This window comes from Neovison vison, chromosome 1 (genome assembly GCF_020171115.1).
Source record: "Neovison vison isolate M4711 chromosome 1, ASM_NN_V1, whole genome shotgun sequence".
Classification (NCBI taxonomy): Eukaryota; Metazoa; Chordata; class Mammalia; order Carnivora; family Mustelidae; genus Neogale; species Neogale vison.
In genome coordinates this window covers 196914931-196987019 of record NC_058091.1, presented here as the reverse complement: position 1 = coordinate 196987019, position 72089 = coordinate 196914931, and the positions used below count along the sequence as shown (strand labels likewise).

General features: G+C 39.1%; 1 protein-coding gene across 2 annotated transcripts; it reads right to left on the bottom strand.

The window, feature by feature from the left end:
* Positions 1–18732: 18732 nt before the first annotated feature.
* Positions 18733–64302, bottom strand: PCSK1 (proprotein convertase subtilisin/kexin type 1). 2 transcript variants are annotated; one of them, XM_044265238.1, is made up of 14 exons: positions 63882–64302; positions 60613–60717; positions 57207–57317; positions 54256–54402; positions 52855–52931; positions 47493–47581; positions 44416–44588; positions 43124–43336; positions 40515–40615; positions 30821–31054; positions 28158–28315; positions 26751–26884; positions 23977–24138; positions 18733–21835 (listed from the first exon to the last, which is right to left on the bottom strand). In XM_044265238.1, exons 1-14 carry the CDS (start codon positions 64059–64061, stop codon positions 21458–21460), a joined length of 2262 nt encoding a protein of 753 aa, XP_044121173.1. In that variant the 5' UTR covers positions 64062–64302; the 3' UTR covers positions 18733–21457. The 2 variants fall into 2 exon arrangements, with proteins under 2 accessions (XP_044121173.1, XP_044121182.1); XM_044265247.1 differs by lacking the exon at positions 54256–54402.
* Positions 64303–72089: the final 7787 nt, after the last annotated feature.

Here is a 72089-nt window from a genome sequence, read left to right as displayed (position 1 = left end):
AACTTTTTTTTTTTAAGATTTTATTGATTTATTTGACAGAGATCACAAGTAAGCAGAGAGACAAGCAGAGAGAGGCGGGGGGGAAGCAAGCTCCCTGCTGAACAAAAGGTCTGATGTGGGGCTCGATCCCAGGACCCTGAGATCATGACCTGAGCCAAAGGCAGAGGCCTAACCCACTGAGCCACCCAGGCACCCCCATATAGTTCAAATTTAATAAAAGAGGAGCCAAACAGCTAGGGATTATCAACATTTTCCTAATGATATGGAAGTGATTATAGGAGGTAGTAAATATCTTTTATAGTTTGTTGTATAAAAGTAATCTAATAGTGAGAAAACTCAAGACCAGAGAACTTAAATGACTTGCCCCAAAACACACAGTTTGAGGCTATAATAGAATCAGGACCGGAATCCTATGGATACCAGCACTATTCAAGGCTCTGAGGTTAAAGCTGTGACTAAGATAGACCTGGTCTCTGCTGGGTATTTCTGGAACAAGAGAGGGTGGAAACAAGAAAAGATGGATAATAGGGCATTGAATGGAGTTGTTTTTATTATCTTTCAGTTTTAGCGAAAGGCTCCAAACTGGAGACAATAGGCAATATGAACCTCCATAAACTAAAGAGAACAATGTGGAACTACCAAACACCCCTCCAGGGCCAGACTGGTTCTTCATCTCTCACCCCGATAGCTGCCTCTAGCCTATGTATGCACAATACTGAAATTCACAGGGAGAGGGGTTCTGGTTCACTGTAAGGTGTAGACCCAGGAATGGAGAGTACCGTTGCTTTGTCTGCGCCATCTCTGTATTTGTGCTGGGGTATAGTAGGGAGTTTGGATTATAAGTGCCCACCCAGGCTGCTTCTACTACATGGTGCAACTCTTACTCCAGACAGGTTTGTTGTGCTAAAATTATTAGCATATGAATGATCAACCTTCAAGCAAAATGACTAAAGGAAGTCTATATTCCTGTTTCTCCCTTAGAAGAGTGAGAAAGCTTGAAGCGTTAAACTACAGATTTACCTTCATGATGTAAATCAAATTGGAGGGCTCTCCACCCATGTAGGCCTAAAAGAAACAAAGTTGATGTCCATAATACACTGACTTACTCTTCCAATTCCTGGTATTTATCTTCGTATTTAAAGGAAATGTAAAACATTTATTGAGCAGATGGCAGTCTACCTAAAGGTCCATGAAATACACCTGTGTCTCCCAGGCTGCAGTTACAATGGAAACAGCTGTTGACCTGGACCATCATGTCGTAGTTTTCCATTAGCTCACTATGTTCACCAGGCCATCTGTAGTTCAGAGCTAAGTAAATGGAGTCGTTTTCCATGGTTGGCTCAGTTCCATAAGCTGTTATGTAGAAAAGCTGATAAAGCATGATTGCTTCAAAAGGTAGAGGGGGGGAAACCCTCAGACATTCTGGCGAAGTTTCCAGGAAGGTTGTCATTAACAAGCCTGTTCGATAAAATCCCCACTGCCTGCAGATACTTGACTGATCCTTTGGGAGAGGGTAGGTCTACTTAGATGCTGTCAAATGTCAATGAGGTATGGGTCAGAGACTTAGCATGTTCTCGTTTATTTTATTTCCTCATGGTACACTGTATCTTCTCTATATTTTCTTTTTTTCTCCCAGAAACATTTTTGCCAGTGACATCCTGATGAAATATTTTATAAGGTGACTAGATTCTCAGGTTCTCGAGGTGTGAAATAGCATGTCACCTCATCTTGAGGTCAGGAGGCTCTGTGTCTCTTTCATCTGTTGAACTATACTTTTCAGGAAGGAAGGAACCATTTTGAGTAGTGGGTCTCTATTGCCTACCATAGCATCTATCTAGCATGTAGTAGGTGCTCAATAAATACCCTCTGGCTGAAATTATGAATAAATTTTATATATGCATTGTGAGGAATTTTGGTCATAAGTCTAAATGGTCAATATATATTAGTCTTTTTTTATTTCCGTTTCAGAGGTAGAATTTAGTGATTCATCAGTTGCATATAACACTCAGTGTTCATTACATCAAGTGCTCTCCTTAATGCCCATCACCCAACTACCCCATCCCCCAGCCCTCTAGCAACCTGCAGTTTGTTCCCTAGGGCTCATCATCTCTTATGGTTTGCCTCCCTCTCATCCATATTTGTCTTTTAATAACACACTAGTTATATAGGTTAAAAATACAATTAAAATGAAGACAAGCAGAAACAAAATCCTTAAACACAACAGGATTTATAATTTAGATAGAGGTAAAAGGTACTTTATATTCTAATACTAAGGCATCATACCTAGCTGCCTTTGTTATGTATATAAATTCCTTTAACTTGCTTTCTGATTTTTCTTTCAAGAAATTGTCCTTGATTCGTTTCTTTTTTCATTTTAGTTTCAATGCATACTAAAGAAAGCACTTTCTGCATCATCCTCTTAGAAGATTAGCTCTTGGATGTCTGACAGATGTATACTCAACCCAGTGAAATAGAGCTTCACGGGTTTCCTGACAGTCTATGTCTCTACCCAGCTTTTGGGTAACAAGAATGGAGTCACTATATGATGCTTCCTGTAAGTTCACAGTTACTCTCCGTTCCCCATATCTCGGAAAGCCCACTTTCAGCCCATCCTTCTCTTTGTTCTTTCTGATCTGTCTCCTAAACTGAACGCAGCAGTTCTTTGCTTACTGGCTTTGGTGTTCCATTTTGAATTTATTTAGTGAAATGTCCAGGCTTAGCTAGAAAGGAAATAGTTTGCTAATTGGGGCACGAATCACGCTCCCCCTCCACCGCCTCTTTTGAGCTAGTCCTCTATTCTCTTTGCTTTCTGTCTCCTAAAAAAATCCTTAACATCTGCTTGAATTCAGGCATGTGTATCTTTCCACTGTAATACTTTGTATTTGACAGGCAGGATTGTCTTACAAGGGAAAGCTGAGCACTCTGACGGTTGATTACGTTACATGCCTTTTAAAATTTTGCTCCTAAAAGAGGACTGGATGACAGTGATGATGACCTATGAAAAGCAATTAAAGCTTCAGGATCATTTCTACTTGTGAGCTGGAAATGAGATGGCAGAGAACACTGAGGAACTGTTTATAATGGGTAATATGCTCTTCAAGTAAGGCAGAGGGTAGGACAGGAAATATCTCAGGTTCTGTAACAATGAGTTGTTTTTCTCTGCCAAAACAGGTAGACAAAGCAATAGAACTCTCTAACTTAATATTTTCTTTTTGTCCAAAAATATTCCACAGAGAGTATAGCTATTTGTCTTTTTCAGGAATAGCAGGTTTTTCTCTTAGTAAGGTAGAGGGTTTTTAGAAAATTGTTTAATATACTTGAAGATTTGCAACCCTGTGGACATTTCCAAAGGGAATAAGAACAGCTACTTTTTTTTGAAGACAGACTTGTGAGTAACTTCACATTTGAGAAAGGAATTGTAATATTTGAAAGCATAACAGGAGCAAGTTTGTCATTTATGAGGCTGATTATATTGGACATGGAACATGTGATTTCAGATCGGTGGAATCTGAATTGTTGGAGTCTTGTCATTCTTTGACTCACTGGAGGAAGTATCTTGAGAGATTATTTTCCTATTTTTGTGGTGGGAAGAAGGCTGAATATGAAATATCAATCTGTCAGGATACCAGAAACCATAGGTCTTGCCCGCTGTATTCTTAACTTGGTTGTTTTTGCTGAAAAGCATGGATATTTTGCCTATTCTGAGTATGCATAGTAGGAGGTGCTGTTCAATTTAGCAAATGAAGTTATAATGAAACCTGAGTAAAACTTAAGTAAAAACACTAAGATGGGGCACCTCATGTAGAGAACCCATTATGTTCCACAAAATTGGATGCTTGCCAGCTATTCAAATATACTTGGTGGAAAAAAAGATGAGTTGCCATGGCACCAAAGCAATGTCTGCCTGAACCATATGTTTTCCAATCCAAATACAGGATTTTTTGGATTCAGAATGTTCTCCCCCTATATTTATCTGATTTTTGCTGATATTACAAGTGAGAAAACAGAGGGAAATATTTAGTACCATGTAACACAGATATATTTTCAGAAAACAAGCCAGTCCTTTAGAAAAGGGTGTTGTAGAAAAACTTCTATATGCCTATGGATATGGACATTGAATCTATTCTGGAACTTTCGACATAGAGAAGATATAATGGGGAAGCATTGTGGACTGAAAGAATTTCTGATTTGCCCTTTCCAAGTGAGGAGAAGTGGAAATGCTACACAATGAGAACACTGTCCCAAGCCTTCTTTGTGACTCATCATATTATCTACTTCAATCTGAGTAATCCCTGTGTCAATGAATACAATAGGCCCCTATGGCTGCTCAACATCTTTTGAAAACACACTTAGGTCTTGATAGCTTTCACATTTTGAGTCTTACCTTATTATGATGTAAAAGACTATAATAATCCCTTGTTCCTTAAGGTACAAAGGCATACGACCTAGATTACCCCTACTTAGATGCAACCCAGACCAAGATATGGATGAGGAAGGGAGCAGTGTTAAGATACGGTCACACAGAGATCCATCTCCTGGTAGAGGGCAAGAGCTTCTGGGTCTTCTGGGTTTAAGTGGTGGTGTGTCCAGCACCCAGTACTACATGTGCTCAGTGCCTGGTGTTTTCACTTGGACAATTCCCCTACAGGTAATGTGCATGGCTCTTGTGTATTTTATCACTAGCTAATTAGCATTTTAAATATAGCTCTCTGGGGGTCCTTGAGACTCTGATGATCAATTCCTAATGTACATTGATATATCCTCTTTTGCTTAGATTAGTTAGAAATTATCCTGTGATTTGCAGTTAAAAACTCCTGACCAGAACAATGGAAACAAAACATGGTAATAGAGAAGTAATTTAACTTCAGCTGCAATAGATGGGCATTGCATATGGAAGATTTCCAGGGTCCACAGAATAAAAGAATCTGATAGATTTCAGAGGTCTTCAAATTTGGAAGGTTTGTTTTGTTTTGTTTTGTTCTTGATAAAACATGGGATTCTCCCCCCTTCACTTTCTCCATAGTTATAAAAAGAAAGGCCACGGGGAGACATTCTTGAGTATCTTTAAGAGCTTGTAAAATAGCAAGAAGAAATTAAAAATTGTTCTCATATCATCATCTGGGGTAACTTATTATTGGCTCCTTCTGCCCCCGCCGAGATATAATAGTCATATAAAACTGTTTACATTTAAGGTATACAATGTGATGGTTTGATAGATGTATACATTGTGAAACAATTATCATGATAGTTATTCAACACATCCATTGCCTCACATAGTTATCTTTGTGTGTGTGCACGTGTGCATGTTCATGTGTTGAGAACTTCTAATACCTACTCTTAGCAGTTTTTAAGTATAAAATACAGTATTATTTACTATTATCACCATGTTAGATTCCCAGAACTTATGGTCTTATAACTGGAAGTTTATTCCTCTAAGACCACTTTAACCACCTCTTCTTACTGACTCCCTGCTCTGACTTACTTTACTTAACACAATGCCTCAAAGTTCATCCATATCCTCTCAACTGGCAGAATTTGCTGCTTGTTTCTTTTTTTTTTTTTTAAGATTTTATTTATTTATTTGACAGAGAGAGATCACAGTAGGCAGAGAGGCAGGCAGAGAGAGAGAGAGAAGCAGACTCCCTGCTGAGCAGAGAGCCCCCCGATGCGGGACTCGATCCCAGGCCACTGTGATCATGACCTTAGCCGAAGGCAGCGACTCAACCCACTGAGCCACCGAGGCACCCTGCTGCTTGTTTCTTGCCTTGACATGTGTCTCATTTTCACTGAAAATTTCACGAGAATGACATTTGTCATCCATATTACTACCATCATTCTCTAGAGGATTATTTATGTATCTGGAAAGATAATAGCTTTTCTTTCAGGTCTTCTCTTTCTGATATCTCACCAGGATCACCCTTAATGTCCATATTTCCACATGCACCTCAAAACTCTTCCAGGTTCTACCCAATACCCAGTTCCACAGCTACTTCTAGATTTTTAGGTCTTTGTTACAGTAGCACCCCTCACCCCCCAGTTAATGGTAGAAATTCCTATCCTAGTCAGTTGGAGTTGCTATAGCAAAGAACCAAAGACTGGGTGGCTCATGACATGAAAATTTATTTTTCACAATTCTTGAGAATGAAAGACTGAGCTGAGGGTGTCAATATGGTTGGGTTTAGTGAGAGCCCTCTTCGGGACTGCAGAATGCTCAGTGTATCCTTACATGGTGGGTTAGGGAGCTATCTGGGGGTCCTTTTATAAGGACACTAATCCCATTCTTAAGGGGTCCACTCTCATGACCTTAATTACCCCTGAAAGCCCATGCCTCCTAATGCTATCACACTGGGGCTTAGGACTTCAGCATGTGTATTTTGGGGTCACAGAAACATTCAGTCTATTGTACCATCATTGAAATAAAATATTCAGACAATAACCATAACTCCAAGTGTTAAGGCTTGTTTATATTGTCAGTGGTATGACATTGTTTAGATATGATGGTAATAAAGAATGATCAAGGATCACAGTTTAGTACAGAGATGCCAGAAATCTGGTTGACATAAAATATTTGGCTACTTCGTCTTCCTAGGTATCCCAATCTGAAAATCAAGTTGAATAATGGATTAAGGCCATATATTTGTGTAAAATGCAAACTGTGTTTGAATGCATCCACACCATTAGAAATCAAGGGATAATTAAGAGGACAGATGATTTTAATGATAAAGACTTTTCTTCAGTCTCTGTGTTTTTTAAGGAGAGAACATTTATAATATTCCATAATTTTATATTTGTCAGGTGGATCTATTAAAATGTTAATATCAAAAAAATGACAATTTCCTTCTTTTTCCTGAATAATACTGGCTGAATATACATATATCATCTTTTCTTTAACCATTCATCTGTTAGTGGATACTTATGTGGTTTCCATGCCTTGATTATTGTAAATAATACTGCAGGGAACATGAGGGTACAGAGATATCCTCAAGACAGTGATTCCACTCTGTTCAGATATATACCCAGAAGTGGAAGTGATGGATTGTATGATAGTTCCATTTTTAATTTTTAATGGAAAATCCATACTATTTTCCATAGTGGCTACACCAATTTACCTTCCCACTAACAGTGTACAAAGATTCTTTTCTCCACATTTTCACTGACACTTGTCCTTTCTTGTCTTTCTGGTTAACATCCATTCTATCAGGTGTGGAGTGATATCTCATAGTGGTTTTAATTTCCATTTTGCAGATGATCAGTGATGTTGAGCATCTTGTCTTATACCTGTTGGTCATTTATATGACTTCTTGGGGAAAATGTCTATTCAGTTCCTTTGTCCATTTTTCATTCTGATATTTTGTTCTTTGCTATTGAGTTGTATGAGTTTCTTATGTATTTTGGATATTAACTCCTTAGAAAATATGTGATTTGTAAATACTTTCTTCCATTCTTTAGGTTGCCTTTCCATTTCATTGATCATTTATTTTGCTGTGCAGAAGCTTTTTAGTTTAATGTGGTCCGACTTGTTGATTTATATTTTTGTTGCTTGTACTTTTGGTGTCCTATCCTAAAAATCATTGTCAAGACAAATGGCAGAAAACTTTAATTAGTTTTTTTTTCCAGGAGTTTTATGGTTTCAGGTTTTAGATTTAAGTCTTTAATTCATTTCAAATTAATTTTTTGAGTGGTATAAGAGTTCAGTTTCATCCTTTTGCATGTGAAAACCCAGTTTTCCCAAAAACATTAATTGAAGAGACTGTGTTTTTTTCCTATTGAGTATTGGCCTCCAACAGGATAAGTTGACTGTATATTTGTGTGTTGATTTCTGAGCTCTAAATTCTATTCTATTGGTCTGTGTATCTGTTTTTATGCTAGTACTATAGTGTTTTGATTACTGTGGCTTTGTAGTATAGTTTCAAACCAGGAAGTGTGATGCCTCTAGCTTTGTTTCTGCCAATATTTCAACAAAATCCTAGAAAACCAAACTCAACAGTACATTAAAAAGATCACACACCAAGATCAAGTGAGATTTATCCCTGGGATGAAAGGATGATTAAACATATGCAAATCAATAAATATTGTATATCTCATTAATAGACTGAAAGATCACAAGATCAAAATTATAGGAGCTCCATAAATGCAGGAAAAGCTTTTATCAAATTTCAACATCCTTTCATGAAAAAAAAAAAAAAAAAACCTCAACAAATTGAATATAGGAGGACTGTACCTCAGTATAAGAAAGACCAACTGTAAAAAGCCCACAGCCGACAACATACTCAATGGTGAAAAGTTGAAAGCTTTTCCTTTAGGATCGGGAACAAGACAAGGGTATCTGCTCTCACTATTTCTTTTCAGCATAGTATTGGAAATTCTAGGAGTCCTCTCAAAATACAGTCCACAGACACCAGGCAGTCCTCAAACTCTTGACACCCTTTAAGGGTATCTGCAAAGTCACAACTATTTTCTTAATAATCCTTACATTATTTGCCTTTTTCCACTTTGTTCACATTTGTGCTAATGGTCAACACAATAGCAAGATTCAAGGCACTGGCCCAAACTGTACTAATAGTCATTATATGCTTCACCCATCACACATTCATAGTTTAAAAACAAGACAAAAATAAAAAAGACAATGGCACAAGAATACTCTGGTGGCTAAAATAGTGACCATTGAATTCCATGCCTTTTCAATAATTCAGTTGGCAAAATGGGAAATCTATATAAAGCGCTTTGCTGTATACCAAATTATCATGTTGTCACGAAGACAAAATTAGTGCAGTTGTTTGATATGCACGTTAAACTACTCGGGGCTTGTTTTATTTTCACGGCATGCTATTTTTACTCGAATAAAATGACCAACAGACAAAATGTGGTTACTCTGACCTCGATATGAGGCAGAAATTTTCTTGCAAATGATTAAAGAGAGAGCCTGTCTTTTCAAAAAGAATAATTGGTAGGATTTGTTGTTAATGATAAAATTTAAACTTTCAGAGGAAATTAAAATTTTCGAAAACTTATATCTACCATAATGTGCTTGACAAATTCTTAATGCTTAAAGACTTGTCTGAGACTGGTGATGATATTAACTAGTGCATTTTTTAAAAGAATTTATTTATTTATTTGACAGAGAGAGACACAGCAAGAGAGGGAACACAAGCAGGAGGAGTGGGAGAGGGGAAAGTGGGGAGCCGGATGTGGGACTCCATCTCAGGACCCTGGGGTCATTAGCTGAGCCGAAGGCAGACGCTTAACGACTGAGCCCCCCAGATGCCCCTAGTGTACTTTTTTAAAAAATATCATAGTGTGATGAAATGTGTCAACATTTGGAATATCTGCATTATTCATTGATTCAGTTTCCCAAATAACAATGCATCATGTTATAGAATTATGCATAGGTAAAAATGTTATTCAAAGTTCAAGATAGACTATTAGATTTTAGTTTAAGAGAATGTAAAGGGGCGCCTGAGTGGTTCAGTCATTAAGCGTCTGCCTTTGGCTCAAGTCATGATCCCAGGGTCCTGGGATTGAGCCACCTGTAGAGCTCCCTGCTCAGCGAGTGGGAAGCCTGCTTCTCCCTCTCCCACACCCCCTGCTTGTGTTCCCTCTCTCACTGTGTCTCTCTCTGTTAAATAAATGAAATAAAGAGAGAGAGAATGTAAAAGTTTATTGATATGATTTCAGAGACTTCATTATATCTCCTCTCTAGGAAACTACTTGTTGAGACATGCTGTAGTATCAAAAAGGAATATTTATGACTACACTCTCCTTTTCCAGTTATGTATATGCGAGGTTACATTTTCTTTATATATTTCAACCAAAATATCATTTTGTAGCAGATTGAATGCTGAAGTAGATAACATAGTCTAATTTTATTTTCTTAAACCAGACATTAAAAAGATTCACAAAAATATAAAATAATCTCATTCTTGTAACTTTTGGTTTTGGAAATAGTTATTTTTCATAAAAATGTTATTTATATTAATTTGCAAAGTGTTTATTATTGTAACTTAAAAATTAATAGATCTTCTCACTTTAATTTTCCAATAGATATAATGCATATCAACAAATTCTCTTTGGGATGCTTAATGATGAATGTACAGGGGACTTGATTTCAAAAAAACCTTAAGAATCACTACCCTAATAAATTATTCCTGGGGAATTTTGCATGTGAATACCATGAAGCTATACCAAGCAAGTTAATACATTCAGCCGTGGATTAGGATGACCAGATTTCAATGTAAAATTGGGCATAATGACCAATAACAGTCACATAAATAATTAGGAGAAATCAAAAAGAAAATCAAAGCTTTAAAAGTTTACTTAATACTTTGTTCATGTGCATAGATGACTCCAGGATTTGGTTACTGACCTGTGGCAGTGAATGGGCCTTGGTCTCCTAGGGAGGCTGTTTGCTTTGCCATGTCACACACACACTTTTTTGATCTCAGATACTCATCGCCTGTCTGACTTGCATGTGTTTAATGCCTCTGATATATGACTTGTTTCTTTGTCCACTTTTTATCACGTGATTGCATCAGAATTCTTTAAAATCAGTATGGATTTGAAATCACTATAATTTGGATTTAAGTGCATTTCCTTATCAAAATAAGTGGAATTATCTGGCGTTCTTATGTCATCAGTTGAAGCACCGAATCTTAGACTATGTTTATCCAACTTTACACTATAACATAGTTAAGTATTATTACCTAATGTAGAACATAAAAACAAAAGAAGTAAAAAGTTGTACAAGATCTTGATAAGTAAACCACTGGATGAAAATAGAGAAAGGAAAGAAAGATATCTTCTGCTGCTTTTCTGATGTCAGTGTTTGGCTTTGTGAGCTTTAAATTTCTCTTCTCATTTCCTTTTTCCCTGAGACTCTCTTTTCTCAGCTAGAGTTTAATGTAACTGAAGGGTGCTATCAATAGAGTAAAGCTACCTGTGCTCACATTCATCTTCACCATTTACTTGGCCTTGATCAAGTAACTTTAGCTGTTTGTGCTCTATTTCCCTTTCTATAAAATGAGGATAACAAGTGGATCTATTTCATTGAATGAAGATTAAGTGAAACAATGCATGAACCATGCCAAGTGCTCTGCCTGCTACCTATTGAATCCTCCATGAATATCAGCTATGATTCTTCTCTATTTTTACTCCTTGCAGTTTCATTTCAACTGTGCATTAAATGGATGGGAAAATAAAGAACTCAATCACATCATTCAACAATTGCATACTGAACTATTATATACCAGGCATTGTGCTAGTAATGCTCAGGATACGAAGATGGATAAAAACATGTCCATGAGGGTGGAGGCTATGTCCTTGTAGTACATTAATCTATTTCTAGTCTTTCTCAGAGTGCCTGACATATGGTAGATATTTAACAAGTATGTGCCAATAAGCAAACAACCAACCGTATGAAATAAGTGTAATCACTCTCACCATTTTATGGATGAATAAGCTGAGACTTGGAAAGGAAAAATCATCCAGTGTCACCCGGGTAGTAAGTCACAGAGTCAGAACTGAAACTACCTCTGTTTGATTCACCTTGGAGCTAGTACCTATGCATCTTCAGGAAGGGAATGCTAGCACTAGCTACCCATGCTGCTCAAGAAGTGTGGATTTGGTTCCTTTGTTCCTAATTTTCAAGGCATACCATTGCCTGCAGATAAACCCAATGCTTAATAAAATATTCCCTCAGTATTTGAATATCCATCTTCTTAAGGAGGTTGGAGAGGTTAACATGAGAGATATTAGTGGAGCTTACATTTCAACCAGAGGGACAGACACGAAAATAATGAGATACGAGATCACCCTTGAGATGAATACTCTATAGGAGCGTATGTCAGAGGTTCTGACTTAACCTGGCACACTGGTCAGGAAGGCTTCTCCAATGAAGGGATTTTTAAATTGATCTCTGAGGGGCGCCTGGGTGGCTCAGTGGGTTAAAGCCTCTGCCTTCAGCTCAGGTCATGATCCCAGGGTCCTGGGATCGAGACCCACATCAGGCTCTCTGCTCATTGGGGAGCCTGCTTCCTCCTCTCTCTCTGCCTGCCTCTCTGCCTACTTGTGATCTCTGTCTGTCAAATAAATGAAAATAAAAAAATAAAATAAAATAAATTGAGCTCTGAAAGGCAAGTAGAACAGAATTAACTAGAAAGAAAGTGGAGAAAGTGCATTTCTTGCAGAATAGTGTGTCCCCAAGACTTCTTGGGGCATTACAGTAGAAGGAAAATGGCCAGTGTGCTATACCCAGAGAGTGAGTTAGGCAGTAAGATGACATGAAGCTATAGAGACAGGTTAGGGCTACAACCTCCAGGGCTTCAAAACCAAGTCAATGTTGGCCTTTTCCTAAGTGCAGTGGGTTTTAGAGAAGAGAGTAATGTGATAAGATACACAATTTAGAAATATCACAGTATGAAAGGAGATCAATAAGAACTTTGTTGAAAGAAGATGGTAGTGGCATTGGAGATAGTGGCATTGGAGATGGAGACAAGTGGGTAAAAATTTATTTTATAGACTTGGTGACTTAGATCTGAAAGATGAACAGTAGGCAGATGAGACCCCAAAGCTTATGGAATTAGGGAGCTCCTCTAGAAATGGACTTACTATATAAGGAAAAGTTTCTAGATAGCTGGGGAGATCCAGGACAATGTATGAAGATGCAAATGAGGTCTGGATGAAGAAAGAGAGGCTTCTTTGTCTGCGTTCCTTTTTACAAAGGGAAAATACTTTGTCCAGAATCCTTCCCAGCATTCACGCTGAAATGTAGGAAAGTAGGTAGAAAAAATAGATAACTGCTTTCTAATTTGGAGACTCTCTGATTATGGCGGGTAGAAAACAATTTAGGTAAATTCATTATCTGCAAGTTAAGAAGAGCATCCATACTATGCACTATTACAAGATACAATTATTGTCTAACAAGATACTTTTGAAATACTAATTTATGCTCTGGCACAGAGATAAACTGAGTTGTCCTCAACAAAATTGGGGAAGTGGCCACTCTGTATTATGGACACAAATGACTGGTAGTTTCCCTCTTTTCCCCACATGTCTATAGTCGCCCCTCAAAGAAGATGAGTTCCAGCTGTCCTTCGGTTACCAGATGATGGGCTCTGACTCATTTCTTGCCAACAGTTGGCACCTGCTTTCTGTCAGCTGACTGGAACCGCAGCATTTTGCACTAAGAGGAGGAGAAGGCACGAGCTATGAGCTTTATTACAGAAATGATCAGGCACATGGGGATCATAAGCCTTACTTCTGAAAGAACCTGGAATCCAACTGGGAAGTTATTAACTAAGCTAGAAGATAATATCTACCCAAGTGAACTCACGCTGGTCCTGGAAGATGGTCTAGGAAAAAGATGAATCTGTCTGGAGAAATGCATCCACATCTTGGAGAGTTACACTGGACTCTAGTATATTAAAAAGACTTCTGAAAAATACAATGAAGAAATGTGAAAATCTCAGTTTTTAATTCAGCATTTTACAAATGTACATGACCAGGAAATCCTTTTTCTACACACACACACACACACACACACACACTCTCTCTCTCTCTTACTCTCATATACCTGCGCACAGACCCCACTGATCAATATGTTGCAGAACACACTAACACACTTCAGGGGAAAAAAGGACAAATTAACATCAGTGTAGGAAGGCCAAGGAATTGGAGGGCAAATAAAATGTCCCAACATAGTAGAAAGCTCTGAGAGTTTGTGCTTACTCTGTAATGTCCTAATTCTCAATATGGTTTAGCAGCTCTGGGTCTACACTACACATAAATTCATGAGGATAATTTTTGATTTAAAGGATGCTTGAGCTGTCGGGCTGGCCTGTTGTCCCCCTAAGAGAAGAAATTTGATTTATTCCAAGATAGGTCAAGGAGGGATGACTGACAAGGACAACTCCCTGTGCCACTTTCAGATTTATTGAGATTCCTAAAATTGGAGGTAAGGAAGCAATATCAAATCTATCTAGCTGTTTCTGGAAGCATGAAATTACCCGTTAAGGCATCAATTCAAACAATTTAGATATAAAGTTAAAAACACATTAGCATAGTGAAACGATGGGGTCAGAGAGACTAGTTTTAAAATCCTGGCTTATCCATGTGATTTTGGGCAGATGATTTAACCTTCCTGGATCTCAGTTTCTGTATCTGTAAAAGCACTTCACTTGCAGAATTATACAAACATTAGAAATAGTAGGTCTTATTCTTATGAATTAATTCATCCTTGTGAAAATATATAATGTGTGTGTTTACTATATTGTAGTAATAACCTAATAAAAGTTATTTCTATTATTTCAAATAGCAGAAAAGAATTGATCATATAAGATACACAGAGCTCATTAGATTCTCATACTATAAATATCTTTTAAAATTATGCCACCTTTCTGTCTTGCTAATATAAGGTATACAACTTGGATTCTGGAATAACTGCCAAGTTAAAAATCTCAACTCAACCACTGTGTATCTGTGTGACCTTGAACAAACCACATTACCTCTCACTCCCTCAACTTCCTTGTCTACAATGCAGGGACAATAACATTATTTGTCTCCTATTTGTTGTATAATCCTTAAGAAAATTCAGTTAGAAAATGTTCTGTGCTGTGCATATAGTTAAAAACTCATTGCTTTTCATTGTTTTTAATACTAATTTTCAATGCTGGATAAAATGTTTATATTTGAAAACTGGTATTACAACTCATTACACAAAAGAAGATTGGACATAAGATACAATTAAACAAATGATTTCCTTTTCTTGATATCTCCTTGTTCTTTACTTGTCATCTCTGGCTTTCCCTGGCCTAAGGTAACTGCTCTTTTAGTGCCAGCTGTCACTCTGAGCACTCCTTGTCATTGTAGTCTACTCTACATTGGCTACGATGTCAGTGTGAGAAGAAGGTTCACATCGGAATGGCAGTTCCCCAGACAACACCATCTTGACCAGTGAAAATTTATGGTATTCCTCTCTTTTTCATTGATTCCAATATTTTCTTCTGTATTGAATTTGTAGATAAGAGCTACAAATTAGAATCTCTTTGGCTCTAAAGTCCATTTTCTTTTCATGACACCACAATAATAAGAGCAGCAGTTTCACTAATAATAAAAACTAACATTTATTGAACTTTTACTAGGTCCAGGAGCTATGCTAAATTATTTATCTGCATTACCTTATTTAATCCTAAGAGCAAACCTGAAGTGGCAGACTTCTTTGTTATCAATGAGGAAATAAGGCCCAGAGAGATGAAGTAACCTGCTCAAGAGCACAGAACTGGGAGACGGAAGAGCCCAGATTCAGGTTCACTTGTGGCTGTCTCAAGAGCCCACACTTCTCACCACTTTGGTTTGTATTACAATTTCAGACTTTTGGGGGGCCCTTTAATGATTAGAATAACAACTTTACAGCAACCAATTGATAAGCTTATAGGGCCTTGTGGTTTCTGTAAGTAAAAAGAACATCATTAACAAAGTGGTAACAGATTCAGGACCGTTCATTCACGTTTAGTAGATGCTGGTAAGGAATGGTCAGAGCCCTGGAGTGGACGTTCAGATAAATAGGATGAGCCCGATCTACCTGTGGGAGAGAGAAGTATCTGTTGGGAAAGATAAGATCTCAACAGTGCATTTTCTTCATTCTGATTCTCTCTGATAAGATAGCTAGAAATAGCCCATACATTTCTCTTTCACTTCTAGCCCCTTACAAATTTTGGTTCAAAATTTGTACTATCCAAAAATCACTACATCTTCCAAAACAAACAGTCACACTACTGTGGAACACCCAAGTGACACACCTGCTGTAAACTGAAAATTGTGCATGAAGTAGGGAGAGTGCTAGACCCTCTCCAAGAACGAGTTTCAGGGTGGGTTCTGGTGGTGTCTGGAAAAAAAATGAATATGTGGGGCATCAGGGTGGCTCAGTTGGTAAGGTATCTGCCTTTGGCTCAGATCATGATCCTAGAATCCTGAGATCAAGTCCCACATTGGGCTCCCTGCTCAGTGGAGAGCCTGCTTCTCCCTCTCCCTCTGTCCCCCAACTCGTGCTCGCTTTATCTAAAATAAATAAATAAAATCTTTTTTAAAAAGTGATGATGCAACAAGTAACTGTAAAGGATTTAAGGTAAAGCCTAAAGACTACCTTGCTAACTTCAAAACATCATCTAGATTTCTAAATCCCTTGTCAACGGGGCTCCTAGGGACGGGGATGAAGGGATGGAGGGCGGAAGGGAATAATCACAACCCTCCAGGAATAAATCTGAGAAGGTTTCCCCTATACTCTTCAATGAACAAGAGCTCCTTTTGAGCTTGTGGCCCCCCTCTTCTGGTAAATATTAAGATACTTGCAATATGGGCTTAGATGAAGGCACAGAGTGGGTAGGTTTTGGAGGAGAGTGGAAGGGCTTTATGGAGTTCCAGGCTGCGGATTGTGTGGAAATAACACACCTGGTAGAGGCTCAGCATAGAAACCAGGAAAGTGGGAATGCCTGGCTGGCTCAGTCCGTGCATCTGCCTTCAGCTCAGGTTGTGATCCCAGGGTCCTGGAATGGAGTCCTACATCAGTCTCGTTGCTCAGTGGGGAGTCTGTTTCTCCCTCTCCCTTTGCCCCACCCCTCTGCTTGTACTCTGTCTTAATCTCTCACAAATAAATAAAATATTAAAAAAAAAAAAAAGAAACCAGGAAAGTGATTTCTGCTTCCCTCAGACATGCTATCTCTAATAACTATAGTCAACTCCTTGTCATTAATTGATGATAGAGTAATGCTTTCATAATATCTATACGTAGCAATACTTTTTGGATTGCACTCTGTGTATTTCAGGTAAAGCAGACTGTACAAATACACAGATTGCAATCCAAAAAGTAATGCAAAAATTACTTCTTATTTTTTTATGAAAGATCTTTATTTCTATTAAGCATTGCCTTTCTAATAAGTGGTGTAAACTTGATCTGAGCCAATCAAGTTTTCTTTCCTTGCCCTGGGGTTGCATCTAACTTCTGAGAGAGGTTAATGGAAGTATCAAGACATTGGATGGGGTAGAAATGGGGGATTAAGGAGAGTATAGGTGTCTATTCTGAATTATCTTCTACCAATGATATTATCAGTTGAAACATTAGTTCTAGTCTTTGGGAAGTCCTGGGCTGGATCAGTGTCACTTTATCTGACTCTTGGGTATGTATGAGTCACTTCTGCTCTCTACTGTTACCTCCTAAATAAATTACCCATACAAAAATCATTCATTATCTTAGCTCTGGTTTCAGGATGAACTAAGCTAAGGCATAACTTTAAAAATGACAATTTTAAAATTTAGGCAAGATCTTTGTTTAGCTATGGGATCAACATTAAAAGGTGTATGATTTAATATTAGCTCTTTTTTGTGCATGTGCTCTAGACTCAGGAAGGCACAATTTGAAAGGGATGGATGGTATTGGTAGTATAATGTACAAATGGAACTTTTATTGTATAGTCAGTTTTGTTGGCACAGTAAGGCTGCATGACAAACTACCTCAAGACTCAGTTGCTTACAAGTATTTATTCTCCTGCTCCTAAGTTGCCATGGTGATAAGTGCAACTTATTTAGGCAGCTGTGAGTTGGCTAGATTTGGTTCCATAATGTGAATCTGCTTTATATACATTTGTTCTGGAAACAGGCTGTAGGGACAGTAGTTCCCAGAGGCATTTACTCTTCTCATAGCACTAGAACACTGAAAAGCAAGAGCCAAGCCAAACTGTGCAGGCAAATTGAAGGTCTTTGCTTGCATCACATCCATTGGCTAAATTAATCACTGGGTCAAGCTCAACAGGAGCTGGCCCAGAAAAGTACACACAGTCCACAGGGGTTGAGGGAGTGGAGAAAATAATAATCATCATCCTGTGTATTAGTACTGTAGCCTTGCAAAATTAGGAGGCGGTTAGGAAAACATTCTTCTTCTTCCTATGGATTTGAAATTATATTTAAGAATTAACATTTATCTTCATATGTATTTGGATTTGGATTTGTACTTGCAGCCTGCATATGGCTAATCTAAAAAATCACCTCATGGGCATTCAAAGCAAAATAGAGAGCTATCTTCAGCTCTCCTAGTGGGTAGACTTTGAAGATGGCTGGATTTCAAGGACAAAAGCCAGATAGAAGTGTTCTTCTGGAATTCTTGAAAAAATTATTTTAGTTTGACTGAGTATTTGTGATTCTGGAGAAAGGAATGGAGTCTGGGGGAAAACCAACCCCCTTGGGAGGAAGAGGTCAGGTTCTGAAGTAGTAGGGTGGTCATTCTAGCGATGGAGGTTTGATGCAGGAGAAGGATGTGGACCAGAGGATGGGAGATCAAAGTTGGAAGTTGGAAGTTTCTGATGAAGTGGCCTCTGGGGAGAGTCGAATGTTGAGCTACTGTAGCTGGCCTATAAAGAAATCATTTTTGACAAACTGTTGCAAGTCCTTTCACACACAGTCAGTCCCTTTAGTTTTTGTTCTTTTTTTCCTCAACACTTCAGTGAAGGCTCAGTCCTATCACTTTGGATGTTGTGAAAAAAAGTAAAAGACTGAGCTATGAAGGAAAATGAAAATACTTATTAAGGTAAATTCTTAAATTGCCTTTGAGAAAGCCCATTTTTCTCAAAAGAAATTAGCATCTTAATATAAACCCTCAACTTTTCTTTTTTTTACAGTTCATTTGGAAAACACAGTAAGAGAAGGGAATCTTGTTTTTGTTGGAAACATGAGCTTTTTTTCTTTTTTGACTTAGTGAGAAACCATTTATTCTTATGTATAAGCATATTTTACATATTCTGGTTAATACATCAAATGTGTAATGTGGGAGTTCCCTTAAAAATGCTAAGACAACACATGTTAAATTCAACTACACATTGTATTAAGCTATTAGACAAATGTCACTTTTAATATCACAACACATACATATTATACTTTTATTTTCACTGACAGAGGAACATGCCTTTCAAAAATATTTTATTGGATGAAACTTTCTTATTCTCAGGAAATTTTTGGTTCTTTAATATAATTTATTATGCCTTTTAAAATTCTGATAAAAGAATTGGTACATTATAAATACCTGTAAAGAAAATAGAGTTTAAAATTCCGAGGGAATTATTATATAAGTTTCCTCTTTTACATTTTCACAAAAATCCACACAGGCACTGAGAAAGACTGACAAAAATATATTATGCCTGAACAATATACTCCAGGTTGGAAACATTCAAGCATGACTTTATTTAAATATTAAAGCTTCTTTAGAGTGAAACTTTGGCTACAATCCAATGCGTTGGTTGGCATCTTAACTGGGAAAAGATACGTTAGAAGGATAAAAAAGAAAGCTTCATACAGTGAACATGAGAGTAGGAAAGGGGAAAAGAGGAGTTTTTGTCTATTACCGTTCATTGGTAATAAACCAATGGGCCTTAGCTTTGTTTTTTTAGTTGACAACTAATAACTCTCTGGTTCTTTCTGGCTTTAATACTTCTTGATGTGCTGCAATTTTCAAAATTCCATCCAACACTCTGTCTCCAACAACATGTGAAACTTCTAAGGATAGAGCGATACTGCAGTTGTTTGAGAAAAACATCCTTGAAGCATCATGGGGATTGGCCTGCAGATACTCCTCTTGTGCACAAATACAAATGGTAGACTAGGAGGTGAAGCTTGGTCTTACCCACCACACTACAAACCATAGCAAGTGACAGACTCTAGTCTCCTCTTTCTGCTAGTTCATCTGTAGCATCCTAAAGTTGCAACTTTACGAAAGAATTATGAACAACAAATGCAGTGGGAGAATGACGGCATTGTAGGTGACAGGAGCCTTTGTGAGCGCCTAGACATTGGGAAGCAAGGGGTTGGCAGCTCATGAATTCAGTATAAACGGTATCCAGGGGAGGTGAGATGAAACAAATAAACCGAACTGGATTTCAGAGGTACTTTTAGGGGTCTCAAATGTCATTTTTCCCCACCTGTAATTTAACCGGATCATGGCAAGTTCTCATAGTTATTGATTATACAGATCTTACCTGAAAGAAGTAGATGATTTTTTTTTTTTCTGAATGCATTTACACTTTGTATGTGTTGTTTCATGCAGCAGTGGGGAAAATGAGATGCTTGTTGGGTGCTGACCGGTAGGGTTGCTACAGTGAGCAACATGGAGCAGGACACATCGGGGACCCCGCACTCAAATCTAGCTGGGCAGCTGCTATGCAGCACTAGCCAACTGTTGCCAGGAGGGAAGTGGGTCTGAGAATCAAACTTTACGTGAAATTTCATCTTTTCAGTAATCACTCACATTTTGACACATTTGACATGCTGAACAAAATCTACCTGAGGGACAAATGAGAGCTGTGGACTGGAGTTTGTGGCCTCTTGAGTTAAATCCTGGAAGCAATTTGGTAAACAATTGAATATTATCAGCTGTGAGATTGGGGAAGAGCCTTCAGTGGCAAGGAATGAACACTCAGTCTTAAAAAGCCAGAAAAACCTGTTCCAATGAATATAATTTAAAAGAAAAATCTCCCCTTGACTCTCCCCATTATAAATATTTTCCTGTTTACGTTGGCTCTCTGTGTCGTGAGTGGTTTCCTGTTAGTATTGTTAAAAAAAAAATATATGACTAGGAATTTGCCAAGTCCCAAGTGTAAGTTTTATTCTATGAAAGTAATACGGATTAGTTCTCTCGGTATGCAGCTTGTGGCTGAGAAAGGAAATAGGTAACAAAAACCTTCATAAGGGGAAACCTCCATAAGGGGACAGAGCACACACAGGTCCTGGACACCTTTAGAGTCACAGAGCCCTCTACACGGCTCACTAAGCAAAGAAAAATGGTCTAAAACTGCTCAAACTGGGTAACACAGATTTCGAGGACTGTTTCTGGATCTTGATGACTCTCCTTCTTCCCAAAATGGCCAAATGACCACTCCCTGAATGCATAGAACTAGGAGGTAGAAAAGCCAAGGGAATGGGTCTAATCGTGAACTCTTTCACTTAGAAATTTTCTAAACCCTCTTGGGCATCACAGTTCAAAGAACCATGTGGCAAAGACAAGGGACAAGTTATAAGAGCAGTTTTCTTTGCTCTCATTCTTTGCATATTACGTCTTCAAATTAATCTCTAGTCCAGGGGATGCCTTTTCTTTTGAGAAATGAAATGGGAGGGCTCAAGGAGGCATTCTAGTGCAGTGTGAGGACCATAAGCAAAATGAACTGTGGCTCCAGAAAGAACACAACATTTCACTTGTGCACGCAGAGAAGATATGTTTTGAAGGAGCCATGATCAATTCAGGAAGTGGGATTTTCAACCTGAGCTCGTCCCTTTTACATGTCTAGTTTGGGAAGCAAAAGCAAAAGTACCACCAAAGGATATTATAAGCATAAGAACCAATGGCAAAAACAACCACTTCAGACACAGGCAAAAATCTAAGGGGAAGGAGGAAGCATGAATATTTCCAACTCAGGACCACACACGAATGTCAATTTTCTTCCCTCAGAATGTCTACCAGAGCCTGGAGCAGCCGGTCGTCTCTGTGCTTATAAGGTTTCGTGTTATAGAAAACATCAACGTAGTCGTTGTATAGACTGTCCTCAGAGTCTTTAAGCTGGGAAGGCTTGTTCAGCTTTTCCAGGGCTTCATAGAAATTTTCATAAGGGATGTGGAGCTTTGCACTTGGAGACTTCTTTGGTGATTGCTTTGGGGGTGAGTTTTTGCTGAAAGCACTTTGTAGAAGTCTCAGCATAGCCTCCGATGGGGCTGCCTCCACCAGCTCATCCCTTCTGCCCCCGGAACTGCTGCCGTTGGGGCTTTTTGATGCAAGGGGGTTCTTTTTCAGGTTCTCTTGCGTGGGCTGCTCCTGAAACACAGAATGCCACCGACAAAAGGAAAAAAATTCCTCTTTAGAGCAAAGCAAGCCAGATTTGGCCCATGCCTACTGCCTACTCCATGGTCTCAATGGGAGACCATTGGAGAAGCAGAGAGAGCATGAGGCTTAACTGGGGCGCCTGGGTGGCTCAGCGGGTTAAGCCGCTGCCTTCGGCTCAGGTCGTGAACTCGGAGTCCTGGGATCGAGCCCCACATCGGGCTCTCTGCTCAGCAGGGAGCCTGCTTCCTCCTCTCTCTCTGCCTGCTTCTCTGCCTGCTTGTGATCTCTCTCAAATAAATAAATAAAATCTTTAAAAAAAAAAAAAAAAGAAACATACTAACTCAGGGATCAGTCTTAATTTTTGTGCTTACCGATATACCTCTGACACCTGTTTCATCTCTCTGAACTTCGCGTATAAAATGGGACCAAGAATACTTCAATGTCTGGTGGTTTTGAAGACTGAATGAGATGATGTATGTATTGCTTTCCTTCATTTGTAAGCCTACTGTAGTAGAATTCATTTTAGGGTATTTAATAAATTTGAATTTGTTAATTTAAATTTTTAAATTTTGGATGAAAGGAAAAAAATATTTAAATAATATAGCTTCATCTTATGGAAAGTAAATAGTTGACCATTCCTACTCCCTTTCCTCCCTGCCCATGTTTTGGGATGATATTAAAATATTCAATAAGTCTCAGAGAAGACACTAACAGTGCTGCATGTGGAAGAAGTTTCCTGGAGGCTCCTTGTTCTGTTAGGAACTACCGTTTCAGCCCGAGTTTTAAAAAGGGGTCTTGGGAAAGACTAGGGTGATGGACTGGCTAGGGCAGAACTGGATAGAGCAAAGAAAAGCCATCATGGAAGTATCTCAATGTTTTCACAACTACTATGTCTTATTAATAGCCCTTAAGGAATCTTGGAGGGAGAAATACCCACAAAGTCCGCTTGCCTCTGGGATTGTGAGGAGAAGGTCCTTCCTTGGAAGGGGGGAGAGGAGTGGAGGAGGGGGAGCTACTCTGCAGAATATAAATGGAGGCAGAATCTGAGTTGACGACCTCACACAGCTAGTTTATAAGTTTCTTAAATAAATATTATGTCTTTGTATCTTCCAAAATACCCATCACTGAGTCAGACGTCAGGAAAACTCATTCTGGGAATTCTGATAATCTACTTCTTACATCTGAGGCTCTGTGCTAGATGCTGGGTGATTAAGAGATAAAGAAAATGGGGTCCCTGCCCACTGTCTGATAAGGGAGAAGCCAGCAACCTCAGTGAGCCGACACTGACAGGAATGGGAATGACTGACTAGCTATCCTACGAAATTTTCTCAGAGAAATTGTGATTCAGTAGCTTCCCTTGGAACTGCCAAGAAATGTCAGCTAAGGAATTAGCAAAGAGAAGCCTACAAGACTTGGGTAGTTGAGCCTTGTTTTTCTTTTTGGAAAATGAACATACTAATGCCTACCTTCTCTAGGTTAGAGGGACCACTGATGAAATGGCACAGTGTCAAACAAACAAACAAACAAAACAAATCAAAAACTTAAAAATCCAAAAGCACATACCTTCCCCAATGTCCATTGGAAGGGGAGATGAACCATGAGAGACTATGGACTCTGAAAAACAGTCTGAGGGGTTTGAAGTGGCGGGGGGGTGGGAGGTTGGGGTACCAGGTGGTGGGTATTATAGAGGGCACAGCTTGCATGGAGCACTGGGTGTGGTGAAAAAATAATGAATACTGTTTTTCTGAAAATAAATAAATTGGAAACAAAACAAAAACAAAACAAAAAAAAAAAACTTAAAAATCAAGTGTAATACAGATGTTAGGCATGTGTGATTGTGCATAAAGAGAGCCGTCTTTACAATTTGTTATGTCATAAATGAAGAAAAGTCATGTCATAGGATTTCATCATTTTGAATTCAGCAGTTTTAATTGCTAAATTCTGGACAAAAGAATAAACTTAAGAAATATTAGACCTTTAGGGAAAATGGGTTAGCACTCCCTTCCCTTCTCTCCCCACCCATGTTTGACTTACTCCCTGCCTGAAAGTTAGATCTAGCTCCCCTCACTACATTTTGACTAGGGTTCAAAGAAGAGTGTGCCAAGAACCCTCAGAAACAGAACCACACAGACCTCCTCTCCATCCACCATCTTCTCCACTCCTCTTCTGTCGTTCTGAACAGTATTGTAGGAAGTGTACACGCGAGGCTGTTTCATGTGTTCTGGCTGAGAAGAGGTCCCATGCAAAATCAGTTTCCAGTTGACAATTCGTCCTTCATTTTGCATTCTTCCAGACTAAGGAATAAGCATACACATAATTTTAGGATGTGTTCTAAGAAACGTCAAACTCGTCAAAATAACTATAAGATCTGATTTAAAAACTCAGAACATTCCATGGGTAGAGCGCTATGTACAAAGAAGCAAGTCACCGGATTCACTGTTGCCATGAAAAATGGCATTTTATAGATTTAAGGATTTAAAGCATGATTATTTGCTTCATTTGATTAAAAAAGTAGAACTCTTTACATGAATGTTCTTTTCTATTCTGTTCTTGGAAAGTTGACTTTACCTTCTATAAATAGCATTATATTTAATAATTATCAACTTGTAGCAACATTCCAGTGGGGAGGAAAAAAGCCTCTACCAAGCATTATGAATAGCCTTCAGTATTAACCAGCCCTTAAAAACTGTATATTTATGGAACAGTAATGATTTTCAGAAGCTCAACCATTATGTTAAAAATAATATGCTGAAATGTAAAAAATCTAAAAAAAAAAAGTCTGCAAGTGTAAAGTCAGATTTTATAGACTTGATATAAAATAGTCTCATCTTGATAAATATATTTTCTTAGTTTTCTTAAAAATTGGGTTGGGGCACCTCGGTGGCACAGTCAGTTAACCGTCTGACTCTTGATTTTTTTTTTTTCTGTGTGTATTTTGGCTTTTTTTTTAATTTATTTTTTATTTATTTTCAGCATAACAGTATTCATTATTTTTGCACCGCACCCAGTGCTCCATGCAATCCGTGCCCTCTCTAATACCCACCACCTCGTTCCCCCTACCTACCACCCCCCCCGCCACTTCAAACCCCTCAGATTGTTTTTCAGAGCCCATAGTTTCTCATGGTTCACCTCCGCTTCCAATTTCCCCCAACTCCCTTCTCCTCTCTAACTTCCCATGTCCTCCATGCTATTTGTTATGCTCCACAAATAAGTGAAACCATATGATAATTGACTCTCTCTGCTTGACTTATTTCACTCAGCATAATCTCTTCCAGTCCCGTCCATATTGCTACAAAACTTGGGTATTCATCCTTTCTGATGGAGGCATAATACTCCATAGTGTATATGGACCACATCTTCTTTATCCATTCATCCGTTGAAGGGCATCTTGGTTCTTTCCACAGTTTGGCGACTGTGGTCATTGCTGCTATAAACATTGGGGTACAGATGGCCCTTCTTTTCACGACATCTGTATGTTTGGGGTAAATACCCAGGAGTGCAATGGCAGGGTCATAGGGAAGTTCTATTTTTAATTTCTTGAGGAATCTCCACACTGTTCTCCAAAGAGGCTGCACTAACTTGCATTCCCACCAACAGTGGAAGAGGGTTCCCCTTTCTCCACATCCTCTCCAACACATTTTGTTTCCTGTTTTGTTAATTTTGGCCATTCTAACTGGTGTAAGGTGATATCTCAATGTGGTTTTAATTTGAATCTCCCTGATTGCTAGTGATGATGAACATTTTTTCATGTGTCTGATTGCCATTTGTATGTCTTCATTTTGACTCAGGTCATGATCTCAGGGTGATGAGATGAAGCCCCACAATGGGCTCTATGCTCAGTTAGAAGTCGACTTGAGATTCCCTCTTCCTCTCCCACTGCCCCTCCTGCTCCTGCTCACTCATTCTGTATAAAATAAATAAAGTAACCTTAAAAAAAACTGAGTTGAAGAACAGAGGTCAAGTTCAAGAATAGGACCACCTCCTAAGAATATTTTCTTGCTCTCTCTAAGGAAGTAGGAATTTTACAGATTCTGGTTCTAAATTACAATTTTAGCAGTCTTTAGGAGAAAGATACTCTCAAATAAAAAAAGGAAGAATGACTATATAATTTGTATTAATTAAATGGAGATCTTCAGAAATTTAAAATCAATTCTTTTTAAATAGTTATCTAGATTTTGAAATCTAGTGCTGATACTTGTAACATTTCTATCTTGGGAAAGGTCAGACCAGAGCTCTATTCATTAATGTGCTCAGGCTGTTAAAAATGCTGGAGAAATGATGCAAAGGTAGATAATTCAGATGTTTTTGGCTTTTTGTTCAGACACTCCTTACTCTATTTTTGTCACTGTGAGTTACAATTTTAGAAATATACCAAAGAGTGTTAGTAAACAGAGTGAAAGAGAAATGAGAAATGCTTTTCAGCTTGTTTCATAACTGAAACAAAACAAAACAAAGACGTCATGTTGAATAACATATCTTGTCCAACAAGTAAATAGCACTGCAGTAAATATTGGTAAGAATTTCTTCGTGTGACCTCAGCAGAAAGTCATAGCAAAGGTTTTGCAGCATTTCACTATCTTTCTTAGTACAGGTGATTTTGGTGACTGAGCATGTCACAGGGCTGGCTGCGTTCTGACTTTGGAACACTTGGATTTGTCACACTGTAATATTACTAACCAATGTGTCTTCTTTTCTTTCTTGTCATAAGTCTTATTTATTTAGTCAATCGATCCAACCAATCTATAGAGCTAAGTGGGCTGAGATTGAAACACTACACCTTTTCCTTACGTTACTAGGGAGTGACCAGAGTTCCTTACAGCCTTGATGAATGATGATATGAAACTCAAAGGACTTCAAAATGTTTGAAAGTGAGCCTGCGGTCCCTTATCTTTTCATTTATACTTACCATGTCTGTAATTCGCAAAGTCCAGGTGCCTATGGGATTCTCTCCCCACGTGTGAACAGACATGAAGTCCCAATTCTTAAAGCCATTAGGAGACGTATCCCGCTCTCTTTCAGCCAACAGAACAGTGCTGGTCCCTATTTTCATACAGCAAACATCAGTTAAGGAATGTCCTAACAACTCTGAAAATAGGATAAACTCTAGCATCTGCTAACTGAAAATGAAGAATGGGAGAGATTAGCCCCCCTAACTTTCCCTTTTTGTATAAGAGCAGGATAGAGACATTCATTTAAAAAAAATGTTTTTATCCATAGCAGTTCGCATATTGCCTGGCATATAATAAGTTCTCAATAAATATTTTGGTAAAATATTGAATGAATATATTGATTAAGGTTTATTTGAGTAAGGAGAACCCATAGAACTACATTTATAAACTATAGAGTCAAAGATCTAAAATACGTTTTAGTGTAGACCTAAAAAAATAAAGCTATATCAACTTAGTAATTTCCTGTCTAGTATTAGTACTAATTGTTAAACCTACGTTTTCAAATTTAAGCTCTCTCTGTATATCTCAAAATGAAACCGTCAAGTTCATACTAGGGCCATCAATGAGAAAACATCCCACTCATACTTCAGGCCAACTTCAATATATCGAGAAAGCATTACTCCAAAATTAACAGAGTTCAGTCCAAACCCCTAGGAAGTTTATATCCTGGAAGGAGATGATAAAGAGAGCTCATCCTTCCTCATACGTAGCCTATAGCAATCGAATTTAGTTAGGTGAATCCTACTAAAACATGAAAGAGGATTAGGAAGCATTTCCTGGTTGGATTATAGTTCATGGTTCACAAGCTCTTCCCCATCCATGATCTCATCTGAGTTAGTACTTTCTCAGGGAAGGGTAATTGCCTGTATATAATATCGTATGGCCTTTACAATATCATCATGGACTATTTGTTAGTTTTCTCAGTCCTCTTTCGTGGATCAGAATTCCCAATTTTTCAGTTGATACCTAGGATATGTCTGATATACCTGTCAGCATTATTAACTATCAGAGTAACTTTCACTAATATGTTACCTAAGAGAAATGAATGATATTAAATGAATGATAAAAATGAGAACATTTTTAAAATATATAATTCCAGAAAGATTAATTGGTATTATTTGAATAGACCTTATTCTCTGCTTATCGAAGGACAAGTGGGAATGAGGAGGCAGAGTTCTGATGCCAAGAAAAATGAAATGAAATGAAATGAAAAATAGTAATACTTTTTTAAGTCCTACAAAACATCTATTGGGAAACTCAGCAATATAAATAAAAAGAAAACCATGGATTTAAATTCATTCAATATACTCTTAAAAATGGAAACAAATGCTTTAGAATAAACGAGATATTTTTAAAAGGTTTACCAGCAGCAGAAGTGAGTGTAACATGAAGGTCTCCTCTTCGGGAGTATTCAATCGTTGCTTCAAATTGGACATGTTCCAGGGACTTGATGGCATTTTCTTGTCCTTCACAAGCTCTTGTTGGAATTTCAATGATAACTTCTCCATTACCTTTCAGGGCTCTAAATACATTTTTTTAAAATCACTGAATAAAGTACATCATTTCTTCTTTGCATTTTAGGCAAATATATACACATTAGTCTTGTTTTGATACTCAGCTAAGCTCTCTCTGTTAATGACTAGAACCCAAATCAGAAGTCACTATCAAGTATAAATGCTAAAGGCTATTACAGAAATAAAAAAATAAAAAATGAAAATAAAAAAGGTTATTACAGAAATTAAAAAATAAAAATAAAAAAGGTTATTATAGAAATTAAAAAATAAAAAAATAATAAAAAATTTAAAAAATTCTATACTTTTTATGGTTCACAAAAGACTACTAATAGCCAAAACAACCCTGAAAAAGAAGAACAAAAACTGGAGGCATTACAATTTCTCATTTGAAAATATATTTCGAAACTACAATAATCAAAGCAGTATAGTACTGACTTAAAGACAGACATATAGACCAATGTAACAAAATAGAGAACTTCGAGTTAAACCCATGTGTGTATGGTCAACTAATCTTCAACAAGGATGCCAAGGATACTCAATGGGGAAAGAGGAGTCTCTGCAGCTCGGGGTGCTGGGAAAACTGGATATCCACATGCAAAATAATGAAACTGGACACCTATCTAATGCCATACAAAAATCAACTCAAAATGGAGTAAAAACTTATACACAAGACCTGAACTTGTAAGTATAGAAGAAAACATATGGAAGAAGCTTCATGACATTTGTCTCGGCAGTGATTTCATGGTTAAGGTGCCAAAAGTACAGGCAACCAAAACAACTGGGAATACATGAAGCTAAAAATCTTCTGCATATCAAAGAAGACCATCAACCAAATGAAAAGACAACCTACAAATCAGGAGAAAATATTGCAAACCATATATCTGATAAAGGGTTAATTTATAAACTATATAAAGAACTCCTACAGCTCAATAGCAAAAAAAAAAAAAAATTAATAACCTGCCTGAAAAGTGAGCCAACTACTTAAATAGACATTTCTCTAAAAAAAGACATACCAATGGCTGACATGGAAAAAAAATTTTCAACTTCACTAATCATCAGGAAAATGCAAATCCAAACACCTATCAGGATGCCTCTTACCAAAAAAGGCTAAAGACAGCAAGTATTGGAGAAGATGTGGAGAAATTTGAACCCTTGCACAATCAGTGGGAAAGCAAAGTGGTACAGCCACTATGGAAAACAGTACAGAGGCTTCTCAAAAAAATTAAAAAGAGATCCAACAATCCCACCTCTGGATATTTATCCAAAATAATTGAAAACAGGATCTTAGGATCTCGTGTTCATTGCAACACCATTCATAATAGCTAAGATGTGTCTATTAACAGAGGAAAGGATAGAGAAGATGTGGAATGGAACATTAGCTTTAAAAAAAAAAAGATGTTCTGCAATGTGCAGCAATATGGATAAACCTTGAAGACATTAAGCTAAGTAAAATAAGCCACAGACAGAGATATACTGCATAGTTCCACTTACATGAGGTATCTCATAGAGTCAAATTTATAGATTCAAAAAGTGGAATTGTGGTTTCGTGGGGGTAGGGGAAGGGAAAAATAGAGTTACTAATCAATGGACATAAAATTTTAGTTAAGCAAGATGAATAAGTTTTAGAAATCAGCTTTATAACAGCTGTACTTAGAATCAACAGTAATGTGTTGTACACTTAAAGATTAAAGAGGGTAGATCACATGTTAAGTGTTCTTACCACAATAAGATAGAATAGGAAAGAAGGTGTTAAGGAACACAGATACAAGAATACCATACTTTTTGCTGTGGGGTCGAATGGCAGGTTTGCCTTGAACCCATCAAAAAGGGGTCCATTACTGCTCTAATCGACCCTCTTCAGAAATGATACTATGTCCATAATGAAGGTACCCCAGGGCTCCCACCCTCAGGTATTTTGTGTGAGTGGGTCTTTAGTAAAATCATGGTGGCCTTGATGGAATCAACAAAACAGTCACTCTAGATTCTGCTTCTGTGGCCAGATCTGGTAGGCTGGATATAGTCTCCATAAAAGCAGTATGGTAGGGGATATCTCATACAAGAGAAATCATGAATCACATAGTACTGTGGCACGAAGTGAGGATCTTCTGGAAATAGGTTTGGGATAATGCTGGTTGGCAATTATTGCATTTAGTCAATTCTAAGATGCATTTTTTGAAAAAAAAATTACCTTAATATCTTTGAATTTGGGATCAATCTTCAAACGGATCATTGGTAACAGTTTAATTGGCAGTGGTTTTTCTTAGTGATATATAAAACAATGATACATCTTAACCTGAATATAGGTAGGCCAGGAAATGTAAAAGGGCAATATGCTAACATAATTTGCAGATTTCCGATCTCTCAGTGATTCCCATGGACCCACAGGGAACTATGGCAAATACTATCTCCATCCGCTTCAGAAGGGTAGGTAAGAAAAAAACATAGAGTGACAAACATTATAATCAAATATTGCCATAGGTACACATTTCTTTAAAAATCCTGGAAACACTCACCTGGGCTCAAAGTTGTTATCCTTTACCACACACTCTTTCTTCTCAGGCACACTGGTCCAGGTCCTGGGATCAGCTAAATCCACCAGAGCTTTGGCATTTAGCAACCCAAATCCAAATCGACTATTCACCATTAAGCCTGCTCCATTCTTTTTCCACCCGGGGTTATTGGCCAGTGGGTCATACTCAGAGGTCCAGACAACCAAGTGCTGCATGTCTCGCCAGGTGAGATTTGGACTGGAGGGGAAGTGACCCAGAATATTTTTCAGGGACAAAAAAATGTTTCCTTGTAAAATTAAGTGTTAGAAACAAGCATCTTCTATTTACAGATTATAAAGTGCCTTTCGCAAGTGTACTTGTATAATTCTGGTATGTATTCCTTTTGGAATGTCTTTTCATTCGGAATTTAAAATATGTACTGAAAACTTCTCCCATCTAAGTTAAGCTCCTACTATGAGTAAAATTTGGTCTTCAATAGTGTAGAAATGTGGGATTTGGCCCCTGATTTTTAATTACTTAAATTTAAGTGAACAAAAATTTTAAATGCCAACACTTCCTTTATGTCTTCAGTCTTCTGTTAGCTGTTGACAGCCTTGGTACTTTCAACATTATGTACCCACAGAGGAGGCCTTGAATTTTTCTTAGGAAGATTCAGATTTTAAAGACACAGTCTGGTTACCTATCCTTAAATCCTTTTGCCTCTTTTCCTTATATATAAAAATTAAGAGTATACTTATCTTGAGCACTGAGTAATACATGGAACTGTCGAATCACTATATTTTATACCTGAAACTCATATAAGACTGTACATCAACGACATTCTAATGTAGTTCTAATGTAGACTACAACTAATTCCAGAAATTAAAAATTTAAACAAATTGTCGAGAAACTCTTAGCTACCTGAGATCACTCTTGCAAGGTACTATACTGAATACTTTGCGGATATTGAAGGAGGTGGTTCTTTCTTGTCTTTAGGAAGTTTACAGTCCAGCAAAGGAATGAAGACTTTGTATAACTCTAATGTATCTGCTAACTGCTGTGTTCATGGTGTCATATATTACAGGAATTGAGAGGAGGAAGAATTCTGGGGGTGGAAGATCTGGGAACGCTTTGCTAGAAGGAAGTGTTCTGTCTGCACTTTGAAGACTGGGTAGAATGTCAGGGAGTAGAGAGAGGGAAAAGGGATGGGGGCGAGAGAACAAAACCTACAAGGGGGACAGTGTAGAATATGGCTGGAGTGCAGTGGGTAGTCTGGTTGGTGGGAGCAGGGAAAAGGTGCTAGAATACTAAGCCCGATGGTGAGGACCTTGCACGCCAGGAAAAGGAAATTACACTGTATCTCCTGGGCAATGGGGAATCAAGGATTTTTGAACAAGAAACGGTGTAATCAGAAATCTTGGTAAGATTAATTGATCAGCAATATAAGATACATCAGAGACACTTGGGAATGTTGGATCTGATAAAATGAAGATGCACCCTTCCCAGATCACGCTATTGAAAATTTCAGTTCTCCTCACAAACTCCTGAGCAACCTTATCCTGGTTCTTTTTTTTTTTTTTTCTTTTATAGTATTTACCACCATCCAACGTACTGTGAAACTCATATATATGTTTCCTATATTAGTAACATCCGTCTCTCCTTCTAGAATTCGCTGTAAGAAGGGCTGGGATTTTTATCTATCCAGTTCTCCAGTGTGTACCATTCAGAAGAATGCCAGGCCCAGGGTATATGCTGAATTCAACATTGGTTGGTTGAATGTGTGAATATACCTGAGTGTTTGGTGGCCCCAATAATTTTAATACTTACTACGATTTGTCATTAGATTCTTTCCAGATGACAAGTTTTTCCTTAGCTTTGAGACTTGTGTTGTTTCTATCAAGCCAATTAAGTATTATTTAATAAATAAATACCCAAGTGTATAGTCTTGAGGTTTTCCATCTTAGCACTAAGTTGTGTAACAACCATCAGGGGAATCTGGCTCAATTTGCGATCTTCCCCCAGAGCCCAAAATGTGCTGGTTAAGCAATCCCCTGTTGACAAAAAAGAGGCAGTGTATCTTCTTAAACATTGAGGAGTCGGGTTTCTGGTTAAAATCCCCCATGCAATTTTCAGATCTCTTCAGAAGCATGACAAAGGCTCTACCTGGGAGGCTTTCTGGGGAAACTGCTCTCCCCATGCCAGCCTGGGTGCACAGCCCATGCACTGAAATCTGTGGAAGGAGTTGTCATCAAGGACTTAGGCCCCCTACCCAGTCAAGCTCGTCCCGTGTTTATATTCCTACCCCTTGTGTCTTCATTTCTAGGTCACCTTATCTAAGGTGGTGGGCAGAGGTTTTCTTTAGGTGTCTGCCTGTGCCCTAAGCCTCTTTATGGGGAAAGGAAGAAGAGAACTTGAAGACACTTTTACCCACTCTGACTCAGTACCCTGTACCTTCCTCTCATTCTTCACTCTTGCCTCACCCCAGAGTAAATACAACTAGCAGGGCTTTCAGTTGGGGTTCCCTCAACAGTGACATGACCCCCATGTCTGCACTGTTTCAACCTCCCCTTCAACTGTACACTTTTCCATGGGGGAGAATGGAATGGGGTGGGGGACGTCAGCATTATTATTGTTATTTTGACTCTTGCTTAAAACACTGTAGTTAACAAAGGCTTGATTTTTTTGATTTCTGATTTATTGCTTTAATCAGCTCTTCTGATACTTGGTAGGCTAGTTCTCTCTCTCTTCCATCTCAGCCCCTGACAGACATAACAGTCAACTCTGGGGAGTGACTGACAGAGTGCATAGAGACTATAGGTCAGACTTGAGAGTCCCAGATGGCGTGCATCATAATTACCTGTTAATCATGTAAATAGTGAAAATTCCTAAATCACATCCTAAATCTATTGTGTCAAAACATCTGTGGATGGAGCATGATTTTTATATTTCAAAAAACTGTCTAGCCAATTCTACATCATATCTAAAATGATAGGAGTTGGAAGAAAACATATAGGCATATAACCAATTCAGACAATTAGAAGTGATTTCAAATCATGAGGCCAGAATAGGGAGTAATAGAAAGCACAGCAAACCATATCCTACCAAAGACCTTAAGCAAGTCACTTCATTTCCCTTGGCCTGAGGTGACTCCTCTGTAAGATGAGGGAGTTGAGTATGATAATCTTCAGAATTCTTTGCAATCGAGATTTCTATTTGCCCAATATCATAAATACCTCATTTAGATTGTGTTTCCATGTTGGCCAGCCCACATTAAGGAATAATTAACTAGCTGAGCAGAAATGGCTATTTTCTTAATGCAGAAACTAGTTCTGTTCTATGAAGCATTTTATTGAAATTCTTGCTTCCTTCCAGTTTTTTAAAGGAAGTTTTAGGATAAAGCCTCTTAATCAATGCGGTCAATGGGAAACACATCAGTTTCCCATTTGGACCGTCAGGGCGAGCAGGTGTGTATATGGAAGTTTGGAAGAGGAATTGTATCAGGGTGGTATAAGGAAGGCAGAGTTATAATAATCAAACACAAAGCATAGACTTTCTATAGAAGAACACTTACTTTATATTCAGTAACATAGAAATAGTAATACAGAAAGAAGAACACTTCTTCTTTCTATAGAAGAACACTTACTTTATATTCAGTAGCAGGTTTTATTATTTTTATTTTCTTTTACCTATTCTTTGCAAAGTATTCAAGGGAGCGTCATTGTCATGCAATTAGAAAAATTAAGCTTGTTTTCGTAACAGAGTTATTCTTCATTTGTGTGATTGCATTTCAGAAATGAAAAGGAGCTACTAACAATAGTGCATCTCATTCCTGACAGCCTTCCTTTGTTAATTAGTGCTCAACAGCATCCACAATAATTAAATTTTTTAAAACTGCATTAGCTTGCTAATCAAGGATATGTTTATAGAAAATAAGGGTTATGGAATTAAACATTGAAATTAAGCATTGCTTCTAATTAGTGTGGGTAAAGTAATTTGGAGACAAAATTCTAATGTGAAAAATCTTACAGGCTACCTGGTTCAGCCTCTAAACACCTGTAAGTAAGCCTTGATATTAAAGATTTTCTAAACTGGAGATTTGCCAACATTGCACAACTCTGAGTCAAGGATTTCTTTGATGTGCTTTATCCAAAGGTTTTATGCAGCATTGAAATTCTATTTCCCTTCCTCTAGACTTTCATGGAAACAGAAAATTGGTTCATCTGTACAATAAGACTACGGTTATTGCCTGCTATCTTTCTTAAGTATACTGACCAGAGTCACTAGTTCAAGGAATTCCTGTCTCTCATTATATATATCTATAAATATATATAATATGCCTATTAAGTACCCTATCGAGCATCTAAACCACAGCGGGAGGAGATTATAGAAAAACCTTTGTACAGCAGTTCTTTCTTGAAATTTATTAACAGTACTACCAGCATTAAAACTGGCTGGGATACTTGTTAAAAACGGGGATTCCTAGGCCACATACCAGATCCTTGTGAATCTGAGCGGCTGGCACTGGATTTGGGAGTCTGTCTACTAACTAAACTCCTACGGTGATTGATTATGCTGGTATTAAGAATCCTCCTCCAGGGGACGCCTGGGTGGCTCAGTTGGTTAAGCAGCTGCCTTTGGCTCAGGTCATGATCCCAGCGTCCTGGGATTGAGTCCCACATCGGGCTCCTTGCTCGGTAGGGAGCCTGCTTCTCCCTCTGCCTCTGCTGCCATTCTGTCTGCCTGTGCTCTCTCTCTCTCTCTGATAAATAAATTTAAAAAAAAATCTTAAAAAAAAAAAAAAAAAAGAATCCTCCTCCAGGAAAAAAAAGTATTCCTTTATACATATTTGAGCCAGGAACCACTCTTTCTCCTTCCTTCTCCTCTTCCCATTCCCCTGCATTCCAGCTATGTCTTCTTTAATGTAGCATAATAAGTAATCTGCTTGTGACGAAGAACCGTTTATGAGAAACTCGGGAGCACACGAGTCATGGCAGTCCTTGATCAGCGTCGATCTTCTTAAGGCCCCTTTCTCTGAGGGGATGATAAACTGCCCATTAGCATCTCCTCCCCCTTGCAGGGCTGTGGGAGGCAATGAGGGATAGTAGCTCATGGCTTAGGTTTGAGGTTACACAGACCTGAATTTGCATCTCTTTGTGGGATCTTGGTTACATTCTTCCACCTCTGTAGCCTCAATTTTTTCTTTTATAAAATGCAACTAATAATATCCTTTTCATGGGGGAGGAGGGTGGAGGGGTTATGGACATTGGGGAGGGTATGTGCTACGGTGAGTGCTGTGAAGTATGTAAACCTGATGATTCACAGACCTGTACCCCTGGGGCTAATAACACATTATATGTTAATTAAAAAATAAAAAATAGTAATAATAATGTCCTTTTCACAGGGCTGTCGCAAGGATTTGAATTAGTGTTGTACACAAAGAGGTTAGCACAGTGTCCAGCCCATAGGAAGACCCTGACAAATCCTGAACATTGTTATTCTTGATGAATTTAGCCCACCATTGTTCTTCAGTCTCCATAGTTGTTGCTTGAGCAGCACCTGGTTAAATGATTTCTCCCAGTCTTCATTATCTAGGGGCACTTTTAGAAAAAGTGGCTTTGAGAGTTTCTGGAATAGTCATCTCCCGTATAAACAATTGAATAGTGTTCAGAAAACCCTCTATCTGAGAACAGACACTTCAAGAATTTCTCTGTGCTTTGGCATGAAGTATATGAAATGTAAGCTAGATTGTATCTATCTTGCTGATGCTCAAATCAAAAAGAAAGGAATTAATTCTTATCATATGTACCAGAGAGATCACAGATTCTTAATCTCTCTTAAATTTAAACAGTGTGAGAATCCGATAGGCCCTATAGACCATTCCTTCAGAAAAATGTCACGCACACAAGCAGTTCTGCGTCTGGTTTCAAAGAAGCTCATGAACCGCTGGAAAATCATCCATGTTATTTCAGGGCAATCCATAAAGCTCCTGCTTTAAAAACGACTTATTAAAAATTAACTGAGTTAATGAGGCTAGATCATTCTTAGCTCATTTTCTCCCTGCACAGAAAAATGTTTGAAATTTTAGAAATCAGAGGTTACAATTTTAAATTTTCAGTTCTTTTTTTTTTTTTTAAGATTTTGTTCATTTATTTGACAGACAGAGATCACAAGTAGGCAGAGGCAGGCAGAGAGAGAGAGAGGGAGGGAAGCAGGCTCTCTGCTGAGCAGAGAGTCCGATGCGGGGCTCGATCCCAGGACCCTGGGATCATGACCTGAGTTGAAGGCAGGGGCTTTAACCCACTGAGCCACCCAGGTGCCCCCAAATTTTCAGTTCTTATACGAAATTAATATTCTATCTGTTCATGAGATGGGTGTTTCTATTATTCTGGTCACTAGACAAGGATCGCTTAGGCCTGGCTACTTATATTTACATGCATCTGATAAGTGTGGGGTAGAGTAGACTTAAAATTTTAAGGATTTTTTTTTAACAGCTCCCTGGAAGTAATAGCTTATATCGTCAAATCATAAATATTATAAGACTGCTTAACCACCAACATGAAACTGCTTGCCTTCAGTGAACCTTATTTTCTTCTACTCAGGACTTTTCTCCACCAAACTCAACAATTCATGTTGGATGACCTTTATTCACTGATATCTTCAATTTCACATCAGAGAATCTTATAAAGTGATGAGGTTTGAAAAAAGTGGTCTGCTCTGAACCCTCCATTTTTTAGATGGTAAATTAAGCCCTCAGCTGGAGATTAATTTGCCTAAGGTCACATAGCTAGTGATATGCCTAGAACTTGAAGTCATTTGTTCCTCACATTTTTGAGTGCTTAGGTTATTTTTCCTTGAATCCAAATTCAAGGATCTGCTGACGCCATCTTCTCTTGTGTTCATAAACTCTGCCCCTGTCCATTCCCTTCCTGTTACAAATGAACTCATGTTTTGAACACATCTCTATGGATGGGCCAGAGCTGCCAGTGTCCCTGTTTCTGACTGAGTCACTGGATTTGCTCTTCTCTTACCAGACATCTTCCCAGCCCCTCCAAAGAGGTAAATTCTTGGTACAAACTTTGCTAGGTCTTTCTTAGCCACTGTGGCCATCTCCTAGCTGAGACAGCAGGACAAACTACAACTCCACAGGTGGCCCCAGGGCTCTTAGATCTATGTTGGACTCTCCAGAACAAAGAGTTAGCAACTTCAGGGTTTTTCCACCTGTGGCAGAGCCTAAGGTGTTCTACTTTTCTGCTCTTATGAACCTCGTCTACTGAATATGACAAGAGGAGAAAGAATATTTTGTTCTCTCTCTAAAGAATATAGATATTCTTATAGGATAACCTTCTTATTAAGAAGGATAACAGTAACTTACAAATTTGACCACTTCCTCTATCATGTAAACATAACACCTGACTTGACGTTTAAAGTGTTCTTACCACCAGAAAGCAAAAACAAGGACAAATAGAAAGCTGTGGATACACAGTGTGCAGCAGTTATATTTTTTTCCTCTGTATCAATAAGTGGACTATTGGGTAACCAATATGAGGAACAAAATACTGTTAAATATACTGTTAAATCCCTTTTTAACATCATACACTAAAATTCCAGGGGAATTTAAACTTAAATATGGTAAAGGAAGCATAATAAAAGACATATAAATAAATGTTTATCAAATTTGAGATTATAAATGTTTTCCTAAGCATGAAAGCAAAGGAAAACATCTTAAAGTATGGACAAATATAACCGTATATATACTAACTTCATTGCAATAAAAATTAGACATAAATAAAATTAAAAGTTAAATATGGGAGATTCAAATTAAAACCACATTGAGATATCACCTTACACCAGTTAGAATGGCCAAAATTAACAAGACAGGAAACAACATGTGTTGGGGGGGATGTGGAGAAAGGGGAACCTCTTACACTGTTGATGGGAATGCAAGTTGGTGCAGCCTCTTCGGAGAACAGTGTGGAGATTCCTCAAGAAATTAAAAATAGAACTTCCCTATGACCCTGCCATTGCACTCCTGGGTATTTACCCCAAAGATACAGATGTCGTGAAAAGAAGGGCCATCTGTACCCCAATGTTTATAGCAGCAATGGCCACGGTTGCCAAACTGGAAAGAACCAAGATGCCCTTCAACGGATGAATGGATAAAGAAGATGTGGTCCATATACACTATGGAGTATTATGCCTCCATCAGAAAGGATGACTACCCAACTTTTGTAGCAAAATGGATGGGACTGGAAGAGATTATGCTGAGTGAAATAAGTCAAGCAGAGAGAGTCAATTATCATATGGTTTCACTTATTTGTGGAGCATAACAAATAGCATGGAGGACATGGGGAGATGGAGAGGAGAAGGGAGTTGAGGGAAATTGGAAGGGGAGGTGAACCATGAGAGACTATGGACTCTGAAAAACAATCTGAGGGGTTTGAAGTGGTGGGGGGGGTGGGAGGTTGGGTACCAGGTGGTGGGTATTAGGGCATGGATTGCATGGAGCACTGGGTGTGGTGCAAAAATAATGAATACTGTTATGCTGAAAATAAATAAAAAATAAATTAAAAAAAAAACGTTAAATGTCAAACTAAACAAGCATTAGCAGCTTCTCCAAACTAAGGCCATTTAAAAAAAATCAAGGTCATAAACGAGCAATCACAGATGATAAATGACCAAAGAATAAAAGATACTAAGCTTCATTGTTAATGAAATGAAGGCATATAAAGCTGAGATATCATTTCCCCTATCAATAGCAAACATTTAAAAGATGACAAAAGTAACTTTGGTAAGGAAACTTGTGCTTTCACATATACGCTGTTGGGAAAAGAAAATGATACAATCTTTCTGAACAGTGACTTGTCAATGAGTACCAAAATCATTAAAAGATGTATATCCTTTGGGGCTCCTGGGTGGCTCAGTGGATTAAAGCCTCTGGGATTGGGCTCTCTACTCAGCAGGGAGCCTGCTTCCCTCTCTCTGCCTGCCTCTTGGCCTACTTGTGATCTGTCTGTCAAATAATAAAATCTTTAAAAAAAACAGACAAACTTGTACACCCTTTGAACCAGAAATTCTATTCAGGTGTGTTTGTCCTGAGGAAATTATCAGAGATGACAACCAATGTTTATGGATAAGAGTGGGCATCTAATCATGATTTGAAGACCTTAATATAATTTGCATTTATATAATGGGATACTACAAAAAGATAAAAATTCTGTTTTTAATTTTCCTGTCCTCTGATATGTTAGATCAGCTCTAGGACTGAGTTTATATAATCTGAAAAAAAAAGAAAAGAAAAGGAGTTCTATAAGCTTTTTGTTCCCAATACTACCCACAGGAAGTTATCTGCACAAAGTCTTTCCTGGTGGGAAGAAACAGAAGTGAAAAGGCCTTGCAGCTGTGTGGGAGGGAAATTGGGAGGAAAGCGTGAATTTGTAAAGGTCAAGACACACTGATTTAGCCATGAGAGCATGCTGTTAAAAGATTATAGGATAGATATTTAAAAATGACAAAATAATGTGTATGCTGAGGTCCCTACTTTGTAAGGTGTGTGTGTTAAATCTACATTGAGATTTTAACAGGAAGAGAACTTGCTTTTATGATTATTTTTTATAGTGTCCTAAGTTTTCTATTGTAAGCATAATTCAGCAAACAAGATATGCTGTTAAGAAGAAGAAGGAAAGGCAGCAAAGGTGATTACAAGTTTCCTGGGCCTTACTTTGCTTCCAGAGCCAGAGCGAAGATGCCAGCAGCCAGGGGCGCTGAGGCCGAGGTGCCTGTGTGGGTCTCTGTGCAGTCGTTGTGCAGATCAGCACTTGTCTAGGTAGCATCCGGAGGGAAAGAAATGCAGGAGAACACGTGAGGAGTGTACCCTCTCCCTGGGGGTTAACCCTACCTACGGCCGCATCTGCTACGATCAGGAAACTCAGCTGATTGTCTTCCCTACTTCCTCCTCTAAACCACAGGCGGATGTTTGCCATCTGCTGATATTTTAGTTCCTTCTCCTCTATATGCAACTTGTCTATAATTCTGGCATCAGGCTGCCTTTTCTGGGGATGAAGTACTCCCACAATGAATATTTTCTCTTCTGAGATTCCCAAACGAATTGCTGTCTGCAAAGAAGGGACAGTTTCAAAATCGCTGTGAATCATGCTGGCCCATTAATCAGCAGGTCCATTGTGTCTAGTCTGGCATATTTAGAAATTCTGCCTCATGCAAAATTCCCTTTTGCCTTGAGATTGACATTTGACTACCTCTTCGGCACAAGGATGGAAAGCCTCTGATTTGGGCCATTTGAGCGACTTGCACAAAATGTGTTCGGTGTGTAGTTTGCACTCACTGTTGACATAGTTTGATGGCCCTGAGTTAGCGTCCGTATTTGCACTTCGGTGAGAATGGGGTTTTTCAGCTGAAAAGTATGTTAGACTCTGATCTGGTTTCAAACCATAAAACTGCTACTCAGTAGATGTGTCCCCACGGGCACGTCCCTCGGTTTCCCCATCTGTAGAATGAGGCTGACATACCCTGACTCAGATGCTGAGGCTGAAATGAGATCCTGTCTGTGAAAGCATTCTTACACACTATTACTGCACATAAGGAATTACCCAGGCTAATTTTAGCTTAATGAAGAGGTTGACAAAATTGAAGGCAAGAAACCAAAAAGACTTCCAATCAGACTGCCTTAAGGACCGCAGTAGTGCTGGCTGAGCGAGGTGTCGGGCCAAAGGATTACTAACAAGACACCCACCCCGGCTCCCGCGTTATCATTTTTAGCTAGAGATTTCAATGTGTGGGAGGGAGGTGTAAAAAAATAATTTGTTCTATTATCACCTCCTTTGGCTTCCCACTTGGAGTCGCTGAATTTCGCAAGTTATGGAGGCACTGCTCCTTAGAGGGCTGCGGAAGCGAGGCTGCCCTTTTTCCCTACTGACGCATGTAAGCCCCCAGAGCTGACTGAGTTGAGGACCTGGTTTGCGTAAGACAAAGACTACGTTATTGCCAGCGTCTCAAATAGAATCCACCAGCTGTCTTCTGCGCTGGCTGATTTACCTAAGGAGAGAGCTTTATCAAGATGGAAACTTCCTCTGGCTTCAACGCGGGATAGCTCGGCTGAGGGCCAGTCTGTGAAATGCTGACTGAAATGCCTACCAGGCCATTTTCAGAAAATCAACTCTAGATACCCCTAGGGACAACAAGAGCCAGGAGGCTCTGAGCACAAGGGGAGCAAATGTCTCCTTCAAAGGCTATCAGATAGGCCTGCCGTAACAATTCCTGGGTAGAACATCACCATCTATCATTTGAGTAACTGAATATAAGGGCATGAGAGGGAGGCCAGTGCTTCTAAGTTGAGCCTAGGGTTTTACCGTCTAAACTAGAGTAAGTTACAGAAACAGAGTTCCAGAATAGTGATCCTCTGTGAAAAAGAGCACTGACAGGTGTTGGTTTTTGTTTGTTTGTTTGTTGTTTGTTTGTTTTGAGATGCCATTCATAGGAATTTACACACATTCCAACGTCTAACTGTTGTGGGGTTCACTCACATTCTAATTGGACCATGACCTATTATTCCACTGAGATTACAATCTACATGCTTTAGCCAGTTGGTTTTTTCTGTATCAGGAGTTAAAATTGGGACATTTTAGAATTAAAAGTACCTTTCTCCATTCTCAGATCCCCTGAATGAATGGCCCTTCATCAATGTGCCCTTCAAGGGAAATCCAATAATTGCCCTTGGCAGTCTGACTCATGGAAGAGAAGGCACAGCCAAGTGTGAGCTAGGGATGCTCTCTGGGTATATAACCTTCCTGAGCTGTTTATTCAGCAGCTAAGAAGTTCATCTTGGGGGAAAGTTAGACTGTTATTTTCCTGCAGGTCACCCATTATTAGGAGATGGAACTAGGGTATGCTCTGTATTTTTATCATCTGCTAAAGAGCAAGACAGACCATATCCCCACTATTAAAGATCAACAAGTCCAAGGGTGGAACAGGCCCTACAACCCTGAAATCTTCTTTAAGGCTATTCTCGGGGAGGCATCACACAAGCAGAATAGACATTTGGATTCTTGGCTGTATGTAATGACAGCTTAGTGGCTTCTCAGGGGCAAGTTTAAAAACGGCAGGCAACATCGTCTTGGAAGAGATGTCATTATCCTTGAGAGAGAAAACTTGCCAATATATACCAGCCTTTCAGGGGAGTATGGTGTGAGTCTCCAGCTAAGCCCTCAAGCTTATGCAAATCAACTTTACCAAAGGTACCGACCCAAGGATCTTGTGGGACACAAGAGCCACGCTCTCCTACCTAAGCAGAGGAATCAGACAAAAGCAACGTACGATTCGCTGGTCGGTGTAATCCCCACTGCTGTACGAGGTGGCCAGGGTGGAGGAGCACTTCTCAGCATACCAGGGGGACAGGCCTTGCTGTGAGGCGCTGCTGATGGAGATGGTGTAGATGCTGTCCGTGTAGCCGTCACAGTCACAGTTATCACCCTGACGCCCCCCGTTCCCAGAAGCCCACACGAAGATGGAGCCCTTTCCTTGTCTCCCCTAAAGGAAAAGCCAGACTAGATCACATCCGTCATCTCTTGGGATCGCTGTCACGCCCCAGTGAAATCCCCCACAAATACATGCAAGAGAGTTTCTCCGAGGTAGATATTTGGAGTCGGTTTCAACGTCCGGTCCTCCCGCCTCCCTGTGGGAAAGCCCATGAGGCTGCATATAAGAAGCCTCCAGGCTGGGAATCTACCAGGCTACCTTCCTCTGGGCCCTCTCTGACATGGTCTGAGCGAGAGTTTTTCTTTCTTTTCCTCACTGTGCAGGCCCTTAGCACTTGATCATAATTTTGCACTCCTCCCTTGGCTTATGTCACCGTGTTTGAATCTTTGAACTTCCTCCCTTTCTTGCTGCTTGCATCTTCTGGCTGACTGATAGAATGACAAAAATCAGGCATTATTCAGATCTGTTTTGCAGCTGCATTAAAAGGGACTCTTCAGCTGAATGCAGCTCGTCAAGGCTACTCTTTCTATGACTTCTCAGTCTGTGCTCTCCGAAGTTCCTACTTTTGTTTGATCCTGTGCAGAACGAAGCCTTAGAATCCTGGTAAGAATGGAGTAAACAGAGCAATACCACCAAGGCACAAGTCCACACCTGGCATGTACAAAATGGGAAGTAGCACCTAGCTTTATTTAAGGATGAATTTCCAAAGATTGGAAAGAAGTCTGGGTGGTAGTTTCCCTAGTGTACAAATCCAAAAGCGGCAGGAAAATGAGAAAGGACCTATCCAGAGTACTTCTTATGTTAAATTTATTTTATTAAACTTTTTCTGATTTATTTACTTTTTTTTTTTTTTAGTTTTTTAAAATTTTATTTCCAGAATATTTTTTAAAGTAACTATTCTAAGAGTAAAGAATCTATGTTGCATGTCAGACCCAAATGGGGAAAACTCTCTGGACCCTTAACTTCTGTCCCTCTGAAGAATGATTTGGTTCTCTAAATGCATTTCAAATTGTAAATAATGACAAGAAATTCAAAGCCATTTCTTTCCATATAAGCTAAATGTTCATCCCTTTCCTTGCTATCCAAATGGTCATGTTTCACTTCAGGTGGGTCTGTGTTAAGCACCTTACCTGCTTGACACCATATTCAAAAGCTTTCTGGGCCAGTCGGCCAGGCCCCTCCACAGTTTTCCCGTCATCATTAGGGCCCCAGCTGGCACTGTAAATATCCACATGTCCGGGATTGAAGCCAATTGAACTGGCTTCAATAGCATCAGTCACAATGCCATCCAGCATTCTTATGCCTGAACAGTAAACCAGACAAAAAACACGTAAGTGGATGTCAGCATGTACATGTAGAATGGTGTAATGCTCTTAATTTTATTTTTCTTAATATTCATTTTACAGAAGACTCTCAAAAGAGTAAAAAACAGGGTAACCACTGGATCTCCAGTGCCTGTGATCAGGGCTGCTATGAGCACAGAAGGAAGATACAAGTCACTGCCTCCATAAGCGTTGGTATCTGCCCTTTAGAGATAACTCTATGCACTAAGCAGTGACCATGACTGGTACTGATTACAAAATGTCTCCCCTCCCTTTGCTGTCCCAACAGCGTGAAAATGACAAGACAGCTTTTGAAAAAAGGCATCGAACAACCCTCCCTTGACCTGTCTGTTCATGACTATACCACGAAAGACTGTTGCCTAACCTGTGCCACACGAAGGATTCTGTTTGGGACACTGTGTGGGTTGAAAAGATCTACCCACAATAGAAAACTAGCAAATAGGGAAAGAACTCTTGTTTCTGAGCTCTGATTAAAAATAACCTAGAGGCCATTCTTTTATGTGTTTGTGAGAAACATTTTCAAGGAACATGCTTCCTTTTCTTCTAAATAATCTCAAGGATGAAATCATTGCCATGGATTTTTCTCCTGAGGGGGAATCATTTTTCATTAGGAGAAGGCAGACGCAGTAGCTCTTTGTACTTTCTAACAGGCTGTCACCTGTCATCAGACTCATGTATTCAAGAGCCAGGAAGGCAAAAGCAATTTAGACAAATACGGACAGCTACCCAGTTATTCCTGGCTTCAGACTGATCATGTAGTAGAGTGCACAGCCTCATATTTGCATGCTATTATTTACTATGGAGCATGGATAAAAGAACATGCAATTAACATAATTAGTGAAACTCATATTGATTGAAACAAAACTGGTTAAAAATTTACTTTGGGAAAATGAAAAAAATCCAAGCTCTACTTACTAGCTGTGTGATCTTGGGCAAGCCACTTAACATCTTGTGCCTTAGTTTCTTCAGTCTTTATGGGGATGGTAGCAGCTTATGTGCATTGAGGATATACTATATGCAGTCACCATGCTAAGGCCTTCAACATACAGATTCCTCTATCATTAGGACAACAATTTGAGGTAGATGTCATAATTTCCCCCATTTTACAGGTGGACTATAAGTCCAGAGAGGGACAATGACTTGCTCAGGGCCACCCAGCTTGAAACTGGGGAGCTCGGACTTGAATCCCAGAAATTTGACAACCAAATCTTGCCTGTTAACTTAGAGTACACCACGTGTAATGTGTTGTAGAGTCAGTGGTACCTAATAAGTGAAACGTATTATTAAAAAATGCATTCGGTGCTAGACCATCAAAGGGTGGAGTAATGAAAAAAATCTCAGTGGACTTGGAATCAGAAGTCTTGTGTTTTACTTCTACACTGCCATAAACCAGCTGTTACCTTGAGAATTTTGTTCCTGATTACTTCTCTATAAAATGAAGGGATCAGAAGATTCTCTTGCAAACTATAGCTAGTTCATCATGACTTAAAATGTGAAGTATTTCTCTAGGTGATTACCTGATTTGTGCTTCTGCCTTCATTTTTTTTAAAATTAACATAGTGCTTTAAAAAAGGGGGGAAAACACAGCATTTTGACAATGCTAGTATCAGATCAGGGATGACACAAAATGTACTAGTATGCTGTATTAGGGAGAGAGTCATTATATGTGCCACAATGTGTTTATTTGATCTCTTAAAAGGAAATAATAACCAAACCCAATGTATACTTGTGCAGAGTTTAAAAGGAGTTTGACTATCATTGGCATATTCTACAACTGATCTTTTTTATTGTAGTTTGGAAAACAAACTAAACGCAAAGTTGCTAGCATAACTGTAAAAGCCCAAGCTAGGGATAGTGAAAAGAGGAGAGACAATGATTATATTCTATGTGAGCCCCTGCTGGTCCACTGTCCACCCATCTTCACAGGAAGATGGACTGGGCCAATGGGTTCTCTTGTCTTCCCGTGGGCATCAGGCAACTGAAGACCGTAGCAGGAAGGTGGGGGATGAGAGGAGAGTGAGGTAATCATTGGCTGGGATCCTCGTCGCCTAGAGGAAGCCCCGTTGTTGCACTCAAGGCCATAGATCCTGTCCAGTGGTTCTTTCCCATGGCCCCAACTTTCTTCTATTGCCCCTGAACTCTCTTTCCTCTTGCTCCTTTAGGCCTAAAGATAATTACGTCTGTTTACATTTGTTAGCCCTTGTTGGTTTCCCTTTACTATTTTTTTAAGTTTTTCATTTTAATTCCAGTTAGTTAGCATAGAGGGTTATATTAGTTTCAGGTGTGTAATATTGTGATAATTTCCTTTAAGGCTTGTAAATATTTCCTCTATTTAATTGCCCCGATGGAATTTACCATATGTTTCTCCACAAAGACTCTGACTGAAACTACTAGATTTTAAATCTGTGCTGTCAAAGATAACCTTTGGCTTCTTCATGTAACCAGTATGCATTCTTTTATTTTCTTAAGACCATTATTTGCTATGAAATGAAGAATGAGAGAATTGAGAGGCAGGGAAAGTCTTTGCCTGAATTTACCTCCTCCTTCTGTTCCCTTAGCAAGCACTCAATAACAAACCCTTGTAAATTAGCACACAGAGAAAATTAGCTTTGGTTCAAAAGCTTTTCAACATTTCCATTTTTCTCCCCATGAAGATGTATAGGCTAAATTCAGCTATCATTTTTTTTAGGAATCCAGAGCCATTGATTTGTTTTCAAATCACACTTAAATCCTACAGCACATATTACATGGAATTCATTTCTCCCTCTGGTTGTTGAAAACCCCCTTTTCCCCCCCTCATTTACACCAGGTGTTGCAAGACTCGAATTAAAGTTCAAAACTGTAGGAGCAACCCTCTGCTTTACCTCCAACTTTGGAATTGTACGCAACTCCGACCCCACACTTGTGATTATTTGCTTGCATGGCAATTTCTCCTGCACATCTGGTCCCATGTCTGAAGATGAAAAATAGGAATTATAAAGCAGGAATGAGTGCAACTGTCATTTGCACATGAGTCCCTGGTACATGGCCGTACTAATTTTTTGTCAACCTTGTTGCTGGTCTCCTGCCTGATAGTTTTAGATGAAGTGTAGGTATCAGATGATACAGGAACTGGAGCTGAAATATGTGATTCACTTTCCAGCTTCTGCCCCTGACCAGTGGTGTGACCTTGAGTAAGTCACCTGTCCTCGGGGGTTTGTGACAACACATGCCATATTGCATGTACAGAACATGGAGTGGTGGCTAGTGTACTGTTTCAGAGAAATGGCTTCTGCTCCATACATTTTGGTGAAGTTGTTCCTTAAGCCCTATCTACTGACTTCCTTGAAGTAGGCTATCCTGGACCAGTCCTAGTAGGATAAGTAGAACAGAATTCTCCTCTCAAGCCCTCTTCCCGCCCCCTAAACATCCTCCACCAAACTAAAGCAACTGAGGGTTTTCTAGTACCGGGGGGTGGGGGTGGGGGTGGGGGTGAAATTTTAACAGGATGCTACCCCCTAATTGGGAAACCAGGGTCGTCCTGCAACTCTGATTGGGGCCAGAAGCCTGAACAAGACTGGTTTTGCCATCAGGCAAAGAGGATAATTGCTGGTTTCAGAGTATCTGGAGGGAAAAGTCCATCTCTAAAACAGAGCAGAGTCCACCATCCAAGCATCAGTTCTGAAAATCTGAGGATTATCATCTTTTCCCACCCCCCCCCCGACCTTAAGAGGGTCAATAAGTCAAGAGAACTTTAATGTGAATTTATTTAATGGCTTCATCCCATAGTGGAAGCCCTGGGAGCAGTGTAGAAGCTGTTGGTGCTTTGCAGGAGCCGCCATAGGAAAGAGGGGAAGAGTTAGCTCTCGGCAGCACAGCCAGCCACCTGGTTTTAGGCACTACTACACTAGACATCTGTTAATTTAGCCCAGCAGGAATATACAAATTCTACATTGACTACCCAAAATAATTCTGTTTCATTTCTCTCTCTCTCATTTTTTTTTCCTAAAGTACTAAAGATGATTTCTTGGTCTCCTTTTGCTAAATGATGTTTCTATTTCTTCATGTTAATACTGGAGAGGAATCCTAAGTCAGAACAATGTAATTATTTTTAATTCCAGGTCTTTCCTAATGTAGCAGACATCTGCTTCTTCTCCTTCTTCTTCTTCTTTTTTTTTTTTTTTCTCCTAGCATTTCCTCCTTTAGGGAAGTACTTTCTCATACTCCTTGTGATTCTGTCATGAGTCTCCTCTGCCCAGACAGCTTTCAAGGATTATTGCATATTCTGGGGAAGAGAATTCTATTCTTTCTCTAAAATGTATAGCTTTAAGTTCTATGTGACCCATGCAGATTTTGCTGCCAGGCCAAAAAAAAAAAAAAAATTTTTTTTTTCTTTTTCTTTTTAAGAATGTAGCTAATTGGAGGCAAGCAGCTAAAAGATCTACTGATTAAGGTCCTACTAGCATATTATTTGAGCTCTTGGATCTTGGAAAGCCGAAGCTAGACCATTCCTTGGATGATTTTTTTTTTTAATCCCCACCGTACTTCATGTTTGAATTAGGATTCTCACTTGCAGCCTAAGATGCCCTGACCAACACACCCATTCTCTGAGAATTGTGTGCACATCGAGCTCATAAAAGGAGCCTTATGTTTCTTTGATGGGTTAACTCTCTTTGCTTTTGTAGAAGGAGAAACTGAGTTGTCACCCTCCAGAAATTGTGTTTCTAGAAGTCACCACCACCTCTATTTCCATTTCCCTAGGGCCGGGATAGCAGAATGTCCAGCCTGAGCCAATAGAATCATACTGTTGACAGATAGCACCTCTGTCCTAAGAATGATGCAAAGTGACAACACCTGTGATTTATCTCTCCTTACATACTGAAAATTATTTTCTTGAAAGGTGCAGTAGGATCACGGTACAAAAAAGGATTGATACTTTTCCCTCCTCTTACCCTCACTTCCCACCTCCACACCTTGAGAAAAACGGAAGGCTTTATCAAAGTGGTACTATGTCATTCTTTGTAGACCTACAGCTTTTTTTCTTTCCTTAACTTAGGATCTGAGATAAAAGAACCCTTTATTATTTTAGAACAATGGTAGTAACTGGCATTTAAACAAATTGATTTTTTAAAAATTATTCCACAAGATAGTTTAAAGACTACTATTATCCTAGTTAAAATACTCTTGTCACCCATGTTATTTAACTAGAAAAATAATCTGTAATTGGTATTGAAATTCTGAATATAGATTCATGCCAGCTTAATAGTAAGAGTTACCTGCACTTTTGAGATTTTATTATTTAGTGATTCCTTTTTTGATTTGCAGAGGAGAATTCAAATGCCGCTTCTATTAATCTCATTTACATAGTAATAAAGAACAGCAGCAACACAGATACTTTGGAGAGATAATGCCCTTGGAATTGGGAGATAATAGGTCTCTAACTGCTATAAAGCCCAAGACAAAATGGAGCCATTCATTTTCTAAACCTAGGGGATTTATTTCTGATACATGCTAGAAGGGCAACTCTATTTTGTATTTTACCTTTTGTTAAATGATAGGGATGCTCCCTTTTTGGTTGATAGTCAAGAGGACCCTGAGAGGTAGGTACTTATTGTGTAATTTTCAAAGAGCAGATTCTGAATTGGCTCAGAAAATGGACTTGTCTCTGTCACTGCTCCTCTCAGATGGTGTAATTCTTGTCACGTTGATTTCTTAGTGAAAGGAGGTCTGTCTTTGCTGCTAAATGAAGAGGCTTGGTCGTCATCATCATCATCACCATAGCAAACAAAACTTTTTCTATGTACCAGATACTATACAAGCTAATTACATATATAAACTCATTTAATCTCCATAATAACCCAACAAAGTAGCTATTATTATTATCCCTTTTTAATAAATGATAAAACTGAGGCACTAAAGCAGTTAAATAATTTATTCAAGGTCACCCAACTTTAAAGTGGTAGAGCTAATATTTAACCCAAATCTAGCTGTATATCCTATACTCCTAGCTATTTGTCTGTGTCACGCTAACTGGACGCTATGTGGGAGGTCCATGGCAGGCTTTGTTCTGGAAACTCAGTGTGTTCAGGCACAAAGTAAGTACCATTATATGAGCTACTTCTCTGAAGGCTTTGGAGCTCTGCAAATTGAGGGAAATGTGGCTATTGCATTGGCTATCCAGTATTATGAATATTGGATATAAGACTGCCCTTTTGGGGGGGAACAAAAAAGGGAAATCTGAGCCCCTCCTTCTCATGAGTAGAGAAACTCTTGAGAATATCATTTTACCAAGTATTTGGCTATCATGCAGCCACCACACAATTTATCATCCACACTGGATCCTGGGGCCAGACCTCGAGGACACAGCCTAGGAAGAAGGCTGATGGCTCTAGCTAATAGTCTCCTCAGCTGCACCCATCCAGCTGAGAGCAGATTTCTCTTTTGGTCTTGACCAAAGGGACAGAATGAGAGTTGTCATTTTTACTTTATTCTAACTTCTTAGAATCAACTGCCCCTTTCTTCTAAGAACTTATTGCCCATTTCCTTAGAAGTTCTGTTCAGGAGGGTAGAGAGCAAGTGCCTTATCACCCATTTTGGGAGACAAAATGAAAAATAGAGACAGGGAGAGAGGTCAATGAATTCCTCGAGGTCACCTTATATACTGATAATTGGCAAAGCCATGACTACTAGCCAGGCTAACATTACAATGTCATGCTCCAAAAGAGCACACATTCCTCAGCCCCTGCACTGCCTTGACTTAGAAATATGGCTGAAAATTTGTCTGGGGCTCCTGCCATAAGTTCTGAGATATCCCAGTTTCCTTCAAGGCACCCCCGGTGGTTCTTATTGTACTGTTACTGGAGTATTCTAACTTCTATGTATTGTTTCTAGTTAACCCCTTTAAGAAATAAACCCTAGAAGTAAATGGTACAGAAAGAAGCAATATCTTGGAACCCTCCCCAAGCTTCCCTTTCTCCCCAAGGAGGAAAGACATATGCAGAGGTTGAGGCTAAGGGCAGGAGCCTCAACTCTCTTCCTGGTGTTTGTTGGCCTTCTAGAGGGGGAAACCATCCAAAGACACAACTTCAGGTCAACATTACTCCACCAGCCACATGGGAACTCTGAGTGAGAATAAGAAAGAAAGGAAGAGGGAAGAAGGGAGAAAAAGAGCAAGCAGGAGAGAATTCAGTTGACCCAAGTTGGGTAATAGTCCGAGAGAGAGAAAGCCATACAGAGAAAAATGGAACCCCTTTATGTAGAATCTTTACATCCCGATTGTAACAGCAAGCTCTAATTTTGCCTTGGTTTTGATCAATTCTGGGGCAAGTCTGGGTGGAGAAAATGAAGAAGAAATGAAAGAAGAAGAAATGAAGAAGAAAATGAAAATGAGGAAGGAAGTATGGAAGTCTTTTTGAAGTTATGGGAGATATTGTAAAACAAGGCTCCTCACATGAGACCATGTGGCTAAAGGATGAAGTTTCTTTGCAGCTAGGAAAAAATGGTTAAAAAGTCTCTTGCCTCTGGCTCTTTATTTGGCCTCTTGCTTTATCAGCTCTGGCTCTTGGCCTCCCTCAACACTTTGTGGTTACTAGCAAGAATCAGGAGTCAGAAGATATTCTTTTTCTCTTCCCTTTAGTTTTACAGTACCCAGCAAAAATATGGGGAGAGACTACTGACTTGTCCAATGCCCCCAGAAAATGCATTGGATTTGAGGACCAGGCCTCAGAGTACATCTCTGTTGTCTGGTATCTGGCCATACTTTTCTGAGGGAAATGGTGAGCGTGGCTGTAGCCACCAAAAGAAGTCATGGGAATTTGTTATCTTTGTCATCTATTTTTATTTCCACAACTAACATCAAATATGTTTGCTAATAGGAAAGGATTCATAGAGGAATTGCTAATAGGAAAGGATTCATAAAGGAATTGGTGTTGGAGAAGATGGGATGTAGGATTTTGCTCTTTAAGACCCAAACGTTCTTTCTAAAGCTATAACTATCAGCACTATTTGAGGGAGCATTGCATAACCTAAGAAGAAAGTTTAATTGAAATGTGGTCCTGGAAGCCAAAAGAAATATAAAAATAGAAACACTGGTTTCTGTTTTAAAAGCAACAAAATATTGTGGTGTGGATGGTGTGCATGAAAACTTCTCTGAGAGCTGAAATATGGATCATATTTATAGTGTAATTTTCTCAAATAAGATAAAAGCATTTTAAAGTACATATTCCCCCCAAATCCACATTTACTCACTTGTTCTCATTTGTGGGATCATAACGGGGAAATGGATCATGGTCATTATCGTTAAAATCGTAACTAGCGTCTGGATCCTAAAGAGAAAATAGAAATAACCCTGTAGCATCATTTAAAAAAAGAAAAAAAAAAGTAGCACTTCCCAAGCCTTTTGCCTCTACTCCCTCCAGCCTGGCTGATAGCTCAGAAATCTGCATTTCACAGTTTCTGGCCCAGTTGTTGATCAATTGTTATACCCATAAGCCAGGCATAAAAGAGGTACACAGAAAAGTGAGCAATCATCCAATTCTCAGTGAATGTTAGCAGATATATATATATAATTCTCTGAAGTTCATAGGCTATTAGAACCAGAAGGAATCACAGTTTACTTAGTTCGACCACCTCATTTTTTAAAAGAGAAAACTGAGACCCAGAGAGGTTGGATGATTTAACTAAGCTCTAGAGCTAGTTAGTGACACTTGGATACTCCTCTCTCTTAACGATTATAGGTGCAAATAGATGACTGTGGGGTGGGGCTCAGGTCTGCAGGGATCTCCTTCAGCCTTTCCAGTTACATGAAATAAACATGTAATGTAATTAAGAAGAGTGTGCTTGACATAGAAGACAAGCTTCTAGGCCCCACCTCCTTTTCTAAACAGATTGCTACACTTAAACATCTCCCACATAGGAGTTCTGTTAACCAGTATTTTTCTCTACATTTTCCACATCTTTCAATAACTCCTACTTTCTACTAATCGTTTTATCTCTTCTTTTTCTTCCCTTATCCTTTGCTCTTTAGCTGGGGAATTTTGAAGGAATGGAAAGGATGAGAGAAAGACAAGGGACAATCAAAAAGATGAAACATTGATCTAAAGGCCTAAGATATCATGTAGTACTTAACAGACAAGCAGTTATCATTTACTTATTTTCCGTTCATAATAAACATTTCTTTTCTCAGCTTGCCATTTTTACACCACATGGTGTACATTTTGAATTTGAATGGAAAGAATCTCATTCACATAATTTCACAATGTCAGAGATATTCACCTATAAAGGATGTGAGGAAGAAGCCTGTGAAAATGATCTCAGGCATTATTCTTGATTTGCTTGTTTTAATGCCCCCCAATACCAAGTGATGTAGAGTCTGAATGGCTTTTAATAATTTAGGTGGTATAGGTGCCTCCTCACTTCCTCAACACACACGTTTTTGTGAAATCCTTGGCTTCACTGAATTCTTTCAGTGCTCACGATACCAAAAAAGTTCATATTGCTGGCAGGAGGGTACAGGAAAGAGCAAAGACCTTGGCCCTAATTCCTGAGGTCAACATCAGAGCAGTCTTCCACTTGAGAAAAGGAAAGCCTTAACTATGTGTGTTTGTAGACATCTCCCTAAGCTGTAGTCATAGGAGGGTCCAGACTCACATAATTTTCATAGATGTCTGTGTGATTCCACTCCAAGCCATCATCCAGGACTGTGATAACAACTCCTTTGCCTGTGATGCCTTTTTGCCAAACAGGTATCACATGGAGATCCAGTTTGGGCAGGGCTGCAGTCATCCTAGTATCTTGCTGGTAAAGAAAAACAAAGAATTGGGGCACCTGGGTGGCTCAGTGGGTTAAGCCTCTGCCTTCGGCTCAGGTCATGATCCCGGGGTGCTGGGATCGAGCCCCACATTGGGCTTTTTGCCTCTACTCCCTCCTGCTCAGCGAGGAGCCTGCTTCCTCCTCTCTCTCTGCCTGCCTCTCTGCTTACTTGTGATCTCTCTCTCTGTCCAATAAATAAATAAAAATCTTTAAAAAAAAAAAAAAGAAAAAGAATTGGTAAAACCATGATATACTTGCTGCAAAATAAGAACCGAAGCTCAAGTCTGGAGACCCATCTCCCGCCACCCCCCACCCCAGGGTCACTCTACTTTTTAGAAGAAAGCAATTAGGTGAAATAAAAAACAAAGTTGATGGTGAAGCCAAGTGATTCATCCGAGTGCTGTTCCCTTCCCAGTTGTTCCAATGGAAAATCACTTGAAAGGATGAATCACCCTGTGCCCCTTCTCACTGAGTTACATAGCTTCTAAGAAGTTCATCCCTAAGTTTCATTCATTTATAATGACATGCTCAAGCTTTTTATCTACCCAAGTTTTATTTGGCGTTGCATGTTCCCATCTCTCCCCAAATCCTGAGCCACCCTTGCCACACTAAGCCTACTTTACATTGTCTGGTCCGTAGTCATTCATGGATGTTTTAAAAACTTTTCTAAAAGCAGAACCTGGAATGCTCAGGAGGATGACTTTTCATCAGGACTTGCAATTTAATTGCCTATTTCCAAGTATGAGTGGTTCAAGAGAGTAAGTATCTATGAGAGGGGATTTGAAATTTTCTTTCTCAGATAAATTTTCTGATAGTTACAGTGTGTGGGACTCTAAGTGAGAAGAGCTGGACAGCAAGGAAATAGAGAGATGAGCACATTTCCAAGCATTTGCGGGAGAAAAGTGCCAGTTTCTGGTGAAAGGGACAGTAAGAAATTTATTAATAATAACAGCTTAAAGTATCAATGAATGAATTTCCCCCAACTGATTCTCCTCAAAAAGTAGGGGAAAACTCTTTTTTTTTTTTTAATTAAGATGTCTTCATTCACTTTAGAGAGAAAGCACATAAAAATGAGGGAAGGGAGAGAGGGAGAGAATCTTCAAGCTGGACATGGAGCCCAACATGGGGCTGATCCTACAACTCATAAGATCTTGATCTGACCTGAAACCAAAAATTGGGTGCTCAACAGACTGAGTTTTCCCAATAGGGGAAAACTCTTAAAAGAACTTACTAGGCCAACATGAAACTAAATGATTTAGGAGGTAGGAATTACACATGGATTTCTGGCCAAAGCCAGAGAAGGCCTCTGTGTCAGTTGCAAGAACAATCACACAGTGTGGTGGTGGTTAAGAGTATAACCTCTGGGGGCGCCTGGGTGGCTCAGTGGGTTAAGCCTCTGCCTTCAGCTCAGGTCATGATCTCAGGGTCCTGGGATCAAGCCCCACATCAGGCTCTCTGCTCGGCGGGGAGCCTGCTTCCTCCTCTCTCTCTGCCTGCCTCTCTGCCTACTTGTGATCTCTGTTTGTCAAATAAATAAATAAATATCTTAAAAAAAAAAAAAAAAGAGTATGACCTCTGGAGCCATGAATTATGGCCCTACCACGGGTAACCAGATGACTTTGGCAAGTTACTAAACTTGCCCATGTCTCTGTCTCTTCATCTACCAAATGGGTATAATCATTGTATCTACAATATGATGTGAGACTAAATGAGTTCATTCATGTCAAACACTTAGAAGAGTATTTGACATACAGTCAATACACAAATGTTAATGAGTCTCTTCTACTGCAATGAGTGGGTATTGCCTAGGTTAAGAGAATGTCAAGAGGAATTGATCCCTTTTCCCGTCCTTTATGCAACAAAGATATCTAAGCCTTAGCTCATGGTTGTCATGAAAATTTATCTTTTATAGGATTCTCAACAAAAATACCACTTCCATCAACATGTATTACTGACATAGAAGCTTCATATTAAAATGGAAGGGAGACAGGCATGGAGCAAGGCTCTGCAGGCAAGAAAGAGCATTTAAAATTTCTCTACTCAGGGGCACCTGGGTGGCTCAGTCGTTTAAACATCTGCCTTCAGCTTAAGTCATGATCTCAAGGTCCTGGGATAGAGCCCCACATCAGGCTCCCTGCTCAGCAGGGAGTCTACTTCTCTCTATCCCTCTGACCCTCCTCCCCTCTTGTGCTCTCTCTCTCTCTCTCTCTCTGTGTGTGTGTCTCTCTCTCTCTCTCAAATAAATAATCTTTTTTAAAAAATTTCTCTACTCAATGCCTACATATCAATGAGGATTTGGTATCTTAAAAGTAAAGCAGTTTGCAAGTCTACAAATCTGCATGTAGATGACTTTTGTCTCTCCTTGTGTTCCTTGGTTCAGAAATTCTCACTTGTTGGCATGTAAGAATTGCCACTCAGGGCTGTATATACTGAATCATGTTCACTGTGCCCTTTGGATGATTTAAAGGTTCTCAAGAGTAACTCTGACCAAATGTGATTTTTGCGATGATTACTGTTTTGGAACTCTTGCAAGATATGATTCTTCTGCCTTTGCTCCAGATAAGCTTTAGAGAAGAAAAGTCACAATCCTTCCTCTCATAGCAGTTAATATCTGTGTTTCAGACACTTCCACCTAGTGAAACAGGAGATCCAGATCATGGAAGTTCCCATCAGCTCTAATCTCCAGGTAAATTGGCCTTCTACTGAATTGTCTCTTTTTAAAAAATCTATTTTGCAGATGTAACAAAATAATAGCCCAGATCCTATTCAGTCCTTCTGTAAGTACTTACCAAGTACCACTGCTGATTCCACATTGGATCGTTGAAGAGATTTAGCGCTGAGTCTCTTAAAACTGAACGTTTACTTCTTTCTTTTTCATACTGTTGTTCAGCCCATATTACCTACAAGGAGTTTTATAGCAAGAAGATCAGCAGTCAGAAAGTCACCTCTGTTTAACCATCTTCTCTCTAACTAGCTCCAGTACCCTCCCCATCACAGTTGAGGCAGTTCAAAAATGTTTTCGTTTGACTGCAGATCAAACTGGCAGCTCAGTGAGAAGAAGGGACTACCCACTGGGGAGATGAACATTTCCTCTATTACAGTAAACTGTACCTTTAGGGGGAGGAGAAGGAGTCAGTGAAGTGATGATTCCCTCAAATTATTTATACTATGATTCCAGTGGAAGTAAAAGTTTAGTCTCCTTTCATCAGCATATGGACCATAAGACTGATTTTTCTTGCCATCTTAGGGGTTTGTAACTGAAAATTTGTCCATTTTCATGGAATAAGTCAACAAGCTGGGATATTCCAGAGACTGCTGTTATGGTGCTCTTTTAGATTAATTTCTCTTTCTTTACATGCAAAAGGTAGAAATTGCAAATGTTATGCCAGACAAGAGAGGTGCTGTGTCTTTGCAAGTCTAAAACTCTGACTCCCCTGTGCTTTAAGCTCCTGCTTAAGAGTATTTAATATGAGAAACAGATCCAGGGTGATGAATGAGTACTACTGACCATGCACACTTACCATTAATTTAGTCTCATGTATTACTAAAGAGATCTGACAATACAAAAATTACCTTTCCCACATTGATGGCATAATCCTATTATACTTGAGACCCTGAGAGGGTGAGGGACTGCCTTGTGGTTATATTCATTATGAAATAATACTATGCTCTTATTTCACTAGGCAACATGACTCTTTCCTACCCAAAACATATTCTCTCTGTTGTACACATGATGACAGTCCAGTGTCTGGTGGGATGCTGTTAATGTGAGAATACTCATGAGTCAGACCCAAAAATAAAAACTAAAAAATAATTTGTTACTAAAGGATAAAACCATCCACTAAGAGTGTTCTGAATTTTCAATTAGAAAATTTATGGCAAACCTATTATAAATATTGGGAGGGACTTGAAACCCTAGACATTAGTCACTATAATTTATTTTTAAAGACCATGTATGTTCAAGCTTAATTGTTTTGGCTTAAAGTACCTCAATGCTTGGAATATACTGCCTGTCCTCTGAGTTGGTCTTTGGAAGCTGGCTGCTAGGGAACAAGTACTAATCCTTGATAGAGTCACTTACAGTTGGAGATTTCATTAACATACTTGTAAAGATAGCCTATTGCTGCATTTCAGAAGGCTATTTTGAAAGAATATTATCCCCCATGAAAAAAAAAAGAAAAAAAAAGTGAAAATCAAAAGCAATTTTTAAAAAATGGAATATAAGAAGAGGCACTCCTCCATCTGATCAGATAAACATTCAGTTGTTGGAAACAGTGTTATGATTAATGTCATTAACTCCAAATCCCACATTAATCTCTATTAAGAGCAGACCAAATAGAATAGAGGAAATTAGGAATATCTTTCTTTCATGTATATAATAGGTATCATGTACTTAAATGTAAATAATCCTTTTGATTTGGGAAGAGCATTAAAGATCATCTAGCTCAACTTCCCACTGCTACCTTCTATGGATTCTAGGATGTTTTCTAAAACAAAATAAAAATAAAGTTTAGAAAAATAAATTTTTCTAAAATAAATTTTTCATAAGATTATATGGACTCTTTTTTTTTATGAAGTTATGTTAGGGATTAAATTCTTAGTCTTTCTTCATTATCACTTGAGACTTTTGCTCCCAAATCAACTATCCAAGAAATCTCTAAAGAATAGAACTGGGTCATTTGTTCACTTTAGTGAGATAATTTTAGTAATAATAACAGGTATTTCTCCACTCTGTCCAGTTTTCTTCTGAAGATGATAAGGGAGGACAGTTTGACTTCCTTGTGTATTAATGTCAGGCATGCATTTAGGCAGACAAGGAAATCTCTTTCTTGCTTTGCTCAAGGACTAAGCCTAGCCAGAGTATTGGAAGTTGTCCTACTTTTCACAGCCCATACAATGAGTCATATGCTTTGGGATGGCAAAAGGAAGATTTCACTGGACAAGAAACTTTTCAAATAATGTTGAGCCTCTGATTTGGTCTCACATATCTAATCATTGACCCGAGTAAAGGTAGCCAAGGAGTTGTTGTTCTGCTGTCCATGGTCCTGATATAGTGTTCCTTGCCTAGGTGTGATTGCTGATTCCCTACTCTGATAATTTGCCTTTTATTTTTCCTTTCAGCTTTTAAAATTCTACCAATTTACTTAAAAATTCTATCAGTTTCAGAACAAATAATATAAATAACAAATTATTTTACAGGGTTTATGAATTCCATGTACTTTCAATAGTTTTATCACCTTTCTATCACTTATATTTTCTTTCTAGCAAGTTGAAAGGATGTATTCTATCTCTCACAAAGCTTCCATAATCTCTGGAGTGTCCTAGGCAACAGAAATCATGATAACAGAAAACAGGCCAGACACAATAAATTTCAAACAGTATAGCACATTCTTGAGAAAAGCCAACATTGTGTATACAAATATCAATACTCCCAATATAGTCAACATTTCTATTAATATGTTTGCTGATCTTGAAAACAGACTTCAAAAATTAATAGGTACACTAGATATACATTCAAATTGTCCTCACACTATTTGCCTATATTCATTCAAGACATTTCCTGCTCTTGTCTCACCATTAAATATGTATACAAACAAGTATAAAAAGAGATCATATGCTTTCAAACATTACAATACTTTCAAAATAATACAATACTTATGGAAACATTTGGCTCATAAAGATGTGGATTTAAAACTCAATCATAAATACTAATTCCCCATATAACTAAACCAAACAGAAACGGAAAAAGGTGTTTTCAGTTATGTTGAAATTTATTAAAATCAATGTTCACATATAAATTTCTTTGGCATCCTCACACTGGACATTAAAATGCTGATAAATAATAGGTGTATAAAAAAGGTTGTTAGTTGATTGTATCGGCATTTTTAATAGGGCTGCAATTTAATTTTTAATATTCATTTTTTGTGCTCTTCAGCTGGATTTGTGAGCTAGTATTTTAAACATATACTTTTATATATATTATATGTAAAATTTATTTAACTCAATCTATGCACTCCAATCCAGTTATTATTATGTGCAATTATAATCCTATAGAAATAACAAGAAATACTACAGACAGATAGTTGTGACCACAATAAAAAATAATCATATTTGCAAAGTACTTTTTGCTCTTGCTGGAAATCATAAGGCAGATAAGTTAGGTTATTGGTTTGAAGACAAATGTACAACACTTACACGATCATCATCAGATAATCTCTTAGTAATATGAAGGGCACTCCTTCGAGACCTTCGGGGATGGTTTTTATGTCTGAATAAATAGTGATTTTCAAGTGATCCAATCTATAAAAGAAAAAACATTAAAATAAAAACCCACTTTATCCAAAATAAATTTATATGGGTTTTTAGACTGAAACCCATGTAACTTAGAGGCAGGCAATTTTTATTAAGCCCATTCTTTATAAGGAAGAGACCAATGGAAGCCCTTGCTCTCTTGTCACTATATTGAGTAAGTTGAGCTTACAATTTTATCACTTGGGCTCATTGTATATTTGGGGGCTAATGATACCTCTTTTTCAGATTTCAGAGGAACTAAATTTGTTTCTGTGTGACAATATTGTGTAGGTAGACCTTTCTTTAAAAAAATACCCACTTCATCAAATTTATCTTGTCAGAGAATAATAATTTGTGGAAAGCTGGCAAACCCTTTGGGTAGTCTCTATGGTCAACATTACATTCAGCTATAATATTTATCATTGTTATAAAAAACAGCCATTGACTCAATGGTGATAATTTTTATAAGCTACTAGTAGAGACCATTCGACTTTCCACTAGTTCAAGGCTTTCCATATGTGGAGCTGGGGAGAGGGAAAAGGTCATCAATGCTTAGCTCTTCCTCTGCTATCAATTGGTTTTGCTTCTGGTCACCTCTCTAATTCTGTCTTTATCCTGAGGCCTTCAGAAGCTCAGGGTAGTGACGCTAAATCACTGTAAACAAAGGGAGAAATAAACAGAATCAAGAAAACACTATCAATCTTTTACTAAGAATTACTATTTTATAATGTTTGTTAGTAATGCCATTCCCCCCCCACCCCGGGTAAACTACAGTTTTTATTATTTTGTACCAACTTTTTTTTTTAATTTATTTTCAGCATAACAGTATTCATTATTTTTTCACCACACCCAGTGCTCCATGCAATCCGTGCCCTCTATAGTAATGCCATTTTAACTGGAAATAGCTAGAGAAAATATAGCATATGCAAATCATATGTAAATATAGATTCCCCCCACCCCCACCCCACTATTTCTTAAAGCTTCCTGTGACCATTCCAACCCTTCTTTGAAGATCCTATCAGGAAAACTGAATTATTGCTTTTTGGTTTGGGATTTGTTATTTTTTTTTTAAGATTTTATTTATTTCTTTGACACAGAGAGAGAAATCACAAGTAGGCAGAGCAGCAGGCAGAGAGAGGGGGGGGAAGAAGACTCCCTGCTGAGCAAAAAACCCAGTGCAGGGCTCAATCCCAGGACCCTGAGATCATGACCTATGTGGAAAGCAAAGACTTAATCCACTGAGCCATCCAGGCGCCCAAAGGGATTTGTGATTTTAAAAGCAATTTCCATAATGAATGGCCAGGTTTGGAAATATGCCTGGGGCTAACAGGTGAGAAAAAGAAAAAGGGATATTTTTGCTCTCTTACCCAATCTCTTTCCACATAGTTACCAGTGCTATTTAGCTACCCAAAGGTTATAGGATTAAGTCCCCAGTTATTCCCCCATAGGATACACAAGATTTTCATGATGCCCACAGTAGCTACCAGTACAATTCCACCTACAGCTGACACTTTGCTCAGATCACAATTCCTTACAGTTTCTTCTAAAATCCTTTCTTTGTATCTTCTTTGTTTCCTAAAATCTGTTTTCTGTGCCTTGAGTACCTTCTACAATCTCACCAAGTTCTCCTGGCAACTTGACTCTTCTTCCTAAACCCTCTACAAATGTTTCCTTCATTGGGCTGTCTTTTTACACTCCTCCTCAATTCCTGTCCCTCTTCAATCCCTCAATCAACAAACATTGAGAATCCAGGTGCAACTTCTATTACACCAAATTACCTGCAATTCCAATTATTTGTTACTAAACCAATCTCCTCTAAATTCTTGATTTCCCTGAAAGTTTCTTTTCCTCCTATTATTCCTCAGCCCCTAACAGGGAGCCTGGCACAGAACAACATCTGGGCAAAGCAAAAAGTCTTAGTTCGGCTCCTGGGACACGGAGAAGTCAAACTGCGTATTGATTTTTATGCTGGGCATTTAAAGGCAATTTGGCTCATCAAGTTGGGGAATGAAGCCTCTGGCAAGGAGAGGCGTATTCCCCAGAGGATTCGATCTATGGAATCGCCAACGCCCACGCCGATTACTCATCTGTGACTTCAGCTGCATCTCTACAACCACCTCCAGAAAAAACGCGCCAAAATGTTTTACAACTCCCTCCTCCCCCGCTTTGAGGCACAGTTCCAAGGCGAGGGCCCAGGGCTTGATTCTGAGCCAAGGAAAATGAAAGCTTAGATTAGAAATCACACCCCCTGGGGTTCCCCCGGGAATCGCACACCTAAGCTGTCACTCTAGTAATGCCTTAACACCCTCCTCCCAGCTATCTATGAAACCAGCTCTCCCTTGCACAGACAAGTTTTTATCACAAGCTGACACCCTCGGGGAAGCTATTAGGCATTTGGCTGGAAAACAAAAAAGAAAGAAAAGATTTCCCCACAGTCATTCCGGCCCCTTGACCCTTCAGGGGGACTGACCCAGCAAAGTTGTGAAGCTCAGACTCTGCAAGTTCCCGGTGAAGACCCGAACGTCCCGGTAGAGGCGAGGGGAGTGTTCCCGTGTGTTTCACTCACCTCTTCCCCGCCCGCTCCCCAGGCCACTCGGCGGGGCCCCAGCCTCTAGATCGTGAGCCCGGCCTCTGGCGCTCTTCCAGTGCCCTGGGCGTGCCCGAAAGGCTGAGGGCGGACATCACTAAGCCTCTCTGACCCTTTGCATCAGGACTTAGATCTGATGCTGCCATATTGGAAAAAAAAAAAAAAAAGGAAACAGCCGGCTCCTGACGCAGAGACCAGCTGAGTCCCAGGGGAGAGAACGCAGTGCCTCTCCCGGGGGCTCTTGGTTGGTAAGCTCCTGCATGCATCTCAAGTTCGGTGAACAAGCGTGGAGGGATTTTTCTCCCAAACCACGCGGAAATGGATTTAAATGCCAAAGCGGACGGCAGCAAGAATAAGCTTTACCCAGCTGCAGCGGCTTCGTTCTGCCTGGCTGCTTCCAGCCCAAACAATAAATAATGCAAGCCTTCCTTCTCCAAGCGCGCCAGGAGCAAGAGCTGCAGAAGCTTCTGCTCTTTGCCACTGGGCTTAGGAGAGTGCGACCTGGGGCTCCCACTTAGGAGATCGCGCGTCAATCCCGCGAGTCCCCATGGGCCCCAGAAAGTTTCTGTAAAGTGTAAACTCTTACCTGACCCAAAAGGTCATAGCCCAGCTCCTCCGCTATGGCCGAAGCTGCCTCCGGTCCCCCGGGGATTTCTGCCGCCCATTCATTCACAAATTGCCTCTTCGCTTTTACACTGCTCAGTGCACACCAAGCGCAAAAGAGAGCGAAAGCAGTACACTGCAGAGTCCAGCCTCTTCGCTCCATGGCTCACACACTCGCTTGCACACAAGTCGGAAGGAGATGGGGGAAAGAAGCAAGAAAAGATGCAAGAAAGGAGAAAAGCCAGAAACACTAGCCCTTTTCTCCCACGGACTCTGGACCACTTCTCCCTCCCGGTGGCTCTGCTGAGATAGGAGGCGCGCGAGGAGAGGCTGGGCGGTGGCGAGCGCTCTTTGGTCGCCCGGCTGAGTGGAGCCCCAGCCCTTCCAAGCCGGAATGGAAATGAGTGTTTACACGTCAAATCGACGAAAGCCATCTCTTGACGTCAGATCTACCTGGACTAAGATCTGGATGGTATTCCCGGCGGGGTGGAGAAGCGGCTAAAATAAGCAGGGAAGGATTAAGGAAAGGAAGGAATCGATTGTTGGGATCAGTTAAGTCTGCTCCCTGACTGACTGTAAATTCTGTAGCCATGAGAAACACCTTCACTTCTCAAAGAGAAGTGACCCTATTTGAATATTACTACCAAGAACGGAAGGCTGGGAGTTACCACACACTTTGCTGCACTCCTGTCCGCATTCTTTTCATTTACTTAGTTATCTCATGGTTTGGGGGGCGGGAAGGGGATGAATTTTTGTAAGAGCCCTGTGGAGATGAGCACCTGCTGTGAAGAACAGGGGTCTTAAGTCTGAAATCGGACAGAGGCTGAGCAGAGAGGAGAGAAACGTCTATTGCCCAGATCCTGATCTAAATTGCCTAAGAAAATAAGCTCATCTGGAAGACATTGTTAAAGCGATACTTTTAAAAAATGTATTCTCAACTAACATTGAAACCACCTTAAAGAAACAAGTTTAGTTCCTCGTGTCTCTCAACTTAGTAAAACAATATCTCAAATTTTATTCTAGATATTGCAAAGCCTAGTGTCACCCTCTTACTGTGCTTATCTGAAAAATAATTAATCATTTTTAATTTTTTTTAAGATTTTTTTAAATTTATTTGACAGAGAGGGAGAGAGTGCCTGAGAGGAAACACAAGCACAGGGAGTGGGAGAGGGAGAAATAGGCTTCCCACAGAGCAGGAAGCCCAACGCAGGGTTCCATCCCAGGACCGCAGGATCATGACCTGAGTCCAAGGCAGACACTTAACGACTGAGCCAGCGACCCAGGTGCCCCAATCACATGATTTTTTAAAAGAAAATTACTTTCTTTAATCATCAACAAGGGAGTCTTGAAACCCAAACACTCTTGTGTTAGATCAGGGAGAGAAAGAGTGGCTTTTATTAATTTTGAACTTCACATTTTTTAATTCAGTAGAGCTCCTCTCTTGGGTTTTGAGCTGAAGCTGTACCATTACTTTTCCATAAAATGCACAGTGTCACTCTGTGGAAGAATGTTTTCCCCCCATGGGAATAGAATTAGCAAAAAGTCTAAATGCCCCCCCCGCACCTCCCACCCACCCCCACAGACCCAAAAATGGATTCAGTCTACCTTGGCTGACTGAGGCTATCAGGATCCTCAAGTGTTGAACCTGGCTGGAAAAGCCCCAGTGTATAGTATTCAGCACCAAAGAATGGACAGCGCCACACGCGGCGGCGGCCAGAGCTACCCTTCCGTTTGAATCTCAGCAACTGCTCTCTTTTTGCAGCTAACCGAGCTGTTTCTCATTTGATCTGTGTCTTTCCCCTCTTTTAAAAAAGGGGTGGTGGGGGGGAATTGACTGCTGCTGGGAGGAACTGTGGTTAGGTTCCTGATCGTGACTACTGGCGTCGAGCTCCCAGGAGCGTGTTGGACTCATCCCAAAAGTGAAATTGCGGAGGCTTAAAAGTCTTGTCTGTGAAGACTTTTCTTCTCTTTTCTTTTCTTTCTTCTTTTTCCCTCTTCCTTCCTTCCTTCCTTCTTCTTCTTTTTTTTTTTTTTTAAAGCTTCAAGCCACCGGGGGGCGCATACTTTTATAGAGAAAGAAGAAGGAGGCTAAGATTGGAAAAGAAGGCATTTGAGATTGGGGAGAAAGGAAGCGAGAGATATATTATACAGGAAGCAAATAAGACTTGGTGGAGGATGAGACTGAGTAGTGCTAATTCTTCATTTGCTTTCATGTTTGCAGAAGTGTAGACTAGATTGATAATTTCTTTAAACATGAACTTCATTTTTTTTAAGATTTTATTTATTTATTTATTTGACAGACAGAGATCACAAGTAGGCAGAGAGACAGGCAGAGAGAGAGAAAGGGAAGCAGGCTCCCCGCTTAGCAGAGAGCCCACCGGGGCTCTATCGCAGGACCCTGGGATCATGACCCAAGCCAAAGGCAGAGGCTTCAACCCACTGAGCCACCCAGGCACCCCGAAACATGAATCTTCTTAACAAAAACAAATGTCAATGTTAATAAGCCACATGATCCATGAGATGCTGTGGAATGGGGTGAGATTAACAGCTCTTCTGACTGCTGTGTAAATTCACATGTGTGAGTGTTGATGGCTGGATGAACTTTCATTTATTCCCATTCGTGTCTCAGCCTGAGTTGTGGCCTCAAGTTCTCTAGAGTGTTTCATTCTCACAGCAGACAGATGCTAACTGTGTGCTAGCAAGACAAAAGAAGTTCCTGGCACATATTTAATAAAGGTAAGTATGGCTAGAGCAAGAATATATTTGCCCTTTCTTATTATTGTTCAAGTAAATCAGTTTGCAGAGTGTTGGCAATGAGTGTCTCATTAATGAGGTGTTTGTGTTAAATGGAGCACTATACAAACCTGGAGTAAACATTTGACTGATATGCCTAATAGGTTAAATTTTCACAGTGAAAGCAGAATATTCTCATCCAAACTATATATATAATCTCAGTAATTTATTTTGAAATTGTCTCAATTTATCTTACGGACTTTATTTGACACAATTTTGGGGATACAGAAGAAATGAATGTTTGCCAAATCTGAAGATGCAAATAGATACAGAATTCATCTTTGTCATATCTAGGGCTAGCCCTATTCTACTATGTGCATCATAGTAATAACCTCCAGGCCCATCAGTGTTGTGTTTTGTACCATGAATTAAAAGAGCCAATTATCACCTTTAAGTTGGTTTGAATAGCGCTGGAGTCATCTGATTAATTTATATAGAAAACAGGATGATTCATAAACTGAAGAAAATTCTGTTTCTATTATGAATTATCAAGTGAGTGTTATGCCTTTCATGACTGCTTCCAACTGCCAAGTGATAAGGTTAATCATTTATTAAGTTTTCTTGGATAGTAATAAAACCAAGGCTAGTATAAACAGCAAGTAAGAATATACTCAGAGATCCATAATCACCATATCTTTTTAGTATTAGAAAACAAGAATTTTGGGGCGCCTGGGTGGCTCAGTGGTTTAAGCCTCTGCCTTCAGCTCAGGTCATGATCTCAGGGCCCTGGGATGGAGCCCCACATCGGGCTCTCTGCTCAGCAGGGAGCCTGCTTCCCCACCATCTCTCTGCCTGCCTCTCTGCCTACTTGTGATCTCTCTCTCTGTCAAATAAATAAATAATCTTAAAAAAATTTTTTTTAAACTTTTGTTACTATGAAATAAAATATGTACACTAAAGGGCACAAAACAATGTGTGCAATGATTTATCACAAAGTGAACACTATGTAACCATTCAGGTCAGGAAAAAGAACATTTCTAGCCCTCTGAACAATATCCCAATTCAGTTTCAAGCAGCATAGAAGGAGCAAGGAAATAACTTAGGTTTAACATTTATTTAGTTGTTATGTATACTTACTTGTTTCCTTTGAGTAACACTAACTATATATTATGACAAGTTTGTAATTAATTAGCCTGTAAATTAAATAAAAGATATTTGGTAAAAGAACATGTTATAGAACTAAATCTACCTATTTCAGTGTTTCCCAATATAGAAAATAACAATATTTGTATGACAAACTGGAGTAGACTAGAGGAGATTTGAAGGCATATGTATGGGATTCTGTAGAATAATAATAACGTAATGATTCATTACATTACCTTCCAGGGATACAATTTTGTTAAGGAAATAAAATGGGATATTTAAGGAAAGATATAAAAGTGAATGTAGATAACCTTAAATTTAGAAATATGAATATACTTCCATCAATATAACCTTTTTCTCAGTTTTTATGTTTGAAAGTTTATATATAACTTCTAATCAAAACACTTTATCAATGATCTTTTCAAATTTGTTTATGGCTGCTGTCAACAAGAAATTGTATTTGTACAAATAGGGAATAAAAATTTTGAAACAACTTTTACAACCATTAAAATTTTTTCAACATTTGATTTTTAAATATAGCAATTCTTTTATTTCCTCTCCAAATTTACCATTGGAATTTCATGGGGATTCTGGATGTTTAAAATTTGCCTGAATTTTATATGTCAAGTATTACAAAATAATATTGACATTCTAAATTAGAAAATACATGTCTTTTAAAGATGCTATCATGCATCAACATTGCCACAAATGGGTAAAAGTATTTAATGTATGGGAAGATACCTAAAGATACACCTACCAAGAACTCTTGATTTTCTTTCTCATTATCTATTCTCCTATGGCCAAATTTTGGTGGGCATGTTATGCTAATTAAGCACTTCGAACATAAACTCCTTTAGCAAATCCACAGATCCCTTTCTCGTGATGAAAAGGGACATGCTTGCAGCAAGTTGCTGAAGTAGTTATCAAAGCCATAGACACTCAGCTAGGTTGAGCTCACTGCCCTAAAGCCAGACCAATGAGTGATAATCACGATTGCCTAAATGCCAGTCTAGTTGGGTCTTTTTCTCAGGAGCCCAGGATAAAGCTATTTGCCTGGACTTTCCAATGGTTGAGAAGACAAATATCTTGAGGGACATCTGTAATTCCATTTGGAAAGCTCTGATCTACAGAAATGGAGATAAGAGAAAAATAAAGCAGCCTGTACACTGAAAGACTTTGAAGTGGATGGATAATTACGAAGGACTTTTATTGAATAAACTAGACAGAGTTTTGATTTTGATATAGAATTGAATTATTAAAATTGAAGAAATAAGCGCTATTAATTCCAATTATTAAAAAATTATCAGTTGTTTCTAGTGAAAGTTGATAATTAAATGTAGTTATATACAAGATTGTTTATCAGCAATCTTTCTTTCGAACAGTTCTTTTTTTTTTTTTTAAAATTTTTATTTTATTTATTTGACAGAGATCACAAGTAGGCAGAACGGTAGTCAGGAGAGAGGTGGGAAAGCAGGATCCCCGCTGAGCAGAGAGCCCAATGCGGGGTTCAATCCCAGGACCCTGGGATCATGACCTGAGCCGAAGGCAGAGGTTTTAACCCACTGAGCCACCCAGGTGCCCCTAGAACCGTTCTTTTAAAATGTGCATTTACTGACTGAGTTTTGGAGCATTCCTGCTTCCATTTCCAAGCATGCTCCTACTTCCTTTATGCTCTCAAACACTGACATTTTCTTATGGAAAGTCCAAGACGTAACTGCTTTCTTGGTTCCTAAAATGCATTTTTTTAATGAGGATTGTAGAGTTTCAGTAGTGTAAAATGTTCTGAAAAATTATCTAGTTCCTCGGTTCTCAGAGTGCGGTCCACATACCAGCATGATAGGCATTGCTTTGGAGCTTGTTAGAAATTCCATCTCTCGGCCTCCATCCCAGAGCTTCTGAATCAGAATTTGCATTTTCAATAAGTCCTTGGTGATTCATATACAATTAAATTCTGAGAAGCGTTGATCTAGTTGAACACCCCCCATCCCGATATATGACATTCCTTGGGAATATTCCTGTCAAGAGCAAAGTAATTCATGGTCTCCCGAAACAGTCCTTTCTTTGGTTTGATCTGGCTCAAGTGATTACAGAGTCCTTCCTTGTAATGACATAAATCGTCCCTCATTACCTACTTCCAGTCAAGCATGCTAATTTTGCCCTATAGCACCACACGGATAAGTCTCAATCTCTTTTATATATGACAGCTCTTCAGACTTTGAAGACAGATTATTATGTCTTGCTTAACATTTTTCTACTCTAGGTTAAACACCCTCAGTTTTTTTTTTACCGATTTTGCATCCCAGTTCGTCTTCTCTGGATAGGATCTCTTTGTATGTACTTTTTGATACACGGCATGTGAAGTGTGATGTAGTACGGTTGGCTAAATCCATGCCGATTACAGCAAGAATCTCACCTCTTTTTGGAAACTATCCTTCTGCCACTAGAGCCTAAAATTGAGTGTGCTTTATTTTTTCTTACTGAACTTAGAGTTGACTAGGATCTTTATTCATAGTCACATGTGCTGCTGAGTCACATTTTCACCAGACTTGAACAATTTTTGTGTTTTTTGTTATCTGTATGTATGGGGCAGAGGTCTAAGCATAAGACTCATTTCAGCCTTTCAAGATATTTTGAATCTTCTTTTTAAAAAGATTTTATTTATTTATTTGACACAGAGCGTACACACACAAGCAGGGGGAACAGCAGGCAGAGGGAGAGGGAGAAGCGGACTCCCCACTGAGCAGGGAGCCCCATGTGCAGGACTCAATCCCAGGACCCTGGAATCATGACCTGAGCTGAAGGCAGATGCTTAATTGACTGAGCCACCCAGGCACCCGGATATTTTGAATCTTGATTTCATCATCCAGTTATTCTCTCCTAGCTTTATGCTATATACAGATAGTCAGTTTTCCATTGGTGTCTTCATTCAGGCTATTAATAAAAAGATTTGCAGACAGGACAGAAGATAGAGCCACCAGAAACTTCCCTACAAGTTAACTTACTTAATAATTATCATGCATTAGAAACAGTTACTAATTTACCTAATTAAAATATCAAAAGGCTAGCAGAAGGACCTTGTCATGTGACAGGCTGGTCCAGATATATAGCGACTGCAGGACTAATTCTCACTGGCATTAGTACAACTTGCTCTATGTGATAGTAAGTGCCAGTGATCGGTATTTATGTTGTGAGTCATAGAAGCCAAAATTCTGATAATTTGTTCTGAAATTAATGGTAGTCCACTGATCTAGTTCATGGAATTTTCCTTCTTTTTATTCTTGAAACTGAGACTTTTTGACCATCTCCACTCTTTCAGTACTGATCCTTATTCTGCTTTCTAATATTCCTCAGTGATCTCTGACACCAAGTTCAGGTGTCTCCCTATTTGAATGTATTAATTCTTGAATTGAAATTTACCCATATTACTTGCCTCCTCCTCTTGAATCAGCTGCAAGTCATAGTAGTATAACAGTATCACCTGGTACATACAACATTTTCATCTATCAAAACAAAAGTCATCTTCTTGGAATCAAAATTATTTTGGTTTTAAAAGAAAATAGGTGTATCCTAGCTGAAACTAGCATAAGCAGGAAGAAAGAGAGATATATTGGTTTGTGTAATGGAAGCTTGAACAAAGAGCTGGCCAAGGACAGTATACCCAGAGACTTCCGTAGCATTAGCGAGTATCTCTCTCTTTCCTTCTTCCATTCTCTCTCTCTTTCTCTTCCTCATTTCTCAGTTTCTACATCTTTGTAGCTCTCATTTCTCAGGCTCTTCCGTAGGGTGAATACATGACTATTGGTGCTTCTGGGATCAGGTGCTTTCCAGTTGATAACACAAGGAGAAAAAGATCTCTTTTCTGTGCTCAATATAAAAATACCAGTAATTGTCGAAGCGATGATGGGAAGAGCCACAGTATATTAATAATATCCAAATTTATATTTTTTAGATAAAATAAAAATAATTTCACTTCCACAGCTATTTATGTTTATGACCCTAACTAGTTTTTACTCTGCACATAAGGACACTGATTTCCAGGCTTGTTGATTGTATTTCTTGCTTGTCATATCTGGAATCAAGATTGGCCTACCCTTTCAACCACAATTACAGACAATTGTTTGAGGCCTGCTTTTCTTTGCCTGTTTACAATAGCTTCCGTGCAATCCTTCAAGGTTTGCATTTATTTAAACAATAAGCAGATTAATTCCAACATTCACATGCACAGGAGGGAGATGAGAAGCAAAGGTAAAGTGTTGGGTTCAGTCCATTGTTGCATATCTTTCAGCAGCCTGGCTAGAAAGAAAACCTAAAGAAG

What these genes read in the sequence shown, in the direction of transcription:
- PCSK1 (XM_044265238.1), bottom strand. Translation starts at nt 64,061, where the DNA reads ATGGAGCGAAGAGGCTGGACTCTGCAGTGTACTGCTTTCGCTCTCTTT. An exon ending in GCTATGACCTTTTGGGTCAG is followed by an intron (nt 60,718 to 63,881) that starts GTAAGAGTTTAC and finishes TTTCTTTTATAG; the next exon opens with ATTGGATCACTTGAAAATCA. An exon ending in CTTTGCGAATTACAGACATG is followed by an intron (nt 24,139 to 26,750) that starts GTAAGTATAAAT and finishes CTTATTCCTTAG; the next exon opens with TCTGGAAGAATGCAAAATGA.